Raw genomic sequence first — 72089 nt, 5'->3', positions numbered from 1 at the left:
GTTGAAGAATCGGTTCATGTTGTCTTCGATGAAGACAGCAGTGCTGAAATTTCTAACATATCTGATTTGAGTAACAGGTTAGACAGGATTCACTTGGAAATCGGCAGTGAAGATGATGTAGAAGCAAATACCAAGGATCTTCAAAATCCAGAACCAGACATTCCAATAGTGGAACCAGAAGTACAGACCTTGGATCTACCTTTACCAGCAGAAGATGTTCAAGAACCTGCTACTGGTTCTGTAGAAGACAATTTGAACATACCAAATCAGGAAGATGTCCACTCAAATCCGTTTATCTGGAGAAAATCTCATCCTCCATCATTGGTTATTGGTAATCCAGCAGCGCCGTTGAGAACCAGAAGGCAAATGCTTAATGAATATATGCATGCTGCTTTTATATCTCAGGATGAACCAAAGAAGATTGAAGAAGCTCTTCTGGATCCCAGTTGGATTGAAGCCATGCAAGAAGAGCTGAATCAATTCAAACGTAATGATGTTTGGTTTCTAGTACCTAGACCATCTCATCAAGCTGTCATTGGAACTCGATGGGTATTTAGAAACAAACTAAATGAAGAAGGCACAGTGGTGAGAAATAAAGCTAGATTGGTAGCTCAAGGCTTCAGAAAAGAAGAAGGCATAGACTTTGACGAGACTTATGCACCAGTAGCAAGGCTCGAAGCAATCAGAATATTCTTAGCCTTTGCTGCTTTCAAGAATTTCAAAGTATATCAGATGGATGTGAAAAGTGCTTTTCTAAATGGTCTTTTACAAGAAGAAGTTTACGTCGAACAACCTCCAGGTTTTATCGATCATTTCTCTCCACATCATGTATTTAAATTACACAAAGCATTATATGGTCTAAAACAGGCACCTAGAGCTTGGTATGACACTCTATCACAATTTCTTATTGATCATGATTTTACCATCGGAGCAGTAGATAAAACTTTATTTACTTTAGTCAAGAATAAGCACACTCTCTTAGTACAGATCTATGTTGATGACATTATTTTTGGGTCAACTAACCCCAAATTATGTGCAAAGTTTGGAAAATTGATGCAGGATAAATTCGAGATGAGCATGATGGGAGAATTAACATTCTTCTTAGGATTGCAAATTAAGCAATCAGAGACAGGAATTTTTATAAATCAAGCCAAGTACACTAAGGAGCTTCTGAAAAAGTTTGGAATGGAAGCATGCTCTGCTGCTTCTACTCCAATGAGCTCATCTATTAAGCTTGATAAAGATGAAAGTGGTATTCCAGTAGAGGTAACTCAGTATCGAGGTCTTATTGGTTCTTTATTATATTTAACTGCCAGTAGACCAGATATCATGTTTGCTGTTTGCATTTGTGCTCGATTTCAATCTAACCCCAAACAATCTCATTATATTGCTGCTAAGCGTAATTTGAAGTACTTGAAAGGAACTCAAAACGTCGGCTTATGTTATCCCAATGATTCATCGTTAAATCTTATTGGATATTCAGATGCTGATTATGCAGGTTGCAAACTAGACCGAAAAAGCACAAGTGGTTTTTGTCAATTTCTTGGAGATAGGCTGATATCCTGGTTTAGCAAGAAACAGACTTCCATAGCCACATCTACTGCAGAAGCAGAATATCTGGCTGCTGGAAGCTGCTGCTCTCAGATACTGTGGATTCAACAACAGTTAAGAGATTATGGGATTCAAGCCTCCGAATCACCTATATTCTGTGACAATACCAGTGCAATTGCAATCACACAAAATCCAGTACTTCATTCCAGAACGAAGCACATAGACATCAGACATCACTTTATTAGAGATCATGTGCAGAAGAAGAACATTCGTCTGGAATATGTTTCTACTCATCAACAAACAGCAGATATCTTCACGAAACCATTACCAGAAAATAAGTTTTCTTACTTTCGTAATTCTCTTGGTTTAATAGATTTAACTTAGTCATCATCTGTTATTCTAGTTTAACTTCTTTTAGTACTTAATTGATTATTGCATTAAACTAACAGTAAGTTTTGCAGAAAAGCAGAAGAGAAAAAGTCAGATAAGCAAAACTGGAATTTCATTAGAAACCATTTCAGTACTTTACACAATGCGTAATGAAAAACAGTAGATCTTCTTTGCTATTTAACCAGTAGCGATACATGTAGGGCTTGTCTTCTGATATAGGTGTTTTTCTGACATTTTCTTGCAAAGTACTTCAACAGGAAAAAGATGGCCTTCTTCGAAAGAGAAAGGCCTAGAAAGAATCTAGCAAGCTTAGGTCTTGCCAGCACTAATGTAATTTTTAGATGCATTACAAGGCATCAGAGAGGATTTCAGCATCATCAATCCTCCAGCACTCTCTAATCGCATTAGCATGCTTCTGGAAGAAATCGATGCAATATTTCAAACTCAACCGAAGCAAAAGATCTGCATAACTGTGGAAACTACAACTCAAGGAGTGTATTTCAAGGATCTTTACGACATTTTTGAAACCCTCAAACCTCTCTCTGAACAATTTTGCCTCATCTCCTGAATCTAACTCTAATTCTCTTTTTACTTGAATTTTCATTGTTCTTGCTTACCTTCGTTCAAGATTTGCAGGTATTTATAGAGGGAACAAAGACTGTTGTAAATCACACGATTGCGACTGTTCATCTTCAACGGCTCAGATTGAGAGATGGCCAAGAGTCACTTGTCACAATTATGACTACTTATTAATTGCATTTACCGAGGGGGAACAGTATCTTAGTCAGACTAAGAGTTTGACGCCTTTTCAGAAAACAGATAGGATATTTGTCTTCTCGATAAAACTACATGTCTGCTGGTTTTGACAAAGTGCTCGCTTATTTCAGCACTCTGAAACTTCCAGTAGACGTTATCATAAAATGACAAATCCTTTTCTGATTTACTTTAGTAACCGCCTGGACAGCCCGCTCTTTTTCAAAATTTTCAAAATCATTCGTCTTTCTGACAGTTTCTGCAAAACTTTTCAAACACTCAACCAAGAACATACTGACACGTTTCTTTATGTTCATTTCACGGCTGTATATCTATTTCATATTTCACATTTTCACCTTTACTGTTTCATAACTATCTTTATTCAGCTACTGTTTTCTCTATATCATAACTAACTACTGCAAATTTTTCTGCTCTCATCTGCATACAGAAATGGCTGGCGCATATACTCTCAATGCTTATCAGGTTAACTTTGCCTCTGTTCTCACCATTAAGGATGAAAATCTTTTGAGAATGTTTCAGGACATTGAGAAATCAGGACTCCGGAAATTCCTGGAAGCACCAGCAATTATCTACAAAAATGCTCTCCTGGAATTTTACGCCAAAGCAACAGTCCATGAAGGAAGGATTGTTCATACCCAAGGAGATGCTTCTATCTCCATTGATGCCGCACATCTAGGAGCAACCTTCTTCCTTCCACTTTCGGGTATTTCTGAACTCTCTGATATTTCAAAAACAGATATGTCTGTTGCTCTCACCTCTTTCTCCGCATCTGGAGAAGAAGTGTCTCCTTCCTGCCATAAGAAACTGCTGAAGATAGAGTATCAGATTCTGGCCGATATTGTGGTCAAAGCTATTCTGATCAAGGCTGGCACCTTCGATAAGCTGACGAAGGAGAAAGTTCAGGTCATGACTGCCATCACCAAAGGGATTAAGGTGGATTGGAGTCACATTATTTTTAGAATTATGAAGGATATGGTCACTCGGAAGAGCTCTGGTTTCGCGGTTCAAATCAGTGTGTTGCTCAAGGATGCTGGTTTCCCATCTACCAGTGATCTCGATGCCACTTCTGTTACAATGATTGACGCAGCAAATGTTTTGGCTCTAAGGCCTAAGCCAACAGTGACGGAATTTGTTGCGATGAAAAAGGAAATTGGAGAAACTGCCTCTGAGGCTCCCATACCTCACAAGCAAATTTCAAAGAAACGATTGCTTATTTCGACAGATTCCGATAAAACAGCTTCAGAAGAATCTGTTGTCGCTGCTCGACCAACAATACCGACCCCAGCAAAGAAGAAACCGCGCACCATTCTCAAGTTGAAAAAGACAGCAGCACTGTCTGAGATTGAGAAAGTACCTATTCGACAGGTCTTTCCAGAAGCGGTTCTTTCTGTTCGCTCGACTGTCTCTTCCATTGCACTCGCTACTGCGTCCATCTCAGCACCCTCTTCTGTTTCTGCTTTTAAGCCATCATCTGGAGTTTTTATTCGGGAACCAGCAAGAGGGTCTTCTGCTTTCCGACCTATCGCGCCCATTCCATCTACTGACAAAGGAAAAGGGAAAATGGTTGCAGAACCACCTACTTTTGGTCACAAGACCACTGTTACTACAGGCGTTGACCTTCATCTAGCAGAGATTGAGACCTCTGCAAACGAGGAGATAAAATTCTTTGATGACTGGCATGCTGTCCGATTGTTCCATTCTTTTGACTACTTCAAAACAAAAGGAAATTACAGCAAGATGATGAAGGCCGAAAGGAGGACTTTTCAGCTGGCAAAAACGAAGAATGTTATCGAGGCCTTGGGCAGAAGGAACTTCATCCTCGATCAACTCAAGTGTCAGAAATTAGAATCAGTTTTGCTAGTTATTCAATCGAATTTTGATCCTGCCGTTCCTACTGCTGCTCAGGATCAAAATGTTATTTTGATTCTTTCTGATAGACTAAAGCAGATGAATGAGCAACTTCTTGCTCAAGAACAAGGCTTTGGAGAGCCTACTGTTTATTATGTTGGCCTTGTCCCGAGCTTTCAGCAAAATCAGACAGTTGATGAAAGGACTACTGCCTCCCCAAAGGCTGCTGTTCTTAGTACTCCTACATCTCCGACTCGGCCCATTCAGTCCTCATCGCTTTTGTCTGTGCATGAACTGGCTTCAGTTGAGGAAGTCATTGAATCAATTGTCCCTACTGTCTCTACCACCTTGGAATTGCCGGCTTCTGGATCTCCTACCCCAGGGCAACAAGTCGCAGAACCAGACACTACTTCTCTACTGCCGAACTTAGAATTGTTTTCTGCTGAACATCAAGCAGAAATGACCGTTCTTCTGGAACCACCCTCTGCACCTTATATTGAAGCATCTTCAGTTTCACAGGCTGCTACTGTACCTATGGAAGAAGTTTTAGCTTCTGATTTGGCTATCCCTACTGAAGATGCTACTCCTCCTCTGGTTGCTGTTGAGCCTACTGTTTCTGCATTTCCAGCAGAAAGCACTATAGACCCTGTTCCTTCTACTGCATTTATAGATGCTCCTTTTGTTTCTACTGCGCTGACTGTCTCCCTCCCTGTTGTGACTGCGACGACTTCTCGTCTTTCTGAGATCAAACAACGCATTCTTGACCGAACTCCTTCCCCGGAATCAGATGCTTTCAACCTCGAACATCAGATTCAGTGTCTACAAACCGACCTCAAAAACATATCTGATTTAGTGAAACGTATGTCTTATGAAAACCTAGCGGAATTCAGTGGTGCTCAATCTTTCCGAGAGAGAATGAGTAAACACATATATCTCACTAAGGAGACGACGGACAAGATGTATGCTGAAGCTTCTGTTTTCAGAACAGCTATATCAAGAACTCACAACGCCATCATGCTTGCTCAAAATGATATACTCACTCGAATTACTGAGCATGATGATATCTTTCGATCCCTGTCTACTTCTGTGGAACTGTTGGATGCCAAGATTGACTCTCAAAATCAATCTATCACTGCCTTAGATAATCGCATCTCTTCTCAGACCCCGTATCTGGAGATGTTAACCGATGGCATTCAAAATATTTCCGGCAGACTGAATGATCTCTTTACCCATGTCGTGGCCGCTGATGCCAAAAAGGGGGAAGATAGAGGAGATAGAGGAAATCAAGCTGGAGATAGACAAACAGAAGATGAGGCTGAACCTTCTAACAGAAGAGATCAAGAACCTCAAAATGAAGAAATCATTTACAGGGACATTGGAACCGATTAATTTGATTACCTTAATGCATTATTAACTTTATCCGTTTGATTAAATGATTATCTGTTTTACTTAATGATTTTCTACTGTTTAGGTTTTGGCATCACCACAAAGGGGGAAATTGTTAGATATGAATTTTATTGTGGCGATGATAACTAAAACCAGTAAACCAGCAGACCAATTCAACAGATTAGCTTATCAGTAGCTGCTGCTCTAGTAAAACTAAAACCAGTAGAAAAAGGGATAACAATACAAACCAGTAGAGAACGTTTTCTAACGTTGCTATCTTAATTGTTACCGTTAAAGAGTTCCTAGTACCAGTATTAATTACAGCATTAAATACTATACGGAGTCATTTAATGCATATTACCCAATTGAGTATAAAACAAGACTGATTGTTTTATAGCTTTTCTGCAGGAACCTATTTCGGTAATAAAGCTGATTGTATCAGTTATCTGAAGACTTCTCTGATTATGAACGTTGAACTCAGTCGATTATATATACTTGGATCAAATCCTTGTTCGATACGACACTTCGCATAATATCATTTTCAAGGAACAAAGCTACTCTCTTATCAGACGAATATCAGTTTTCCTTGAGCATTTTTAAAGTTCAACACAAAGAAAAGTAGCACACGCTTCATAGCTTATATCTGATCTTTTTGAAGATCATCTTGTGCTACTAATTCTTACACTCTTCACGATCTTTACTGCACTAATATTTTATCAGAAGAGTCTGTAATCTGAAAATAGTCTTTTCAGAACTTTGTGTTCCGCATTTCTGTAAGTTGAGAAACTAAGAGTTTCAGTAGGCTGAGGTGTAAGTCCTTCTGAAGTGGGTGTGTACAAGTGTTGTACTGTAATATCCAAAGTCTTTTAGTTATACCTTCTGGAAACAGAAGAAGGGGAGACGTAGAAGAGTTTATCTTCGAACTTCCATAAACAACTGCTGTCTACTGCTTTATTGTTTTTTCAACTACTTCATCAGATTGTTTCCGCACGCTCTACTGTAATCAGGTGAAAGTATTCACACAAGATCGACTACTATCCTTAACAGGATTCTAGTACCTCATCAATACGAAAAACGAGTAGACTTTATTCACCCCCCCTCTAAACTCAACTTCGATCCTCAACAACGACCAAGACAAGAATATTTATTTTTCATTAAATATTTACAAGGCTTCCTAATATGAATAAAAATGATTTAATTTTTCTAAAAAAAGTTAGAGTTCGAATTATTTTATGAGTCAAGCTCGATTTTTCTCGAGAACCGGGGTTTGGGCAAACAAAGAGTTTTAAAAGATCAAAAATATTATGTTTGAGAAACTAATTTTATAAACTTTTATGTTTTAATTAAATAAGAGTTATTGGGTTCAATTTAACCAAATTGAGTAGGTCCAATTGCTCCTATAATTGGAGGCCCAAAACCAAAACCCATTAACATGTTGATTAAAAGTATAAATAAGATACATAGGCTTCCCAAACACCATAATTCATCTCCATCAGCCGAAAACACACTCTTCACAAACTAGGATTTTCGAAAATAAGGTTGGGAAGAAAATAGTAAGTTTTTTATTTATTTGTAATTTAATCGTTTCACGAATAGTTAATTAAATAATTAAATGAAAAGCATAGATTTAAGATGAATAAATTTATGGAAAATTAGATTTAAGCTTAAATAATTATTTGGGATAAACCTGTGTCATTAAAAGTAAGAAAGAATCAAAATCAAGAAACATTACGTCTAGGGGAAAAATCGTCTTTTTACACTTGGGTAATACGTTTAAGCTTGGCAGCGTCCCGAAAGATCATAACGCTTGTTAAATTATATTTTATGATTTTAAATGATGATTTTTTTTTTAAATATGATATTTTATGATTTATTTTAAAACTGTGCAACTTTTACTTTTTAAACGCTATTTTCGGAAAGCTATAATATTTTATGATTTTAAAAGAAAAGAAAAAATATTTTGAGATATGTGAATTGACTGTGACAAATGATATATAATTTGGTGGGGATTTCGTGAGGGAAAAGGTCCCAGAGGGAGCCCATTTTGAGAAAAGACTCCAGAGGGAGACCGTCTATGGGACCCCGAGGGAGCCCATATTTTCATAGTGGAGCCTAGTTCCCACCCCCATGGATCGTGTGGAGTTGAAAACTCATCAGGCGACCAAATGATAAAAGCTAGTCACTTTCTATGATCAAACTTCACCCAAAATGATATAGGATTGAAAGCTTTACGATTAAAATAATTTTACGATATATGATTTATTTATGTTGAAAATGATTTTATATGGTTTATTTATACTCAAAAACAATTTTAAATAAAAGTATGATTTTTAAATGCTTGTCATTGTATAAATATTATTCGCTATTCATATTTAAAACGTGCTGAGTCATTAGACTCACTAGATTTGCATGATGCAGGATTTGATGATTTTATGGGAGGCGCTGACGCTTGGATAGATAGAGTACAGCAGTACACTCCCGAGGAACCCTTTCGTTTTTCTAACTAGCTTGATAGATAAAAGATTCAAATATTTGTGTTAATGATTTTATTAGAGAGTTTTATGCTTTAATTTTATGTTAATTGATTTTTAAAGGTCGACGTATGATTTTTTATTAGTTGATGATTTAGGGATATTTTTATATACTTGAGATTTTAAATGTTAAATTAGTATGATTTATGGAAATGTTAAGTTATATTGTTTAGTATTTTCGAGTTTATGATTATTTTTTTTAAAAAAAAAGTCGAGGTCATTTCAGTGGGTATCAGAGCCGAGATTTTCTCCAAAGGGTTGTATACTGTCACTTCGAGAAGCTAAAGAAGTCACGCCTCTAGTATGTGAGTTTTTACTGCTTATTATTGTATATACGCTAATATTCTTTTATATGATGCATGATATAAATGTTAGCTACAAGCTGAATGGAAAATGATTAAATGCATGTTGGGCAGTGGAATTGATTGGGTTAATGAAGAACATAGAGTAGAATAGACTGCATGTTCTACTTGAACAGGATTTGGGAGTGGACATTGATAAATTTTTGGGTTAGAATGCAATTTTCAAAATTTGGAGGACCAAATTGAAGAGTAAGATTTAAGTTAAGGGTTAAGTTTGAGGTGGATAAGAGAATTTAAGCTTTGCAATGATTAAGTGAAGGAAAATTTCGAGGACGAAATTCGATTTATGAGGGGAGATTTTTAACTTCCGAAAAAACAACTTACGTAAACCATATGCATACAAATTATTTTAATTGCTTAATTGTTTTATTTAATTGATTTTAAATGCTTTCATGATATTTATTAAATGATTAAAGATATGATTTCATGATTAAATGATAATATTACACGATTTCATGAAATTGAAGGATTTTATCCGAATATACGATAATAGACAGGGGAAAGGAGATCGGGACAACCAAGACAAAAATTTTTATTTTTAATTAAATATTTATCAGGCTAATATGATTAAAAATTATTTATTTATTTTTTTAAAATGTTAGACTTCGATTTATTTTACGAGTCGAACTCGATTTTTACTCGGAAGTCGGTTTTAGTCAAACAAGGAGTTTTAAAAGATCAAAAATATATTTTTAGAAAACTAATTTTATAAACATTTAGGTTTTAACTAAATAAGATTTATTGGGCCCAATTTAACCAAATTGAGTAGGCTCAATTGCTCATATGCTTGGAGGCTCAAAACCTAAGCCCATTAACATGTTGATTAAAAGTATGAATAAGATACCTAGGCTTTCCAAACACCATAGTCCATCTCCATCAGCCAATAACACACTCTTCACACACTAGGATTTTCTATGATAAGGTTGGGAAGAAAATAGTAAGTTCTGGATTTATTCGGGATTTAATCGCCTCACGAATATTTAATTAAATAATTAAATGAAAAACATAGATTTAAGATGAATAAAATTATGGAAAATTAGACTTAAGATTAAATAATTATTTGGGATAAGTCCATGTCATAAAAAGTAAGAAAAAGTCAAAATCGAGAAATATTACATCTAGGGGCAAAACGGTTATTTTACACTTTGGCAGTACGTTTAAGCTTGGCAGCGTCCCGAAGGATCATCACGCTTGTTAAATGATATTTTATTATTTTAAATAATGTTTTTTTGAAAATATGGTATTTTATGATTTATTGTAAAACTTTGCAATTTTTACTGTTTAAACGTTATTTTTTGAAAGCTGTGATATTTTATGATTTTAAAAGAAAAGAAAAAATGATTTTGAGGGATTTGAATTGAATGTGACAAATGATATATTTTTTTGTGGAGATGTCGTGAGGAAAAAGGCCCTAGAGGGAGCCCATTTACGGGAGAACGTCCCAAAAGGAGCTCATTTTTGGGAAAAGGCCCCAAAGGACTCCGTCTATGGGAGAAGGTCCCCGAGGGAGCCCGACGATCGTATTTCTACGGTGGAGCCTAGTGCCGAACCCCATTGACCATGTGGAGCTGAAGACTTATCAGTCGACCAAAAGATAAAAGCTAGTCACTTTCGATGATCGAACTTCACTCAAAATGATAAAGAATTGAAAGCTTTACAATTAAAATGATTTGTTTATGCTGAACATGATTTTAAATGGTTTATCTATACTCAAAAGCTATTTTAAATAAAAGTATGATTTTTAAATGTTTGTGACTGCATATGTATTATTCGATATTCATGTTTTGAACGTGCTGAGTCATTAGACTCACTAGGTTTGCATGATACAGGATTTGATGATATTATGGGAGGCGATGACGCTTGAGTAGATCGAGTGCAACAGTACACTCCAAAGGGACCCTTTCGTTTTCCGCACTAGCTTGATAAATAATTTTTTTAAAAGATTTTTGTTATTGATTTTATTAGGGAGTTTATGCTTTAATTTTATGTTTGTTGATTTTTTTAAAGGTAGGCGTAGGATTTTTGGTTAGTTGATGATTCAAGGATATTTTTATACACTTGAGATTTTAAATGTTAAATTAGTATGATTTATGAAAATGTTAAGTTATATTATTTAGTATTTTCGATTTTATGATTTAGAAAAAAAGGTCGAGGTCGTTTTAGTTGGTATCAGAGCCGAGTTTTCTCCAAAGGGTTGTGTAATGTCATTCCGAGAACCTCAAGAAGCCACCCATCAAGTATGTGAGTTTTTACAGTTTTTTATTTTATATATGATAAAATTCTTTCAAATACTTATATAATTCATGATAAAAATGTTAGTTGCATGCTGGATGGAAAATGATTAAATGCATGTTGGCTAGTGGAATTGATTGGGTTAATGAAGAACTTAGAGGAGAATAGACTGCATGTTCTACTGAACTGGATTTAGGAGTCGACATCGAGAAATTTATGGGTTAGAAATGCAATTTTAAATATTTGGTGGACCAAATTGAATAGTATGATTTAAGTTAGGGGTTAAGTTTGAGGTGGATAAGGGAATCTAAGCTTTGCACTAATTAAGTCAAGGACAATTTCGAGTACAAAATTCTATTTAAGGGGGGAAGATTTGTAACGTCCGAAAAACCAACCTACGTAAACCACATGCATGCAAATTATTTTAATTGCTTAATTGTTTTATTTAAATGATTTTAAATGCTTTCTTGATATTTATAAATTATTAAAGGCATGATTGCATGATTAAATGATAATATGACATCATTTCAATAAATTGAAGGATTTTACCCGAATATTCGACAATAGGCAGGGGAAAGGAAATTGGGGATGACCGAGACAAGAATATTTTTTTTTTCATTAAATATTTGCAAGGCTTCCTAATATGATAAAAAATAATTTAATTTTTCTTAAAAATAGTAGAGTTCGAATTATTATATGAGTCATGCTCGATTTTTCTTGGAAAGCCGGTTTTAGGCAAACAAGGAGTTTTAAAATATCAAAGATATTATTTTTGGAAAACTAATTTAATAAGCAATTAGGTTTTAATTAAATAATAGTTATTGAGCCCAATTGATAGACATGAATTAATTGTGGCGATGAAAATAAAAACCAGCTGACCAGCAGCACTCTTTAAGAAAAAAGTAGACAAAAAGAAAATCAGAAGCTACTGGTCTAGTAAAACAAAAGCAGTAGAAAGGATAAAAAAACAAAATCAGTAGAAGATGTTGCCTAACGTGACTACTTTAAATTTTACCGTTAAAGTTACCAAGTACTAGTATTAATTGCAATATTAAATACTATACGGAGTCATTTAACACTTTACCGAGTTTAGTATAAAATAGGACTGATTGTTTTATAGCTTTTCTGCAGGAACCTTTTTTTGGTAATAAAGCTGACTCTATCAGAAATCTGAAGACATTTTCTGATCATAAACGTTGAACTCAGTCGCTTATATATACATGGAACAAACCCTTACAAAAAGAAAACACTACGCATAATATCTTTTCAAGGATCAACGCTATTTTACTCAACGAGACAACCTCAAAATTCGTTGTTAACTTTGAGTTCAACACAAAGAAAAGTAGCACACGCTTCATAGCAAATATCTGATCTTTTGAAGATCATCTTGTGCTACTGATTCTTACACTCTTCACAATCTTTTACAACACTTATACTTTATCAGGAAGAGCTTGTAATCTGAAAAGAGTCTTTTCAGAACTTTGTGTATCACGTTCTTTTTGAGTCGAGTAACTAAGAGTTTCAGTAGGCAAAGGTGTAAGTCCTGAAGTGGGTGTGTACAAGAGTTGTAATGTAATATCCAAAGTCTTTTAGTTATACCTTCTGGAAATAGGAGAAGGGGAGACGTAGAAGATTTCATCTTCGAACTTCCATAAACAACTACTGCCTACTGTTATTATTGTCTTTCACTTACTTCATCAGATTGTTTCCGCTCCTATAATTGTAATCTAGGTGAAGGTATACGCAACAAGATAAACTATTATCTCTAACAGGATTTTAGTACCTCATCGAAAGAAAGGAAAAGAGAGTAGAGTTTATTCACCCCCCCTCTAAACTCAACTTCGATCCCCAACAATTGGTATCAGAGCAGGTTATTCTTGTTTGTGAAAAACTACAACAGATGGCACACTTTAGCAAGATTCCTATGTTCTCTAAGGAACATTTTGATGATTGAAAGATTAGAATGCAAGCTCATCTTGCAGCACAAGATGATGACATGTGGTATGTCATCACAGATGGTCCATTAAAAATATTAAAGCCTAACACAGCTGTTGCTGTTACTGAGGGTACACCACAGATGGTTGAAAAATCAAGAAGTGAATGGACCGGCGAAGATAAGAAGAAGGCCAACCTTGATAATGTTGCAAAGGATATATTATATAAAACTCTCGACAAGAACACCTTTAGCAAGATTAAAATGTGTTCTACTGCAAAAGATATTTGGGAAAATCTCATCCAGATATGTGAGGGAAATGAGCAAACGAAAGAAAACAAACTGTCTGTAGCAATGCAGAAGTTAGAAAATCTAAAAATGAGAGCTGGTGAAACTCTAAATGAGTTCGATGAAAGATTCAGTAGCTTGGTAAATGAGCTAACAGCTCTGGGTAAAGAGCATAGCAACAGAGAAATATCTCTCAAGGTAATGAGAGCCTTACCCAGAGAATGGGATGTAAAAAAAATGGCTATGAGAGTGTCCAAAGATCTAAACAAGTTGGAACTGCACGACTTGTTTGCAGATCTGAAAGCATACGAGTTCGAATTGGAGGTAAGAAGTGGAGAAGAGCCTTCAATTCTACCTACCAAGGCTCTTGCTGCTACTGCTACTGCTACTACCTCCTCTACTGCTGCTACAGCTGTACCTCAAGCATTACCTACTGTGATCATTGACAGTACATTGGAGAAGACTGCTGAACAAATCAGCAGTGATGCTATGTCCTTGTTTGTAAGGAAATTCTCCAGGTTCATGAAAAAGAACCATCGAACTTATCAAGGTCCCAATCGCAACTTCAAGAAAGATTCACCATCTGGTGATAGGGGATGCTTTAACTGTGGAAAAATAGGTCACTTCATTGCTGATTGTCCTAAACCAAAGAAGGATGACCAGAAGAGAAAGGATCACAAGAGGAATGAAAAAAGTCCAGAAGAGATCGAAAAGCAATGATTGCTGAAGAAAGCAAATCCAAATGGGCGGACTCCAGTTCTGAGTCATCTGATTCAGAAAGTCATTCCAGTGACAGTGATGCAGAAGAAGTTATATGTCTCATGGCAAACACTGATTCAACCTCGACATGTGGAGAGGTATTTGATTTTGATTCTAACGAATTCACACGAACTGATCTAATTAATGCATTACATGACATGGTAGAAGAGTATTCTAGACTTTCTCAATCATTCGAAGAAGTTAAGATCGAAAATCAGAACTTAAAGGATCAGAACAGTAAGTTAACTTGCTTGCAAGTAGAAAGCTTTAATGATTTACAAGTTGAGATGAGTAAATTAAAAACGGAGAATGAAAGAGCAAAAGCAGATTACCAGAAGATGCTTTCTGAAAACCAGAAGTTATCATTACTGGTAAATGCTTGGAACAAGTCTTCTATTTCACTGGAAAAGATGCAAGAGTTACAAAAACAATATGGAGACAGGAGTGGTCTCGGATTTTGTAATAATGAAGGCACCTCTGAAACAAATACTAAGCCAAAACTGGATATGTGCAAAGGGAAGTATATTCACTTTGTGAAATCCAGCGTGATACATAAACCAGAAGTACCTACTGCTTCAGTAGAAAAGAATGTAAATCAGATGAACAGAAGAATGCATTATGGTCTGGGTTATGTTGAACCTAAGGAAAAAGTTGACCAGAGTTCTAGAATCAGAAGAGGATTCAACTCAGGAAGACAACCTCCTATGAAGGTTAAAAACTACCAGTACTACAATTCTAAACCTGTTCAGAAGAGATATAGGCTGGACAACAGAAACAGAAGGGAAGAACAACATACTAGGATGCACAATGTTAAAAACAACAGACCTTTTGTTGCACACACCTCCATGGATACCCGAAGTACAAAAATTGTACAAATGTGGGTCCCTAGAGGACTGATAAGGCTTGGATCCAAATAGATTTGGGTACCAGATACTAAAATTTGTGTTTGCAGGAACAGCAGAAGAAAACAGAAATTAGTAACTCCACATGGTATCTGGACAGTGGATGTTCCAGACACATGACTGGAAAGAAAAGCCTACTTTCCGAGATAATGAGTTGCACTGGACCAAAGATAATTTTTGGAGACAACTCAAAAGGTAAAACCGTGGGTAAAGGTAAGATTATTCATGGTAACATAACCATTAATGATGTGTTATTAGTTGATAACCTTTGTTACAATCTAATTAGCATTAGTCAACTATGTGATAATGGTTATTCTGTAGCCTTTCAGAATCACTCGTGTATAGTTAGAGATTCTGCTGAAACTACTGTATTAACTGGAAAGAGAGAAGGCAACACCTACAGAGTCTCTTGGAACTCAAATCATGTCAACACTCCTACATGCTTAGTTGTCTCTCTTAGTAATAAACACTGGCTATGGCACAAGAAATTGAATAATATTAATTTCAAGTCAATCAATCATCTCAAAAAGCAGAATATAGTTGATGGCTTGCCTGATATTAATTTTATTAAAAATCATGTTTGTTCTGCTTGTCAGCTTGGGAAACAGATAAGATCTAGTTTCAAGAACAAAGATAGCAAATCAACTTCAAGATGTCTGGAATTACTGTATATGGATCTATTTGGTTCAATCCCTGTCATGAGCTTAGGGGGAATGAAATATACTCTTATTGTTATTGATAATTTTACTAGATTCACTAGGGTAGTATTTCTCACAGGAAAAGATCAAACCAGTTGCCTCCTGATCAAGCTTCTGAAAAGGATTCAAAATGAAAAATCTTCTTCCATCATTAAAATCAGAAGTGATCGGGGTACTGAGTTCACTAACAAAAATCTTGAGTTATATTTGGATGAACAGGGGATACATCATGAATATTTAGCTGCTAGAACACCTCAACAAAACGGAGTAGCTGAGAGGAGAAATAGAACTCTAAAAGAAGCAGCTAGAACAATGCTAGCAGATGCAGACATCTGGCTGAAGCAATTAACACTGCTTGTTACACGCAAAACAGAACTATGGTCAACAAAAGGCACAATCAAACTCCTTACAAAATATGGAAAGGGAATAAACCCAACGTATCTTATTTTCATCTGTTTGGTTGCAAATTTTTTGTACTAAATAATGGCAAAAATCACTTAACTGCATTTGACTCAAAATCAGATGCTGGACTATTTCTTGGTTACTCTGCTGTAAGCAAAGTCTTTAGAATTTTCAACAATAGAACTCTTAATGTTGAAGAGTCGATTCATGTTGTCTTCGATGAAGACAGCAGTGCTCTTGAAATATCTAACACATAAAATTTAAGTAACAGGCTAGATAGGATCCACTTGGAACTGGACAGTGAAGATGATGTAGAAGCAAACATCAAGGATCTTCAAAATCCAGAACCAGACATTCCAATAGTGAACCAGAAGTACAGACATTAGATCTGTCAATACCAGCAGAAGACACTCAAGAACCTACTACTGGTTCCATCGTGAACAATCTCAACATATCAAATCAGGAATATATCCTTTTAAATCCTTTTATTTGGAGAAAATCTCATCCTCCATCATTGGTTATTGGTAATCCAGCAGAGCCTTTGAGAACCAGAAGGCAAATGATTAATGAATACATGCATGCTGCTTTTATCTCTCAGGACGAACCAAAGAAAATTGAAGAAGCTCTTCTGGATCCTAGTTGGATTGAAGCTATGCAAGAAGAGCTGAATCAATTCAAACGAAACGAAGTTTGGTTTCTAGTACCTAGACCATCTCACCAAGCTGTCATTGGAACTCGGTGGGTATTCAGAAACAAAATCAATGAAGAAGGCACAGTGATCAGAAATAAAGCAAGACTGGTAGCTCAAGGTTTCAAACAAGAAGAAGGAATAGACTATGATGAGACCTACGCACCAGTATCAAGGCTCGAAGCTATCAGAATATTTTTGGCCTTTGCTGCTTTCAAGAATTTCAAAGTATATCAAATGGATGTGAAGAGTGCTTTTCTGAATGGTCTTTTACAAGAAGAAGTCTACGTCGAACAACCTCCAGGTTTTATCGATCATTTCTCACCTCACCATGTATTCAAATTACACAAAGCATTATATGGTCTAAAACAGGCACTTAGAGCGTGGTATGATACCTTATCGCAATTTTTTATCAATCATGTCTTTACAATTGGAGCAGTAGACAAAACTCTGTTTACTTTAGTCAAGAATAAGCATATACTTTTAGTACAGATCTATGTTGATGATATTATTTTTGGATCAACTAACCCCAAATTGTGTGCAAATTTTGGAAAATTGATGCAGGATAAATTCGAAATGATCATGATGGGAAAATTAACATTCTTCTTAGGATTACAGATTAAACAACTTGATACTGGAATTTTTATAAATCAAGCCAAGTACACCAAGGAGCTTCTGAAAAAGTTCGATATGGAAGCATGCTCTGCTGCTTCTACTCCAATGAGCTCATCTATTAAACTTGATAAAGATGAAAGTGGAATTCCAGTAGAGGTAACTCAGTATCGCGGTCTTATTGGTTCATTGTTTTATCTGACTGCCAGTAGACTAGATATCATGTTTGCTGTTTGTATTAGTGCGAGATTTCAATCTAACCCCAAACAATCTCATTATATTGCTGCTAAACGTATTTTGAAGTACTTAAAAGGAACTCAAAATGTCGGCTTATGGTATCCCAATCATTCATCGTTAAATCTCATTGGATATTCAGATGCTGATTACGCAGGTTGCAAACTAGACAGAAAAAGCACAAGTGGCTTTTGTCAATTTCTTGGTGATAGGATGATATCCTGGTTTAGTAAAAATCAGACTTCCATAGCCACATCTACTGCAGAAGCAGAATATATGGCTGCTGGAAGCTGCTGCTCTCAAATATTATGGATTCAGCAACAGTTAAAAGACTATGGAATTCAAGCCTCCGAATCACCTATTTTCTGTGACAATACCAGTGTCATTGCAATAAAAAAAAATCCAGTACTTCATTCCAAAACGAAGCACATAGACATCAGACATCATTTCATCAGAGATCATGTGCAGAAGAAGAACATTCGTCTGGAATATGTCTCTACTGATCAACACAGTGATATCTTACAAAACCTTTGCCGGAAAATAAGTTTTCTTATTTTCGAAACTCTCTTGGATTAATAGACTTAAATTAATTATCTGTTATCTTCATGATTGTGTTGTGACTTCCTATGTTTCTTTAGAGTTATTTTGCAGAAAATAAAAGACAGGAAAAAGAAAAAAAACAGCAGAAAATTTTTAAAACTTCATTAACGATAAAGGCGGGGTCGTACAATCGTGACTTCATCCTTAACATTCTATCTCCAGAAGGCCAACCAAGTAGTTAGCTCTCCGGTGGAGGTAAGCAAAAACTCCTCTGAAAAAGCAATCTTTTTCAGAGTCCTATGCTCCTTCAAGAGCATAAGGAGGTAAACACCATTATCAGAAAAGACATCTGCGCTGTCAGCACTATGGAGACGTCGATAATACTTCTCCATTACTACCAGCTGCTTGGTAGTAGCGTACAACCCACTTTCAAAGTCGGACTGAAGCTCTTGTATCTTAGTCCAGGTGGAAAGTGTCTTTTCCAGCACTTTGTCTTCGATCACTTATTTCCGTGCTGTGATCGCCTCCTTCATGAACTCCTCGGCCAGATCAGAACTATTTTCTTTTGACATTTCGTTTTGTGACTATTTGGCTTAACCCGTTGTTCTTATTTATAGATGTCAAAAATCACAAAAAATCGAGATAATCATACCTGTAGTAAAGGATACTGAAACGTCCTATGTCTGGCTATTGACAGTTCATTTATCAAAATTATCATTAATTTAGAAAGAACATTTTTCTGATTATATGAGATTTCTGTCAGATGCAGAAAGTAATTTGTTTCATTAACAAAACAGGGCTTTTCTTATCTTCCAGTAGAAGCTATCAAGACGACCTCTTTTTTTCTGAATTTAATTCATTATTCATCAGTTATTTATCTTACTTAGCCAACAGTAAGTTATTTGCAGGAAAGCAGAAGGGAATATCAAGTACTTAAACTGAAACTTTATTAGAAACCAATACAGTACATTAAACGATGCAGAAGTAAAAGAAGTAGATCAACAAATGCTCTTTAACCAGAAGCTTTACATTAAACTTTTTGCATTCAGTTATATCAGCAGATCGTAGTATCTTCAGCAGGAAAAGGATGGTCTTCTTCAAAGAGATTCCAGCAAGCTTGGGTCTAGTAAGAATCTAGCAAGCTTGAGTCTTGTTAACACTAATGTATTAGAAAAAGCCTTACAGAGGTACAACTGAAGATATCAGTATCATCGATCAACTAGCACTCTCTTATTTCATTAGAAAGCCTCTGGAAAAGATCGATGCTACATCTCAGACAAATGGAAGCAACAAATCTTTTTGCTTGTTGACATTACAACTCCAGGAGTTTGATCCAAGGATCATTACGTAAAGAATGACATCTTCAAACTTCCTTCTGAACATTTTTGCTTCGGCTCCTGGATCAGACTCGAACTCTTCTTTAACTTGAGTTTTCATTTTAGATTATGAATGTTTAACTTCGTTTAAGTTGTGCAGGCATTTATAGTAATCTTCGGAAAAAACAAAGACTCTTGCGACTGTTCATTTTCAACGGTTCAGATTGAGAGATTGCCAAGAGTCGCTTGGTGTTTAATATCCACTTATTAGCTACATTTACCGAGGGGGAACAGTATCTTAGTCAGACTAAGATTTTTATACCTTTTTCAGAAAACAGATAGAATATTTTTCTTTTCGATAAAACGAGTCTGCTGGTTTTGTCAAAATGCTCAAATATTTCAGCACTCTGAAACTCCCATCAGACGTTATCATAAAACGACAAATCTTCTTCTGATTATTCTTAGTAACCGTCTGAACAGCCCGCCTATTTCAAATTTTTAAAATCTTTCGCGTCTCTGACAAACTCTGCAAGTCTTTCAAACATTCAACCATAAACATACTGACACGTGTCCTTATGTTTACTTGACGGCTGTACATTCATTTTAAAATATCACCTTCTCACTTTTCACTTTTACCGTTTCAAAACTGTTGTTACTCAGCTACTTCTTTCTCTTAATCATTCTCTATCTACTGCAAATTTTATCTGATCCTTTCATCGTACAAAAATGGCCGGAGCATACCCTCTTAATGCATATCAAGTCAACTTTGCTTCAGTTCTCAATGTCAAAGATGAGAACCTTGTTAAAATGTTTCAAGTCCTTGAGAAATCAGGACTTCGAAAATTCTTGGAAGCACCAGCTGTGATATACAAAAATGCTCTTCTGGATTTCTACGCTAAGGCAACTGTGCATGAAGGAAAGATCGTTCACTCTCAAGGAGATGCATCCATCTCCATTGATGCCGCATTATTGGGAGCAACCTTCCTCCTCCCACTTTCAGGTACTTCTAAACTATCTGATATTTCCAAGTTAGAAATGTTATTGCTCTCAGCACTTTCTCAGCCACTAGAGAAGAATTTTCTCCTTCTTGTCACAAAAAGTTACTCAAAATGGAATATCAAATTCTGGCTGATATTGTGGCGAAAGCTATATTAGTCAAAGCTGGCACGTTCGACAAGTTAACAAAGGAGAAAGTTCAAGTGATGGCAGCCATCACTAAGGGAACTAAAGTGGATTGGAGTCATTTCATATTCAGATTCATGAAAGACATGGTCACCAAGAAAAGTTCTGGATTTGCTGTTCAGATCAGCACCATGCTAAAGGATGTTGGTTTCGCTTTTACAAGTGAACATGATGCTGTTTCGGTAACAATGATTGATGCTGAGAATGTACTCGCTTTGAGGCCCAAGCCAACCGTGGCTGAATTTGTTGCCTTGAAAAATGAGATTGGAGAGACTTTTTCTGAGGCTCAGAAACCTCAACGAAAGATTAAAAGGAAAAGAGTGATCGTCTCTACTGATTTTAATAAAACAGTATCAGAAGAGTCAGCTGCTGATGTTCAACCATCCCTACCAACTCCAATCAAAAAGAAAGCACGGACTGTTCTTAAAATCAAGAAGACAGCAGCAATTTCTGAAATTGAGAAAGTGCCAATCAGACAGATGTTTCCAGAAGTGGTTCCATCTGCACGATCCACTGCTCCTACTTCAGTGCAAGCTGCTGCATCTGTTCCAGCAACATCTACTGCTTCTACTTTCAGACCAATGACTGGAATAGTGATTCGAGAACCAACAAGGGGGTCTTCTGCATTTCGACCCATTTTGCCTATTTCATCAACCGATAAAGGCAAAGGAAAGATGATTGAAGAACCACAACTTTTTGGACTCAGAACAACTGTGACCACAGGTGTTGATCTTCATTTGGCAGAAATCAAAAGCTCTGCCAATGATGACATAAATTTCTTTGACGAGTGGCACAAGGTCCGAATTTTTCATTCTTTTGCTTACTTCAAGAAGAAAGGATCCTATGGGAAAATAATGAACGCTGAGAAGAGGGTATTTCAGCTTGACAAAACAGAAAATGTGATCGAGGCCTTGCGTAGAAGAAGCTACATCCTCGAACAGCTGAAATGTCAGAAGTTGGAATCGGTTCTGAAAATTCTTAAATCAAATTTTGATCCTACAAATCCTACTGCTGTTCAGGATCAAAACGTCATTCTGATTCTAACTGACAAATTGAAACAGATGAGTGAGCAACTTCTTGATCAAGAAAAGGGCTTTGGCGAGCCAATTGAATATCAAGTCGGCCTTGTTCCAGACTTTCTACAGATCCAGACAGTTGAGGAACGGACTACAGCTTCACCAAAAGCTTTTGTTCTCAGTACTCCTGCATCACCAACAAGGCCTATTCAGTCATCATCTCTTTTGTCTGTGCATGAACTGGCTTCAGTTGAAGAAGTCATTGAGTCAATTGTTCCCACGTCCCCTACTACTCAGGAAGCAGTTCCAGCTACTTCATTGCCACCATCACCCTCTCCAACCGCAGAACAACATATGGCAGAATCAGATGCTATATCTCTCTTGCCAAATCTAGAGAACTTTTCTGCTGCTCATCAAGCAGAAATGAAAGTTCTTTTGGATCAGCAATCTGAACCCATAACTGCAAAACAATCAGCTTCACCTACTGCCATTGTTCCAACAGAAGAGAACTTGATCTCCAACTTGGTTGCTCCTGATGAAGAGATTGTTCCTACAATAGTTGCTGCCGAACCAACTGTCTTTGCTATTCCAGATGAAAGCTCTGCTGACCCTGGTCCTTCTACTGCTGTGATGGATACCATTTCCCTCAACACCAATCAAGTCTCTACTGCGCTGATTGTCACTGATCCTGTTCAAACTCACACGAACACTCGCGTTGCTGAAATAAGGCAACACTTGCTTGAGCGAACCCCCTCACCTGAATCAGAAAGATTCAATTTGGAGTTTCAGATTAACGTTCTGCAAAGGGAGCTCCATAACCTGTCTAATTTAGTCAAGCGAATGTCCTATGAGAGCTTATCAGAATCTAGTGGTGCTCAGTCCTTCAGAGATCGAATGAGCAAAGAAATATATAAAACGGCGGAATCCATGGTGAAAATGTATGCTGAAACCATTGTTTTCAGACAAGTTGTATCAAGAAATAATAGTCACATCGTGCTTGCTCAAATTGATATACTAAATCGACTCACCGAGCATGATGATCTCATTCGATCGTTTTCCACCTCCATGGAAGTAATGGATGCCAAGATTGATTCTCAAACTCAATCTATCACTACTCTCAATGATCGTATCTCTACTCAAGCTTCGTATCTGGAGATGTTAACCAATGGCATTCAAAACTTGTCTGGAAGAATGAATGATCTTATGGCCCATGTGATTGCCGCTGATGCCAAAAAGGGGGAAGAAAACGAAGAGATCCATCTGAAGCAGAACCAAGAAAATCAGAAGCTGAACCTTTAGATAGAAGATTTCAGGATCCTCAAGATGAAGAAGTCATTTACAGGGACATTTGAACTGATTGACAATTTACTGTGTTAATTTCATTGATATTATCGTTTTGTGAAGCAGAACCAAGAAAATCAGAAGCTGAACCTTCAGATAGAAGATTTCAGGATCCTCAAGATGAAGAAGTCATTTACAGGGACATTGGAACTGATTGACAATTTACTGTGCTAATTTCATTGATATTATCCTTTTGCTAACTGATTATCTGTTATTTAACGCTTTCCTACTGTTTAGGTTTTGGCATCACCACAAAGGGGGAACTTGATAGACATGAATTAATTGTGGCGATGAAAATAAAAACCAGCAGACCAGCAGCACTCTTTACTAAAACAGTAGACAAAAAGAAAATCAGAAGCTACTGGTCTAGTAAAACAAAAGCAGTAGAAAGGATAGAAAAACAGAATCAGTAGAAGATGTTGCCTAACGTGACTACTTTAAATGTTACCGTTAAAGTTGCCAAGTACTAGTATTAATTGCAGCATTAAATACTATACGGAATCATTTAATTCACTTTACCGAGTTTAGTATAAAACAGGACTGACTGTTTTATAGCTTTTCTGCAGGAACCTTTTTTTGGTAATAAAGCTGACTCTATCAGAAATCTGAAGACATCTTCTGATCATAAACGTTGAACTCAGTCGCTTATATATACATGGAACAAACCCTTACAGAAAGAAAACTCTACGCATAATATCTTTTCAAGGATCAACGCTATTTCACTCAACGAGATAACCTCGAAATTCGTTGTTAACTTTGAGTTCAACACAAAGAAAAGTAGCACATGCTTCATAGCAAATATCTGATCTTTTGAAGATCATCTTGTGCTACTGATTCTTACACTCTTCACAATCTTTTACAACACTTATACTTTATCAGGAAGAGCTTGTAATCTGAAAAGAGTCTTTTCAGAACTTTGTGTATCACGTTCTTTTTGAATCGAGTAACTAAGAGTTTCAGTAGGCAAAGGTGTAAGTCCTTCTGAAGTGGGTGTGTACAAGAGTTGTACTGTAATATCCAAAGTCTTTTAGTTATACCTTCTGGAAACAGGAGAAGGGGAGACATAGAAGATTTCATCTTCGAACAACAACTACTACCTACTGTTATTATTGTCTTTCACTTACTTTATCAGATTGTTTCCGCACCTATAATTGTAATCTAGGTGAAGGTATACGCAACAAGATAAACTACTATCTCTAACAGGATTTTAGTACCTCATCGAAAGAAAGGAAAAAGGAGTAGAGTTTATTCACCCCCCTCTAAACTCAACTTCGATCCCCAACACCAATTTAACCAAATTGAGTAGGCCCAATTGCTCATATACTTGGAGGCCCAAAACCAAAGCCCATTGACACGTTGATTAAAAGTATAAATAAGATACCTAGGCTTCACAAACACCATAATCCATCTCCATCAGCCAATAACACACTCTTCACACACAAGGATTTTGTAAAATAAGGTTGGGCAGAAAATAGTAACTTTTGGATTTATTCGGGATCTAATCGGCTCACAAATATTTAATTAAAGAATTAAATGAAAAGCCTAGATTTAAGATTAATAAAATTACGAAAAATTAGATTTAAACTTAAATAACTATTTGGGATAAGCCCATGTCATTAAAAGTAAGAAAAAGTCAAAATCGAGAAATATTACATCTAGTGGCAAAACAAAGATTTTACACTTGGGTAGTACGTTTAAGCTTGGCAGCGTACCGAAGGATCATAAAGCTTGTCAAATAATATTTTATGATTTTAAAAAATGATTTTTATGAAAATATTATATTTTATAATTTATTGTAAAACTGTGCAATTTTTACTGTTTAAACGTTATTTTTGGAAGGCTATGATTTTTTATGATTTTAAAAGAAAAGAAAAAAATATTTTGAAGGATCTGAATTGAATGTGACAAATGATATATGATTTTTTGTGGATGTCGTGAGGGAAAAGCCCCCAGATGGAGCCCATTTACGGGAGAAGGCCTTAGAGGGAGCTCATTTTTGGAAAAGGCCCCAGAAGGAGCCTGTCTATGGGAGAAGACCCCCGAGGGAGTCGGACGATCATATTTCCGTGGTGGAGCCTAGCGCCCACCCCCATAGACCAATTGGAGCTGAATACTGATCAGTCGACCAAAGGATACAAGCTATTCACTTTCGAGGATCAAACTTCACCCAAAAATGATAAATGATTGAAAGTTTTACGATTAAAATGATTTTACTATATATGATTTATTTATTCTGAAAATGATTTTAAATGGTTTATTTATACTCAAAAACTATTTTAAATAAAATTATGATTTTTAAATGTTTGTGATTGTAAATGTATTATTCACTATTCATGTTTAGAACATGTTGAGTCATTTGACTCAGTAGGTTTGTATGATGCAGGATTTGATGATATTATTGGAGGCGCTGACGCTTGAGTAGATTGAGTGCAGCAGTACACTCCCAAGGGACCTTTTCGTTTTCCGCACTAGCTTGATAGATAAAAGATTTAAAGAATTTTGTTAATGATTTTATTAAAGAGTTTTATGCTTTAATTTTATTATAGTTCATCTTTTTAAAGGTCGGCGTATGATTTTTGGCTAGTTGATGATTTAAAGATATTTTTATACACTTGAGATTTTAAATGTTAAATTAATATGATTTATGAAAATGTTAAGTTATATTATTTAGTATTTTCGAGTTTATGATTTAAAAAAAAGGTCGAGGTCATTTCAGTAGATATCAGAGCTGAGATTTTCCCCAAAGGGTTGTGTACTGTCATTTCGAGAAGCTCAAGAAGTCACGGCTCAAGTATGTGAGTTTTTACTACTTTTTATTTTATATTTGCTAAAATTCTTTTAAATGCTTGTATGATGCATGATATAAATGTAAGTTGCATGCTCCATGGAAAATGATTAAATGCATGTTGCGTAGCGGAATTGATTGGGTTAATGAAGAACTTATAAGAGGAGAATAATAGGCTACATGTTCTACCTGAACTGGATTTAGGAGTCGACATCGAGAAATTTTTAGTTAGAAATGCAATTTTAAAGATTTGGAGGACCGAATTGAAGAGTAAGATTTAAGTTAGGGGTTAAGTTTGAGGTGGATAAGGGAATCTAAGCTTTGCAATCATTAAGTCAAGGAAAATTTCGAGGACGAAATTCTATTCAAGGGGGGAGTTTTGTAACATCCGAAAAACCAACCTACGTAAACCACATGCATGCAAATTATTTTAGTTGCTTAATTGTTTTATTTGATTGATTTTAAAGGATTGCATGATATTTACAAAATGATTAAAGGAATGATTGCATGAATAAATAATAATATGACATGATTTCATTAAATTGAAGGATTTTACCCGAATAAACGATAAGAGGTAGGGGAAAGGCAACCTGGTAAATTTCAATCATTTTGGTGATTCTTTCATACATAGAAGAAACTTTTAATTCCTCCCCAATCGTAACACCTGTAATATTTCCTTCAGCTAAAACTGTAGGAATATTACCCAAAACCTGACTACCTCCAAGATGACTAGATGTGGAAACATATCTCATTAACCCAATATTACCTCCTGCATATACCAAGTGAATTTTTCTCTCAGCCAATATCATTCCAAGATTATTCGCTGCTTCTACAAACACTTTATTTTTTTCCAGGACTCGACCCACAAAATACACAGATATTTTTCAATGTTTGCAGAGGATCCAGCCATGTTTTTACTTTCTTTTTGGTGTGCGAAAATAGAGAGAAAGATGAGATATTTTATAAAGGTAATTTGTTATCATGACAAAACTATGGGTCACAGCTGTAAGCAGAATAAACAGTAAAAACAATAATGACGCACATGCATATAGATAGTAGTGTGATTGTGGCTCACAATGTTTCTCTGGTTTTACGTCCAGAAAGGGCTTCAACACCTTCTATGAGTCGAGGATATGCTTCCCATCGAATTTTCTTATAAATTGACAAACATGGTCTTTTTTAGTCAAATTCCCAAGACTATTACGATGATACTCATCTTGGAATTGTTTCCATAAACGGAGAAGTTCAATATGCAAGTGTCCACTAGAATACGTCTCAAGAGTCAATAAGATGTTATCTAAAGACTCCTTACTCAACCCATTCTTATTTAAACCAATTTTATCTTCTCTGTTATTGGAAACACATCCCAAAGATCAGCATCGTTTGTCACAAGTTCATCTTGCACACTTATGACAAACCCCTAACCTTTTGGACCTTCGTTTTTTCGCATAAGTGTTTTTTCCTAAGCTAGGAAAATACCGAATGAGCAATTATTGTGGAACTTCTCCTCCTAATCGGACCTTAGCTTCTATTACAAGACGAATATCTACTGGAATTCCTTTTTGCATTAGCAATCTCAATCTTTCGCACATACCAGCATAAATTTTTCTTAGAACGTTTCAGAAACAGAGGGAAAATAATTACGAATTTTTGAGAGCATTTCATCCATTTTGAAAAGAAAAGAAATGATTTTTTTATCAGCAATTGTGGGAAACTGATTTAACCGACTATGAGAGTCACAAAGTACCGTTATCCGCCATTTAACCGAGAAAATAAAAAGATTAAGGAAACCTCAAAAAAAAAATACAACAAAAAAAATCAAGGATCGGAAAGGGAAATAAAATCCTCTTGAAAGATTTCAATTTCTAAAAATGGTTTAAGCATTTGTCCATTTACTTTAAAAATATCACCATTTTTTATGATTTTCAATGTCTACAGCTCCATAAGGATACACATGCTTTACAACATATGGGACTGTCCAACTTGATCGTAATTTTCCTGGGAATATGTGAAGTCGAGAATTATAAAGCAAAACTTTTTTACCAATCTCAAAAAATTTTCTAACAATTGTTTTATGGTGAAATGATTTGAATTTTGCTTTATAAATCATTGAATTCTCATACGCTTCATTTTTGAGTTCATCAAGTTCATTAAGTTGCCATTTGCGCAATTTTTTGGCATCATCCATGCTTGAATTAAAAGTTTTGATCGCCCAATAAGCTTTATGTTCTAATTCCACATGCAAATGACAATGTTTTCCTTAAACCAACCTATAGGGAGACATATTTGATGATGTTTTAAAAGTTGCTCGATATGCCCAAAGTGCGTCATTAGCTCGTAGAGACCAATATTTTCTAATTGGGTTAACAGTTTTTTTCCAAATTTGCTTTATCTCCCTATTAGCTAATTCAACTTGTCCATTTATGTTGGGGATCGATGTGGATTTTAGAGGGGGGTGAATAAACTCTTTCCTTTGACGATAGTTTTTGCAAAGGGTGCTAGAATCCTGTTAGAGATTGTAGCTATTCTTGTTCAATTGTAAGTCCAGCAGATCACAATAATAACTACGGAAGCGATCTGATGGAGTAAGGTGAAAACAGTAATAACAGCAAGCAGTAAAACAGTAGTTGTTTTTAGAAGTTTAAAGATAAAATCTTCTATGTCTCCCCTTCTTCTGTTTCCAGAAGGTATCACTAAAAGACTTTGGATTTTACAGTACACACTTTTACACACCCACTTCAGCAGGACTTATCCTTTGCCTACTAAAACTCTTAGTATCTCAACACAATAAAGAGACAATACAACAAAGTTCTGGAAATTACTCTTTTCCAGTGTACAGACTCTTCTCAAATAAGTAATAACGCAATAATGACTGTAGAGAGAGTAAGAAATAGTCAGCACAAAATGATCTCAAAGGATCAGATAACTTAAGTGAAGCGTGTGCAGCTTTTCTGTACGTTGAGCCTTAAAGATGATAAGAAAATCTGAGTGCTCAAATCAACATTCGTATGTTATAAAATAAGCTCGTAGTTTTTGGTAACTTGTAAACGTCGTTGATCTCGTGTATTTATAGAATTCTTGAATCCAACGTCTATAAATAAAAACGGCTTCTTTGACTTCTGATAAAATCAGCTTTATTTCCTAAAAGAGTTACTGCAAAAAAGCTTTAAAACAATCAGTCTTGTTTTATACCAAAATAGGTAAGACGCATTAAATTACTTTGTTCAGCATTAATGAACCATTTAATACTCGTACTAGGTAAATTAACCGTAACATTTAATATATCAATGATGGGTTCTGTTTCTAGCAAAGAGTCATGTTCTGCTTCTGCTTTTCTAAACTGATATGTACTCGAAGAGTACTTCTTAGTTAAGGCGACAAGAGAACTTCTGTTTTTATACAGTCTTCTGGTTTTACTTAACGAGATCTACTGATTTTGACTATCATCACCGCAATTAAATTAAGTCTATCAATTTCTTTCTTTGCGGTGATGCCAAAACCTAGAGGTTAGTAAGAAGAAGAAAATCAGTTAAATCATAAAACATAGCAATTATAAACTGAAAGGTAAGTAAACAGTAAATCAGAGTTTGGAGAAATATCTCAAAGACTAATCACCAGTTTCAATGTCTTTGGAAAGTGTATCATCGTCATCCTGAGGTTCCTGGCTTCTGAGGGATGATTCTGCTTGATGATGTCCTCCCAATCTAACTTCCTTTGTTCTTACTTCTGTTCTACTTACTGCTACCCCCTTTTTGGCATCAAGGCGAGTTAGCATTTCATCCATTCGGCCCAACAAACTGATAATGCTATCATTCATCATTTCCAAGAAAGAGTCTTGATTCGAAACACAATCATTCATTATCTGAATAGATTGAGATTGTGACTCAATCTTGGTGTCAATGGATTCCAGTTTCAAATCAGTAGCCTCCATTTTAGTCGAAATAGAACGTATAGATGACTCATGATCAGCAAATGTTCGTAGAACATTGTTTTGTCCAAGAACTATTTTGGCGTGACTGGCCAAGACATTCTTCCAGAATATTTCAGATTCAACTTCAAGCTTAGCTAACGATTCTGCCGTTTGATCGAGCAAAATTTGCACAGTGAAGAGTCCCAAAATTTATTTTATAATTGAAAGCTCGATTTAAATATCGCAAGTGCACGATAGTCAAGTTATAATAAACGTAAGTGAATACGAGTATCGATCCACAAGGACTGCGTTACAATATTTTTTTTTTCAAGTAAAATTCTTTAGCAACGATAGAATGAGTTGATGATTGAACTAATGTAGAATAAACAAGTTAAATAATTAAAATGCAAAGGAAATGTGTTCAAGAACGCAATGATTAATTTGGATCAAATCAAAGGAGAAATGAATTTGTTGGGAAATTATCAGTTCACCTACCACTCGTGTTTAAATAATTACACTCGACTTTTACTCGTGCATTCGACGGAATTCCCTAGACTAATTAATATACTCTGTCGAGCTATATTAATACTAATCATAAACATGCAGTACTCAAGTGTCCTCAAGTATTTAACAGCTCAAGATTGCATTACTTCCTATGGAATCCACTAGCTTTCATCCGGGTGAATTATCACTATCGACACGTACTCAATTCCGTATATCTACTAAAATTGTAAATCCGTGGTCTATACTATTTGATCTTATTGTTAATTATTCTATCGAAATCATTAACAACATGAAATAATCAAAGGAAGTTAGCTAGACTTCAATTGAAATAATAAAGAACAATAGCATAAACAAATCACTAATAACAACGTCGAGAAATAATGTTAAACAACGAGTACGGGGTAGGATCCCCTCAAATCCCCACAAATCTAGAGTTTAGCTACTCAAATTCATAATAAAAACCAACAACAATCTAAGAGTTAAAAACTGAATAATGAAAATACTAAAGATGACGACGGATGACGGCCACGACGCGTGGAAATCTCGAGGTCTTCGAAATATCCTTTGCTCCTAGCCTTTCTTCCAAGAAAATATGATGAAAACAATGATAAAAGATCGTCCAAACAGCGCCCCTCTCGTGTATTAGGTATATCGTGTAGGATAGAGTCCAAAAACAAGGAAACAAATCTTTTCAAATCTCGCGGCTCGCTAGGGCGGTCAAAAGTGTCCGCCCTAGCGAGAGGTTCTCGCAGAAAATTCCTCGGCCATGTCCCTGGGTTCGCTGGGGCGGTCACTTTTGACCACCCTAGCGAGACGCTTGCGTAGCAACTCCTCGGCCAGACCAACATGCTCGCTGGGGCGGTCACTTTTGACCGCCCGAGCGAGTCCTTCTCGATGCTTTGACAAATATTCTCTCACTTTTTGGTTCAATTCCTAAAAAATAACCACCAACTACACGAGATCATTTATATGCTAAATAATGCTAGAAAAATGCTAAATTACACTAAAACAAAAAAATATGATGCATGAATGCGACTCAAAACCAACACTAAAAACACGTAAAAACGAGTCCTGTCAACCCCCTCATACTAACCTTTTGCTCGCCCTCGAGTAAAATAGGTTAAAGCACGAGATACTAAACAAACTCAACAACCACAAAATTACTCAAACAAGAAATAACTAACACGAGTAAATGTCAATGGTGAGTTAACAACGTTTATGTTCATGCCTCAGTTTACTTTCCCACTACCAATCAAGTCAAATCGCAACCGAATACTCATTCTCATCTACACATAAATCTCGACACTAATGTGAACGTGTGTGTGTGTCATGATGGGTCTAGTCATTCGTACTTCAAATAGATCAATTATCAAATCATGCGAGTCACTCAATTAACACTTCAATACAAGTCTCACTAGCATGCATCCCCGTGTCCATTTATCACTAGCCATAAATTGAACTTTATTCAACTTTTAAGTGCAGATAAGGGTGTCGAAAAGAAGGAAAATAAGCTCAAGTGGCTAAAAGTTGGGAGTACACCGATCATTTTCATTGTGCAATCGTCAAGACTTTTCGTCTGACTTTCCTCGTCTCCTTACATCTCCAACTTTTAGCCTAGGAATAGAATTTCATTCCTTTTATTTCGGCTCCCCCTCACCTTACATCTCCTTCTTTCTTCTCTTTTTCTTTTTTTTTTAATCCACAATTTTCACACATGTACTCTCTAGGCTAAGAATATAATACTTTGGATTACAGCTGGTTAGGAGTATGACATTTTAATTCAGTGCATTGGAAAGGAGGTAAATGTAAAGTTCAAGACAAATCAAATTTTCTCATTCAAGGTCCCAATTAGCGACTTATTTTCACGGGTTTACATGCTAAATCAACTAATAAATGGTGCCTTTCAAGTTAACCACACAAAACTTTCAAATTTCACCATTATTCCTACAAAATTCTAGTCCCCACACATGTGTGCTCAAAAAGTTCAAATTTTGTACCAAAATTCATGCTTTAACAATCAAGAGTACCATTCACGAAGTGACCCAATCAATACTTTTGTAAACTATCAATTCAAATCATCATTGGCTAATAAACTATGTCTTCTCACCATAAACGACACCAAACAAAAGAAATCACCATAAACGACACCAAACAAAAGAAATGCAACGAAACTAAACCAATTAACTAAACAACCAAAACAATAACCAATTAACTAAACAGCCAAAACAATCTACCCCCCCTCATACTAGAGTTGTGCAATGTCCTCAGTGCACAAAACGAAACAAACACTAAAAACCAAAAAAAAAAAAACTCATGAATGCAAATGCAATGACAGAATAAATAAAAAGAAAGGGGGAACAGTAAACTCCCCTGGTCAGAAATAATCCTCCTCGTCATGCTCAGGCGGTGCAACTCCCTCGTCAGCTGCTGGGGGTATAGGATAATGGTACTGAAACTGGAAGGGTGGCGGGTATGCGGGTGCAGGTGGCCGTCCGGACGTGTCGATGCCCAAATGAGTGGAGATCCCCTGCACCAAGTACTCGATGTTCTGAATATGAGCTTGATTAACGGCCTGATACTCAGTCTGATAAGTGGCCCAAGCGCCCAATTCGTTGATGCGATCTCGCATGGCACGGCGGCGTGGCTGCGGAGGTGGTGGTGCATGTCCTAAGGCCGGAGGTGGTTGAGCTGCTCCCCCATAATCGAAAAATACCTCCTCGGGCATCTCAGCCTGTCCTTCTCCCTCTTGGATCGATAAAGAGCCTCATCAATGGCTCTCATCGGCGGTAGCCACTCATCATCATCGGCAAATACCACCCCCGCTCGGGCACATGGCTCAGTCACGATCGTCGGAAAGTAAAACGTCAAATTGCTGCTGTTTATACACATGTTGAGCTGTCCAAAGATGAGCCTGTCCACATCAATCACCATCCCAGTATAGATGGCATACAGAACAACCGCCCGCTCACGCTGCACATCACTCGTATGACCGACCGACATCAATCTCTTAGATAAAAACGCATACCACAATGCCGCGTCCACTTTCAAAAATTTTTCAAGAAAAACCGTATACGTCCCCGGTTGTTTCCACGTGGTGCCTGGATAACAGAGTGTGCGAATAATCAAATCATAATCCGGGTTAAGCACCCACGCCTGAAACACCGAATCATCAACCGACTGTAAACCCAACATGTCATTAATCGTATGGGAATCATACGGGACTAGATGTCCCCTCACAAATGCCTTATGCTCATTCCCCTCCGGAGCGTTGGCATAGAATTCACGCACAACCGGAACCACTGCTGCGTTCGGTTGTGCCACAAAGGCAGTCCACCCTCTTCCTGCTACTAGGAACTCCGCAATTTGGCCGATAATAAACGAGCTAAATCCTCGCTCAGGGATTGGTTTCCTATGTAGTCTAGCATTTTCATATCTCTCCCTAGCATTATCATTCACAAACATAGACGGAGTAGACCGAGAACTAGAAGCACCACGAGTTACCTTAGATCTTTTCGGTGCCATGTAGAGACTGGAGTGCACAAAGGATCCAACCGCCGGAAAATTGTTGAATGTTGCCGGAGAAGCTCGCCGGGATTTGTGGAAGATGACCGGAGTTGAAAAAAAATTGTAGTCTAAATGCTTCCGGGTGGATTGTAGAAAGCAAGATCGAGTCTTTGCCCTGAAAAATCAACAAATAAAGGTCTTTAGCACAAAAGAGCAAGGGAGGCGCCGATTATTGTGAGGAGGAGGAGTAGGGTTCGAAGTGGGGAAGAAAGGGGAAAAAAAAAATTTTATAGTCTGCGCGACTCGCTAGGGCGGTCAAAAGTGTGCGCCCTAGCGAGTGGTTTTCGGTGACAAGTTATTTGAAACATACGAGTGCTCGAACTGACCGCCCTAGCGAGGGGTTCTCGCCGAAAACTAATTTGAAAAATACGAGTTCTCGCTGGGGCGGTCACTTTGGACCGCCCTAGCGAGTGGTTCTCGCCATAAAGCCATTTTTTTAAAAAAATCTCTCGCGGGGGCGGTCACTAGCGAGGCATTTTCGGCGACTATTTTTTTTGAAAAAAAAAGCGAGGGCTCGCTGGCGAGACATTCTCGGAAAAAAAGAAATAAATAAAAAATTAAAACAATGAATGCCATGCCATGCAACTACCTAAATGCAAATGATGCGATTAATGAATAAAGGAAAAAGATAAAATCAACATAGGGAGTAGAAGTAGTTCTCAATTTACAATCTAGAGCTCGACTTTTCACCCATGTCCTCAATGACTATCATGGAGCCGAGTGACTCCAATTTGTGGCTCAATTGTGCCACCGATATAGTGCTTCAATCTTTGAGCGTTCACAGTGAACGTCCCTTCCTTGCCATCATGCAACACCACTGCACCTGATGGGAACACCTTGGATATAGTGAAAGGTCCTGACCACCTTGACTTTAGCTTGCCCGGGAAAAGTCGTAAGCGAGAATTGTATAACAACACCGCTTCACCCACTTTGAATTCCCTTCTTATGATGCGTTTACCATGGGCTCGTTTGGTGCGTTCCTTGTAAGATAGTGCAAGATCATAAGCTCTTCCCCGAAACTCATCTAACTGATTCAACTGCAGCAATCGTTTTTCACCTGCAAGAGCAAAATCAAAGTTTAGTGCTTTGGTTGCCCAATATGCTCTATGCTCTAATTCGACTGGTAGATGACATGCTTTACCAAAAAGCAACCTATATGGTGTAGTGCCTATAGGTGTTTTAAAAGTAGTACGATACGCCCACAAAGAATCATCTAACCGAACGGACCAGTCCTTCCTATTCACATTGACCGTCTTCTCTAGAATCCTTTTAATCTCTCGATTGGACACTTCAACTTGTCCACTAGTTTGGGGATGGTATGGAGTGGAAACCTTGTGGGTGACACCATATTTTCCCAACAGTTTATCAAAAATTTTGTTGCAAAAATAGGTGCCACCATCACTTATGATTGCCCGTGGTGCACCAAATCGATTAAAAATATGTTTCTTCAAAAATTTTAACACCACTTGTGCATCATTAGTGGCACAAGCCTCCGCCTCCACCCATTTCGATACATACTCCATTGTCACCAAAATAAATTTCTTTGTAAAAGATGCAGGAAAAGGACCCATAAAATCAATCCCCCACACATCAAATATCTCACACTCAACAATATTATTTAAGGGCATCTCATGACGGTTGGAAATATTACCTGTGCGTTGGCATCTATTACAATTGAGAACATACAAACGAGCATCCTTAAAAAGAGTTGGCCAATAAAAGCCACATTCAAGTACCTTAGATGCCGTCCGTATGGGTCCAAAGTGACCACCTACCTCACGGTCATGACAATGGTTCAGAATTTGATTGGTTTCCTCCTCTGCCACACATCTTCTTATCATGGAATCTGCACATATCTTAAACAGAAACGGTTCCTCCCAAAAATAATATTTCACGTCTGAAAAGAATGTCTTTCTTTGGTGAAACAATAGATTAGGTGGAGGTGTGCCAGTGACAAGAAAATTTGCAAAATTGGCATACCAAGGGCACGCATTTACCTCAAGCAATTGTTCATCAGGAAACCAGTCGTCTATATCATCATCAACGCCCTTAATTCTAACATGCTCAAGCCTAGACAAATGATCAGCAACTACATTTTCGACACCCTTTTTATCTCGGATCTCGAGATCAAATTCTTGCAATAATAAAATCCACCTAATTAACCTAGGTTTCGCATCTTTCTTAGCAAGCAAGTATTTGAGGGCAGAATGATCTATATACACAGTTACTTTAGACAGAACAAGGTATGAATGAAATTTGTCGAAAGCAAATACTATAGCAAGTTACTCCTTTTCAGTAGTAGCGTAATTCAATTGAGCATCATTTAGAGTCTTACTTGCATAGTAGATGGTATGGAATACCTTGTTCTTCCTTTGACCCAGCACCGCACCAACAGCTGTATCACTAGCATCGCACATCACCTCAAACGGTAACTCCCAATCAGGGACAGTCAGGACAGGTGCTGTCACCAAGCTTTCCTTGAGTATCTCGAATGCATGCAAACAAGTAGAATCAAAATTAAATTCAGCATCTTTCATCAACAAAGAGGATAAAGGTTTAGCAATTTTGGAAAAATCTTTAATGAAACGCCTATAAAAACCAGCATGCCCTAGGAAACTTCTAACTCCTTTTATTGATGAAGGCGGGGGTAAGTTTTTGATTACTTCCACCTTGGCTTTGTCAACCTCAATTCCATTCTCCGATACCTTGTGTCCTAATACAATCCCCTCTTGAACCATAAAATGACACTTCTCCCAATTCAACACCAAATTGCTCTCCTCGCATCTAACTAACACCAAATTCAAATTCTCTAAACATTCATTAAATGAGGAGCCAAAAATAGAGAAGTCATCCATAAAGATTTCAAGGAAATTTTCAGTCATGTCATGAAAGATAGCGGTCATGCATCTTTGAAATGTTGCAGGAGCATTGCATAAACCAAAGGGCATACGCATAAACGCAAAAGTACCATAAGGGCAAGTGAAAGTAGTTTTCTCTTGGTCCTCAGGTGCAATTGTGATTTGATTGTATCCCGAATATCCATCTAAAAAGCAATAAAATTCATGACCTGCTAATCGTTCAATCATTTGATCGATAAATGGCAAGGGAAAGTGATCTTTACGGGTTGCATCATTCAATTTCCTATAATCTATGCACACACGCCAACCCGTAACAGTTCTAGTGGGAATCAACTCATTTTTTTCATTAGTAATAACAGTAATCCCACCCTTTTTAGGCACACATTGCACAGGGCTTACCCACGCACTATCAGAGATAGGATAGATAATACCTGCATCCAGAAGTTTAATGGTTTCAGCTTTTACTACCTCTTGCATCTTTGGATTTAGTCTCCTTTGTGGTTGTGCTAGAGGTGAGTATTTATCTTCCATCAGAATTTTATGCATGCAGATCGAAGGACTTATCCCTTTTATGTCCGAAACCTTCCAAGCGAATGCTCCTTTATGCTCCTTAAGGACTCCCAAGAGCTTACTCTCCATATCATCTGTCAAAGAAGAGGAAATAATAACAGGCAATTTATTATCTTCTCCTAAATATACGTACTTGAGATGTGGAGGTAGTGGTTTGAGCTCCAAAGTAGGTGGCTCCTCTAGGCTTGACTTTTGAGGCATTAAATCTTTTCTGTCTCCCAAGTCCTCTAGTCTAAGCCTCACTTGCTTTCTCCAAGGTGGAATGGCATTCAAGTGAGCTACCATCTCCATATTTTCCTCGTCTAGCTCGTCCTCCTGCTTTTCAGTAGTGAGAGTGGCCTCCAATGGTTCTTTCAATCCATCTGAATAAAATCACAAACGAGAGAATCCAATACATCAATACGAAAACAACTATCATTGTGCATTGTGTGCTTGAGAGTATTAAAGACATCAAAAATAATTTCTTCTTCTCCAACTCTCAGTCTCAACTTCCCCTCTTCAACATCAATTAGCGCTTTCCCCGTGGCCAGAAACAGTCTCCCTAGGATTAAAGGCATCTCTAAATCTTCCTCCATGTCTAGTAGCACAAAATCTGCAGGAAAAATGAACTTATCCACTTTCACCAAAACATCTTCGATAATCCCACGTGGATACTTGACAGATCTGTCAGCCAGCTGCAACGACATCCTAGTTGGCTTGGGTTCACCTAATCCCAGTCTCCTAAACACAGAAAAAGGCATCAGATTAATACTCGCACCAAGATCACATAGAGCTTTATGAATATTAATGTCACCAATAATGCAAGGTATAGAGAAGCTCCCTGGATCTTTTTGCTTAGGAGGCATCTTGTTTTGAACTAAAGCGGAGCAATTTTCAGTCAAATTCACCGTCATATGATCTTCTAGCTTCCGCTTATTCGCTAAGATATCTTTCAAGAATTTTGCATAACTTGGCATATTCAATAAAGCATCAACAAAAGGAATGTTAATATGCAATTTTTTAAATACCTCAAGAAATTTACCAAATTGTGCATCTAATTTAGCTTTCTTCATTGCTGCAGGAAAAGGTGGAGGGATAACAATTTTATTTTGTGCAATAGGTGTAGATGTAGAGTTCGAAGACTTACCTCCTCGAGTTTCCACCTCATCCTCACCGTGCTTGGTCTTTTCCTCATTAGACTCGAGTGCTTTTCCACTACGCAATTCCACAGCCTTCACATGTTCTCTTGGGTTAGTTTCTGTGTTGCTTGGAAAAGCTCCTTGCTCCCTATTAGCAATCAACTTAGCCAATTGTCCGATTTGATTCTCTAATCCCTTTATGGATGCATCTTGATTCTGAAATCTCGTCTCTGTTGCAGAAATGAATTTAGTCATCATTTGCTCTAAATTGGACTTCTCCTCCCGAGGCGGCTCTGGCTTGAATCCTTGGTGCATCCCATATGGTGGACCTCTTTGTTGGCGATTTTGGTTATTTTGACCTCCCCACGAAAAGTTTGGGTGATTCCTCCATCCCGGATTATATGTATTCGAATAAGGGTCATTTCTAGGACGGTTCTGGAATCCCACTTGTTTTACCGGTGCTCCCTCAGGCACATAGAATGGATTGCCATCTTGGAAATCCTGCACGTCATGCTCACCCCCACACTTATCACAGAAAATTTCTTGCAGACGCATAGCCGACCCACTCATGCTCATCCCATCAATCTTCCTATTCAAAGCTTCTAACTGTGCTGAGACCGCCGACAAATCATTCACTTGATTAACTCCAGCACCTCGTCTCTGCCTATCAGATTGAGGATGATAGCTACTAGCAGCCATCTCCAATAACTCATATCCTTCCTCAGCCGTCTTTCTCAGTAAGTTACCACATGCAGCAGCATCTATCATAGTACGGTTAGGAGTAATCAGACCATAGTAGAAAGTTTGAACAACTAACCCAAGCGGTAGCTCATGGTGTGGACATCTCCTCAACAAGTCCTTGTAGCGCTCCCATGCCTCGTAAAGTGACTCGTTCTCATATTGAGCAAACGTAGTAATGTCGGCTCTAAGCTTCATAGTCTTCGACGGAGGAAAGTACTTGATCAGGAATGCCTTTGCCATATCCTCCCATGTAGTGATAGACCCTACAGGCAAACAGTTTAACCACGACTTAGCTTTATCTCTCAGTGAAAATGGAAATAAACGCAAACGAACAGCATCATCAGAAACGCCATTAAACTTAAAAGTATCACAAATTTCAAGAAAGTCAGCTATATGAGAATTAGGGTCGTCAAGTGCACTTCCCCCAAATTGGACAGTTTTCTGAATCATCTGAATGATAGCTGGCTTGATCTCAAACTGATTAACTCGGATGGCTGGTCTTACGATGCTTGGACGTGCTCCCTCAAGAGACGGCTGTGCATAATCAAACATCGGTATACGCCTTGGCTCCTCTCTTTGTTGATCGCCTTCTATTCTTTCCATTGCTCTTTGCTGTTGTAGTCGACGTCTAGCTGTGCGTTCAATCTCAGGGTCAAAAGGCTCAAGCTTAAACTCGAGTGATCTTCGCATGCACCACAAGAAAAATCTGCAACACAAGGAGAGTATCAAATAGCAATAAAATAAATAATATTAAAGAATTTAAATGAGAAATAAAAATTGTGAATCAACAGTCCCCGGCAACGGCGCCAAAAACATGACGAGCAAAATTTGCACAGTGAAGAGTCCCAAAATTTATTTTATAATTGAAAGCTCGATTCAAATATCGCAAGTGTACGATAGTCAAGTTATAATAAACGTAAGTGAATACGAGTATCGATCCACAAGGACTGCGTTACAATTTTTTTTTTTCAAGTAAAATTCTTTAGCAACAATAGAATGAGTTGATGATTGAACTAATGTAGAATAAACAAGTAAAATAATTAAAATGCAAAGAAAATGTGTTCAAGAACGCAATGATTAATTTGGATCAAATCAAAGGAGAAATGAATTTGTTGGGAAATTATCAGTTCACCTACCACTCGTGTTTAAATAATTACACTCGACTTTTACTCGTGCATTCGACGGAATTCCCTAGACTAATTAATATACTCTGTCGAGCTATATTAATACTAATCATAAACATGCAGTACTCAAGTGTCCTCAAGTATTTAACAGCTCAAGATTGCATTACTTCCTATGGAATCCACTAGCTTTCATCCGGGTGAACTATCACTATCGACACGTACCCAATTCCGTATATCTACTAAAATTGTAAATCCGTGGTCTATACTATTTGATCTTATTGTTAATTATTCTATCGAAATCATTAACAACATGAAAGAATCAAAGGAAGTTAGCTAGACTTCGATTGAAATAAGAAAGAACAATAGCATAAACAAATCACTAATAACAACGTCGAGAAATAATGTTAAACAACGAGTACGGGGTAGGATCCCCTCAAATCCCAACAAATCTAGAGTTTAGCTACTCAAATTCATAATAAAAACCAACAACAATCTAAGAGTTAAAAACTGAATAATGAAAATACTAAAGATGACGACGGATGACGGCCACGACGCGTGAAAATCTCGAGGTCTTCGAAATCTCCTTTGCTCCTAGCCTTTCTTTCAAGAAAATATGATGAAAACAATGATAAAAGATCGTCCAAACGGCGCCCCTCTCATGTATTAGGTCTATCGTGTAGGATAGAGTCCAAAAAAAAGAAAACAAATCTTTTCAAATCTCGCGGCTCGTTAGTGCGGTCAAAAGTGTCCGCCCTAGCGAGACGTTCTCGCAGAAAATTCCTCGGCCATGTCCCTGGGTTCGCTGGGGCGGTCACTTTTGACCGCCCTAGCGAGACGCTTGCGCAACAACTCCTCGGCCAGACCAACATGCTCGCTGGGGCGGTCAGAGCGAGTCCTTCTCGATGCTTTGGCAAATATTCTCCCACTTTTTGGTTCAATTCCTACAAAATAACCACCAACTACACGAGATCAGCCATATGCTAAATAATGCTAGAAAAATGCTAAATTACACTAAAACAAACAAATATGATGCATGAATGCGACTCAAAACCAACACTAAAAACACGTAAAAACGAGTCATGTCACCATTTTAACGACATTATTTGTTATGCGATCTCGGAAGAATTTGGTGACGTCGACCAGACCAGCATGGTCAAAAGACATCTGTTTGATGATCTCTGAGATTCTTTCAATGTTACGTTTTAGCAAATCAATCTCAAATTCAAGATCAAAGCGTTCTTCATCTGAGGATGGAGTTTTAGCAAGCATGCATTCAGATATTTCAGCTAGATGTGTATTGTGAGCGATGGGAGTAGGTGACTCAGTAGGAAGAAAAGCTAAAGGAGTAGAAGTAGTGGGATCTGATGGACTAGTAGAGACAGCAGGAATCTGTTCAGTAGAAGATCTTTCAGCAGCAACAGAGGATTCGGGAAATGCTCTTTCTTCTGGTTGCATGGCTTCTATGGCCTCCGACTGTTCAGCGGCTGAATTTGGATTAGTCAAGATAGCTACCATTTTTCTTCAATGTTCATAGGAGAAGATATCCAAATTCGGTAGTGACGGAGACTTGGCAGCATCTGATTCTACTACTTGCTGAGGTGCTGAAGAAGTTATCGGTTGGACCATGTCATCAGCCAGGGCTGCTTCTGGTGCAGCAGTGATATCAACAGCAATGTATTGAACGAATTCATTCACTGAAGCCAGTTCACGGACAGAGATGAGAGGAGATGAGTGAGTAGGCAATTTGGGGAGAGGCAGGAGTACTAGACACTTCATCTTTTGGAGAAGCCATGATTCTTTCCTCAACTGGCTTGTTTTGAGCAATTTCTGGAACAAAGCTCACTGAATATTGAACGGGCTCACCAAACCCCTGTTCTTGAGCAATAATTTGCTCATTCATCAATTTCAAGTGGTCGGATAGAATATGGATCACGTTCTGATCCTGAGCAGCAGTTTGAATCATGGCATCAAAGTTAGACTAAAGAGTCTTTAAAATTGATTCCAATTTTTGTCGTTTAAGCTGCTCCAAAATGAAACCTCGGTGTTTCATTGCTTCGATCAAATTCTCAATTTTGGCAAGTGCAAACACTTTTTCCTCATTTCTGACCATTTTTCCTAATGCACCTTTTGTCCTGAAGAAGGTAAGAGGATGATATACTCGAACCTTGTGCCATTCATCAAAGAAAGTAATTTCTTCATTGGAAAAATTCTCAATATCTTCCAGATGAAGATCAACAGCAGTTGAAACAAATGATTTGATGGAGAGAAACTGTGGTTCTTCAACGAGTTTTCCTTTGCCTTTACCTGAAGATAAGGTAGTCAATACGGGTCGAAAAAGAGAAGACCCTGCAGTAGATTCACGAATGACCACTCCAGATGAGGGTCTGAGAATTGGAATAGTATACGTGGTGGCGGCAGGGACATCAGCTGGTTTAGAGACAGAGGTGACTTCTGGTACAGAATACACGGCTTCTGGAAATACTTGTCGCAATGGGATAGCGTCTAGATCAGCAATTGCTGTTGTTTTCTTGATGCGAAGGAGAGTGCGAGCTTTCTTCTTGGTAGGGGTGGCAGGGACAGATGCTTGAATAGGAGCAGCAGACTCCTCAGAGACTGTTTTATCAGAATCCATGGAGATAACCACTCTCTTTCTCTTTATCTTCTTCTGAGTTTCTTGAGCCTCAGTTTTTGCATCTCCAACCTCCTTTTTCATAGAAATAAATTCAGCCACAGTTGGCTTTAGCCGTAGCGCAAGCATATTGTCAGTATCAGCCATTGTGACGTAGGAGGAGTCCTGATCAGTAGTAAAAGCAAAACCAGAATCCTTGAGCATTGTGCTGATCTGAACAGAAAAACCAGAACTCTTCCGTAGCACCATATCCTTCATTATTTGAAACAAGAAAGAACTTCAATCCACTTTATAGTTAGAAGTGATGGCAATCATCACCCGAACCTTTTCTTTGGTTAGCCGATCAAAGTTTTGGCTTTCACCAACAGTGCTTTTTCTACAATATCAGTGAGCACTTAAAATTCCATATTCCAAAGCTTCTTAAAACAGGATGGAGAAAGTTCCTCTCCAGAAGCTGAGAAACCAAGTAGAGCAGTAGACATTTCCTCCTTAGAAATGCTAGAAAATTCAGAGAAACCATAACAAGGCAGAAAGAAAGTTGATCCCAATAGGGCACAGTCGATGGAAATAGATGTGTTCCCTTGAGAATAGGTGATTTTTCCTTGTTGTACAGTTGGAGCAGTTTTGTATATAACGGCAGGTGCTTCCAAGAATTTTCTGAGTCCGGAGTTCTCAATAGCTTGAAAAATTTTGACAAGATGTTTGTTAGGATCGGTTAGGGGGAAAATCGATGAACTACAATAGCTCGGTTCTTGAAATATTGAACACCGATGAATTAAATCGAGTTTGGTTAAAAACCAAGCGGAAGATACTCGAAATAATCTTTCGTAGAAACCGATTAAATATTTTGTAAACCATTTAAGATATATGCAAGTTGAATGAGTAAAAGTATTTCAGTTGAAGCATTTTATCAAACACTTGATATGCAATATTTTGGTATTTGAAGAACACATAAAATGCTTCAACAATGCATCTTTAAAACTATGAAAATGATAAGTAAATGCAATAAACAAATAGACACGAATTTGTTTATGGATGTTCGGAGATTTCAAACACTCCTACGTCACCCCTTCTTCCCCTTGGGAAGGATCCACTAGAAGACTTTGATCTATACAACACCTTGTACAAACCCTTTCAGCTAGGACTTACCCACTGCCTAAACTGAACTCCTAGCACTCACGATTGTAGGCAGCACCTCACAATCAGCATATTGTTTAATGTCTCATATGCAAAGACTACATACACAAGTTTTACGACTTTGTGCAAGACTCACTCAACTAATCTTTGAACTTCAACTCTCTTGTATATGTGTGAGTGATTGTGTGTGAGGAATTTATCAGTTACAGTGTACATCTCAAATGTATCCTCACACAAGGGCTTGTGCTCTCAACTAGCTGATTTCTTCCTGCTAACTGCCCATGCTTTGAATCCACTTCCAAAGCTCTTGTTTGATCTTCAAGATGTTGTATTTATAGGCTCCAACACTGATATATACGTTAGACACAAGAATATGACCGTTTGAAAAGTTTCTGTACTGTTTCCGAGATTGCAACGGTCAAATTCAGCTTGCTGGGCATTTTCCCGACTGGTTAACTCTGGCCAACTGGTCAACTCTGGTCAACTCAACTGGTCATTCAGTCGGACTGGTTCAGTTGGTCTGGTTCAGTTCAACTGGTTCAGTTGGACTGGTTCAACTGGTCTTCAGCTGGTTCAGTTTCAGCTGGTGTGCTGAAATCAGCCTAGCTGATTTCAGTTTGTGCAGAACCAGTAGCTTCATCGTCATTTATCAGCATCTTAAGCTTCGATTCAGACTTTGACTTATAAGAATAATTTGTAGATCTTTGTCTTAGCTTTCCAACGCATACTGAATCGCTTCGTTTCGATAACCGAGCTGAGAGATATGACCAAAATACGGCAGCTGCTGAAACACAACTGATTGCTGTTTTCGTGTGATCAGTTCGGTAATTGAGCGATCAGTTAGACCATGATAACATCCGATTTTGCCCAACTGACGTGAAATACAAATTGTTCCAAATTGAGTTTTCGGATTAGTCAAATTGACGGATTGTCATTTGGATCAACCAGTGGAGAGATATCTTCAAAACATCGAGGCTTGCCAGAAATTCAGTTTGTGCAAAATTGAGTTTCAGCTTGCTTCTTGTGTTTGCAACTTCACACTTGAGTAAATATGTTAGAAACACAATAACAAGTTTTGTTAACATCAAAATCAAGATTGCGAACATTAAATATTCCAACAATCTCCCCCTTTTTGATGATCACAAAACTTGGATAAACAATCAACACAACTAACATATTTCTCCCCTTTTTGTGTGAATCAAAAAGTCATATTTTCAAAACATTTTAAACAAAATTTTCTCCCCCTCAATATTTAAAAAAAATCTACTCATTAAAGCTATAATGAGTTCTCCCCCTATATTTTTGAAATTTTGAAAAATGTAAAAGAAGAGGGATAACTAACCAATTTTCTCCGTGGCTCATTTTCTGTCGCAGCACATATGCTCTTTCTTCAACAAATAAACTGTATTTTCTCGGGCATAATTAGGCTACAAATTTTATACCACTGTAAACCTATACGAGTCTAGTTTGCAACGCAAAAAGCGGTTTGTCATTTGGACACTCGAGCTAGGAGATATGTCAATTTTCCCACGGTCGCTGCAAGCTGCGCGAAAATTCAGTTTTGCATATATATGTGTAAAAAATCTGAAATTTCGAATTTTAAACATCAAAATCAGTTTCAATGTTCTTTCAAGAACAACCCGCTCTGATACCACTTGTTAGGATCGATTAGGGGAGCACCGTTGAGCTACAATAGCTCGGTTCTTGAAATATTGAACACCGATGAATTAAATCGAGTTTGGTTAAAAACCAACCGGAAGATACTCGAAATAATCCTTCGTAGAAACCGATTAAATATTTTGTAAACCATTTAAGATATATGCAAGTTGAATGAGTAAAAGTATTTCAGTTGAAGCATTTTATCAAACACTTGATATGCAATATTTTGGTATTTGAAGAACACATAAAATGCTTCAACAATGCATCTTTAAAACTATGAAAATGATAAGTAAATGCAATAAACAAATAGACACGAATTTGTTTATGGATGTTCGGAGATTTCAAACACTCCTACGTCACCCCTTCTTCCCCTTGGGAAGGATCCACTAGAAGACTTTGATTTATACAACACCTTGTACAAACTCATTCAGCTAGGACTTACCCACTGCCTAAACTGAACTCCTAGCACTCACGATTGTAGGCAGCACCTCACAATCAGCATATTGTTTAATGTCTCATATGCAAAGACTACATACACAAGTTTTACGTCTTTGTGTAAGACTCACTCAACTAATCTTTGAACTTCAACTCTCTTGTATATGTGTGAGTGATCGTGTGTGAGGAATTTATCAGTTACAGTGTACATCTCAAATGTATCCTCACACAAGGGCTTGTGCTCTCAACTAGCTGATTTCTTCCTGCTAACTGCCCATGCTTTGAATCCACTTCCAAAGCTCTTGTTTGATCTTCAAGATGTTGTATTTATAGGCTCCAACACTGATATATACGTTAGACACAAGAATATGACCGTTTGAAAAGTTTCTGTACTGTTTCCGAGATTGCAACGGTCAAATTCAGCTTGCTGGGCATTTTCCCGACTGGTTAACTCTGACCAACTGGTCAACTCTGGTCAACTCAACTGGTCATTCAGTCGGACTGGTTCAGTTGGTCTGGTTCAGTTCAACTAGTTCAGTTGGACTGGTTCAACTGGTCTTCAGCTGGTTCAGTTTCAGCTGGTGTGCTGAAATCAGCCTAGCTGATTTCAGTTTGTGCAGAACCAGTAGCTTCATCGTCATTTATCAGCATCTTAAGCTTCGATTCAGACTTTGACTTATAAGAATGATTTGTAGATCTTTGTCTTAGCTTTCCAACGCATACTGAATCGCTTCGTTTCGATAACCGAGCTGAGAGATATGACCAAAATACGGCAGCTGCTGAAACACAACTGATTGCTGTTTTCGTGTGATCAGTTCGGTAATTGAGCGATCAGTTAGACCATGATAACATCCGATTTTGCCCAACTGACGTGAAATACAAATTGTTCCAAATTGAGTTTTCGGATTAGTCAAATTGACGGATTGTCATTTGGATCAACCAGTTGAGAGATATCTTCAAAACATCGAGGCTTGCTAGAAATTCAGTTTGTGCAAAATTGAGTTTCAGCTTGCTTCTTGTGTTTGCAACTTCACACTTGAGTAAATATGTTAGAAACACAATAACAAGTTTTGTTAACATCAAAATCAAGATTCCGAACATTAAATATTCCAACAATGTTCATCCTTGATAGTTAGGACGGAAGAAAAGTTAACTTGATAGGCGTTCAAAGTGTAAGCTCCGGCCATTTCTGTAAACAAAATGAATTTGAAATAAGATCTGTAAGAGAAGTGAGCAAGAGAAATCAATAGCTAGTAGGCAATAGTCTGGAAGTGTAAAGGTGAAAAGAAATGAAAGAGGCGGTTAATATTCAAAAATGTACATCCATCAGTGAAACATAAGGACACATGTCAATATATTTGCAGTTGAGTATTTGAAAAGTTTAAACAGAGGGTGTCAGAAAAACTAATGATTTAAAAATTTGAAAAGTAATTAAAAGAACGGGATGTCCAATTGGTTACTGAAAATAATATCCAGAAGAAGGTTTGTCGTTTTATGATAATATCTACTGGAAGTTACAAAGTACTGAGATATTTCCATCACTTTAATGAAAACCAGTAGACACATTGTTTTATCGAAAAGACAAACATCCTTTCTGCTTCTGACAAAGCATGAAAATAATAGTCTGAAGACGATACTGTTCCCCCTTAATTAATGCAACTAATAAATGCGAAGATACGGAATCTGAGGGAATTGTATATGATTCTTGGTATTCGTGTAGACAGATTGCCGTCTCTTCGGATTCTCAAGATTCTATACAAGTGCTTGCAAGTTCACAAACTAAGTCATTTATACTTTTATCAAATCAAATGGGTAGAACAAGTAATCTCTCGGAGTCTTCTCCAGAGTCTAAATCAGCAGAAGAGATCCAGAGGCAATTTCCAGCTTCTCGTAATAAGATGTTTGAAAACATCCTTTTTCAAGATATGAAGATTGGGAAGAAAATCCTCAGTTTATAATATGAACAATCAGTTAGATTGTTCAAAATTATTAGGACAAAGCTGTGGAATCACCTCTTCCACAGCCACAATCATTCGAAGATAGGGGATCCAGCAGTCCTTAGTTAGATTTCTGTTGAAGTACTTCGCAAATAAGTACTTCAATCTACTGATATCAACAAATGTTGTAGATAAACGTTATGTAATGCTTCTGGTTTTATGAATGAAAGATCTCATTTTGTCATTTCTTGTTTATCTGCTGCTTTTATTGATTGCATAAATAAATCATGGATAAGAAAAACTCAGTCTGTGTAAATCAGAGAACGGTTCGGTTGATTTGAGACTCTTCAACTTCTTAAACATTAAATGTAACCTGTCTATAAATAAGATAATAACAAATGTTAAGGAAACAACAATTCGATATGTCGGACACAAGTAATTCAGATGCCTCTAGCAGTACTCATGTTTTGGTAACACTAGAGACACTTCCTCATCTGGAAGCCTTGAATAAAACCGTTGAAGAATATGTCTAGATAAAGGTCATGTCTTCATGGTTCAAGGTGCAAGATCTTCAAAATGTGCAACAAAATGGTTTGACTCCTACTGCTGCACAAATAGCAACAGCAAGGAAGTACAAATGGGAGTTTGAAGTTGATCATGTTTCTGAGCTTGCTACTGATAGAGTTTTGCTTCATGTGATGCTCTGGAAGGAATGACATCAGCTACAAAAAATTTCCAATTCAGAGTCCTTTAGTAGGATTAGGAGTCATGAGTTGAATAACTGGATTTCTGAGTGGCAAGACTATGTAGGAAATGAATTAGATCCTGTAACCTGGTTTCGATCACATTCTAAATAAAATAACAATAGTTGTCACAAGTTGTCTCTTTACTCTTCTGCAAATAAATCAATGTTAGTCGAATAACATATAACTGATAATATTTACCAAAATAATCAAGTTAAATCAATTAAACCAAGTATAGTACGAAAATAAGAAAACTTATTGTCAGACAGAGGTTTTGTAAAGATGTATGCTGCTTGTAAACCAGTAGAAACGTATTCCAGACGAATGTTCTTCTTCTGCACATGATCTCTAATAAAATGATGTCTAATGTCGATGTGCTTTGTTCTGGAATGAAGTACTGGATTTTGCGTAATTGAAATAGCACTAGTATTGTCACAGAAGATAGGTGATTCAGAAGCATGAACTCTACAGTCTTTAAGTTGTTGTTGTTTCCACAATATTTGAGAACAACAGCTTCCAGTAGCGAGGTATTCTGCTTCTGCAGTAGAGGTAGCTATGGAAGTCCGCTTTTTACTAAACCAAGAGATCAGCCTATCACCAAGGAATTGACAAAAACCACTTGTGCTTTTCCTGTCTAGTTTGCAACCTGCATAATCAGCATCTGAATATCCAATAAGATTAAAAGATGAATCATTGGAATACCATAAGCCGACATTTTGAGTTCCTTTTAAGTACTTCAGAATACTTTTAGCAACAATATAATGTTACTGCTTAGGGTTAGATTGAAATCTTGCACAAATACAAACAGCAAACATAATATCAGGTTTATTGGCAGTAAGATATAACAGAGAACCAATCAGACCACGATAATGAGTTACCTCTACTGGAATTCCACTATCATCCTTATCAAGTTTAGTAGATGAGCTTATTGGAGTGGAAGCAGCAGAGCATGATTCCATGCCAAACTTTTTCAGTAGCTCCTTGGTAAACTTAGCTTGATTTATGAAAATTCCAGTATCAAGTTGCTTGATCTACAGTCCTAGGAAGAATGTGAATTCTCCCATCATGCTCATTTCAAACTGATCCTGCATTAACTTAGCAAACTTTGCACATAATTTGGGGTTAGTTGACCCAAAAATTATGTCATCAACATAAAATTGTACTAACAAAATGAGCTTATTCTTAACTAGGGTAAATAGAGTCTTATCTACTGTGCCAATTGTAAAATCATGATTGACAAGAAATTGTGAGAGGATGTCATACCATGCTCTAGATGACTGTTTTAAGCAGTACAGGGATTTGTGTAATTTAAATACTTGATGAGGTAAGAAATGATCGATAAAACCTGTAGGTTGTTCAACGTAGACCTCTTCTTGCAATAGACCATTCAGAAATGTGCTTTTCAAGCCCATCTGATAAACTTTGATATTTTTGAAAGCAGCAAAGGCCAAAAATATTCTGATGTCTTCAAGCCTTGCTACTGGTGCAAAGGTTTCATCGTAGTCTATTCCTTCTTCTTGTCTAAAACCTTGAGCTACCAGTCTTGCTTTATTTCTGACCACAGTGCCTTCTTCATTTAGTTTGTTTATGAATACCCATCAAGTTCCAATAACGGCTTGATGAGATGGTCTGGGTACAAGAAACCACACTTCATTCCTCTTAAATTGATTCAGCTCTTCTTGCATAGCTTCTATCCAATCGGGATCCAGAAGAGCTTCTTCAATTTTCTTTGGTTCTTCCTAGGAGATAAAGGCAGCATGCATATATTCATTAATCATTTGCCTTCTAGTTCTTAATGGAGCTGCAGGATTACCAATAACCAAGGATGGATGATGTTATTTCCTCCAAATGAAAGGGTTTAAAGAAATTTCTTCCTGGTTTGATGTATTCGAAAGAGGTTCAGTTAGAGCAGTAGCAGGTTCTGGAATGTTCACTTCTGGTTCTAGTAAATCTTGTGTCTGAACAATTGGTTCTGCCATAGGAATGTCTGGTTCTGGATTTTCAGCATCTTTAACTCTATGCTCTGCATCATCTTCACTATCCAGTTCCAGATGAATCATATCTAACCTGTTACTTATATTTGACACGTTAGAAATTCCAGGAGAACTGCTGTCTTCATCAAAGACAACATGAATAGACTCTTAAACATTAAGAGTTCTATGGTTGAAAATTCTAAAGGCTTTGCTTACTGCAGAATAACCAAGAAAAAGTCCAGCATCTGAATTTGAATCAAATGCAGTCAAATAGTTTTTACCATTGTTGTGCACGAAACATCTACAACCAATTACATGAAAGTAAGATACATTAGGCTTACTCCCTTTCCATATTTCATATGAAGTCCGATTCTGCCTTTTGTTGATCATGGTTCTGTTTTGTGTGTAGCATGCTGTGTTGATTGCTTCTGCCCAGAAGCGCTGAGAGATGTCTGGATCTGCTAGTATTGTTCTAGCAGCTTCCTTAAGAGTTCTGTTTCTCCTCTCAGCCACTCCATTTTGTTGAGGTGTTCTGGCAGCTGAATATTCATGATGAATGCCCCGTTCATCTAAATACAACTCAAGAATTCTGTTAGTAAACTCAGTGCCCCGATCACTTCTGATTTTAATGATGGAAACAGATTTTCGTTTTGAATCATTTTCAGAAGCTTGATCAGGAGGCCACTGGTTTGATCTTTTCTAGTAAGAAATATTACCCATGTAAATCCAGAAAAGTCATCATCAACAACAAGTGTATATTTCATTCCCCCTAAACTCATGATACGGATTGGACCAAGCAAGTCCATATGCAATAATTCCAAACACCTTGAAGTTGATTTACTACCTTTATTCTTGAAGCTAGATCTCACCTGCTTTCCAAGTTGACATGCAGAACCAGCATGATTCTTAACAAAGATAATATCGGGCAATCCATCAATTATGTTCTGCTTCTTGAGATTATTGATTGACTTGAAATTCAGGTGATTCAATCTCTTGTGCCAGAGCCAATTCTTATCAGTAAGAGAGGCAACTAAACATGTAGCAACAGTAGCATGATCTAAGTTCCATGAAACTCTGTAGGTATTGCCTTCTCTCTTTCCAGATAATATAGTAAACTCAGCAGAATCTTTAACTGTGCATGTGTGCTTCTGAAAACCTACAAAATAACCATTATCACACTGTTGACTAATGCTAATCAAATTATAACAGAGATTCTCAACCTGATTACATCATTAATAGTTATGTTACCGTGGATAATCTTATCCTTACCCACGGTTTTACCTTTTGAGTTGTCCCCAAAAGTTAACTTTAGTGTAGTACAACTCATTACTTCTGATAGTAGATTTGTCTGTCTAATCATGTGTCTTGAGCATCCACTGTCCAGATACCATGGGGAGCTACTAATTTTGATTCTATTCTGTTGTTACTGCAAACACAAATTTTAGTATCTGGTACCCAAATCTATTTGGGTCCAAGCCTTATCAGTCCTTTAGGAACACACATTTGCACAATTCTTGGTGACCTTGTACTTCGGGTATCCAAAGAGGTGTGTGTAACATAAGGTCTGTTATTTCTAACAGTATGCATATTGGAATGTTGTTCTTCCCTTCTGTTTGTGTTGTCTGGCATGTATCTCTTCTGACCAGGTCTAGAATTATAGTACTGGTAGTTTCTAACATTCACAGAGGCTTGTTTTCCTCAGTTGAATCCTCTACTGGATTCAGCACTCTGGTGAACTCTCCCCTTAGGTTCAACATAACCCAGAACATAATGCTTTCTTCTGTTCATCTGATATACATTCCTTTCAACTCGAACTGTTGTGTACTTCATGTTTATATACCACACTAGATTTGACAAAGTGAATAAATTTCCCTTTGCCTTTATCCAGTTCTGGCTTGGTACTAGTTTCAGAAGTGCTTTCATTATTGCTGAATTCGAGACCACTTCTATCTCCGGATTGCTTCTGCAATTCTTGCCTATTTTCCAATGAAACAGACGAATTATTCTATGCATTTACCAGAACAGACAGCTTCTGATTTTCAGATCTCATTGTTTGGTAATCTGCATTTACTTTTTCATTCTTAGTTCTCAACTTACTCGTCTCAAATTTTAAATCATTGCAGCTGTTCTCTTGTAAACAAGTGAACTTGCTGACTTGATCCTTTAAGTTTAGATTTTTAATCTTAACTTCCTCGAATGATTGATAAAGTCTCGAGTACTCCCCTACCATGTCATGCAGTGCTTTAATTAAATCAATTCGTGTAAATTCATCAGAGTCAAAGTCTTGTAACTCTCCAGATGTAGAGGTTGGTTCAATATCTACCATAAGACATTTGATCTCTTCTGCATCACTTTCACAATGACTTTCTAAGTCAGAGGATTCAGAACTAGAATCCGCCCATTTAGACTTTTTTCCTCAGCAATCATTGCTTTGCGGTCACTTCTGAAATTCTTATCGTTCCTTTTATATTTCTTCTTCTTCTGGTCATCTTTCTTGGGCTTTGGACAATCAGTAATAAAGTGGCCAATCTTTCCACAGTTAAAGCATGCCATATCACCAGGTGGTGAATCCTTCTTGAAGTTCCGATTAGGGCTTTTGTAAGTCCGGTGATTCTTTTTCATGAATCTGGAAAACTTTTTCATAAAGAGAGACATAGCATCATTGATGATCTTTTCAGCAGTATTTTCAGAAGTGCTCTTAATAATGGAAGAAGGTGATGCTATTGGAGCAGCTGTAGCAGTAGCAGCAACAGTAGCAATAACATCACACAAACGAACTAGAAAACAATCATCAACCTGAGATTGTTCAGATAGAAGAAGAGTCGCTAGAACAAGAAAATAACATCACACAACCAATCGAGCCAGATCCATATGGATCATGTCTCCAGTGGAAAAGGACCATCCACTTGAGCTGGTCATCGGTAACCCTACTGCTCCACTTAGAATTAGAAATCAAATGATTAATGAATTTATGCATGTTGCGTTTGTCTCCCAGTTAGAACCTAAAATTATTGATGATGTACTGCATGATATTAATTTGATAGAAGCTCTGTAGGAGGAACTTAATCAATTTGAAAGAAGAAATGTTTGGCATCTAGTTCCTCGTACTGATAATATGCATGTTATTGGTACTAGATGGGTGTTTAAAAACAAAAATGGATGAAAATGGTTTGATAATCAGAAATAAGGCTAGACTAGTGGCTCAAGGCTATATGCAGGAGGAAGGAATATACTTTGATGAATCTTTTTCCCCTTCAACTAGGCTAGAAGAAATTAGAATCTTTCTGGCCTTTGCAGCATTTAAAGATTTTAAGGTATATCAGATGGATGTTAAATCTTCATTTCTAAATGGTTTGCTAAATGAAGAATTTTATGTAGAGCAACCACATGGCTTTGTTAATCACGTTCATCCTGATTATGTTTACAAACAAGATAAAGCCCTGTGTGGACTAAAACAAGCCCCTAGAACATGGTATTACACGTTAACTAAATAATTGGTTGACTGTGGCTTCTCAACTGGAATAGTTGACAAAAGATGGTAACTTGTTATTTGTGCAAATATATGTGGACGATATTATATTCGGATCAACTAATCCTAAATTATGCGAGAGATTCTCTAAGATATGCAAGAGCAATTTGAATTGAGCATGATGGGAGAGGTGAACTTGTTTCTATGGCTGCAAGTCAAGAAGTCAAAGGATGACATCTTCATTAACCAAGATAAATACACGAGAGATATGCTGAAAATGTTTGGAATGGAGAATTGCTCCCTAGCCAATACTCAATGAGCTCATCAATCAAACCGGACATAGATGAAGGGGGAATCTTTATGGACACAAAAATGTACAGATGATTAATTGGTTCATGTCGTCCAAATTTAATGTTTGATGTTTGTCTATGCACTAGATTTCAATCTAATCCAATGCAATCTCATTTTACTGTCGTTAAACAAATTCTTAAATATCTTAAGGGTACTATTAATGTGGGTCTTTGATACCCCAAAGATTCAAGTCTTCATCTTGTAGGATATTCAGACGCACACTATGTCGGCTGCAAAATTGACAGGAAAATTACTAGCGGTTCATGTAAGTTTTTGGGTGATAGACTAATATCGTAGTTTAGCAAGAAACAGACGTCCATGCCACATAAACTGCTGAAGCGGAGTACCTTGCGGCTGGAAGCTGCTGCGCACATATGTTGTGGATACAATAACAACTCAAAGATTGTGGAATTAAAGCCACGTAATCTCCCATCTTCTGTGACAAGACAAGTGCAATCACAATCACATACAATCCTGTCATGCACTCTTGGACAATATTGACATCAGACACCATTTTATCTGAGAACATGCCATGAAGAAAGAGATTCATCTTGAATATGTGTATACTGATCAACAAGCAGCTGATATTTTCACAAAACCGTTACCAGAGGCTAAGTTTTCTTATTTCCAAAATAAGCTTGGTTTAATCGATTTATCCAAGTCATTTGTTTAACATTCTTAGTTGATTGAATTATTACTAAGTTTCTTATGCAGGAGATAAAGAAATAGACAGAAGAGGAGTGGTAAAAACAAAATAAATTTCATTAATAAGGCGGGCCCTTAAAACAACAATTTCCTTTTTCACTGCACCGTTCCATAATGCCAAACAAGTGGTCAGCCCTCTAATAGAGGTGCATAAAGTCCTATGAGAAGGCAATCCTTCTCAGAGCCCTCTGCTCCTTCAGAAGCATGACGAGGTAGACACCTTCATCAGAGAAAATATCTTTGGTATCAGCGACGCGGAGGCGCCGCTGATATTTCTTCAGTGTTTCCACACCTTTGGGAGTAGCAACAAGCCCTCCCCCAAGGGAAGGACTGAAGTTCCTGGACTTTAATCCAGGATGAAAGCGTCTTGAAGAAGACGATGTCCTCCAGTGCAGCCTTCCTTGCCGTGAATATCTCTTGCATGAATTCCTCAGCGAGATCCGGCTTACTTGAACTACTTCTAGTATTCATTTTATCTTATCTTGCTTCGCACCTTAAATTGATTTTGTGTCTAACCCTTATGGTTGTATTTATAGTTAAGAACCATATGAAAAATCACCATTGTAATTACTGTCAGGTGGATATGAAGAGTTCTACGCAAATCGACCGTCAAAACCTGCTGCGCAATGCCGACACGTTCACATTAAAAGTAAGCCTTAGCCCGACATTGTCCTCAAAGACCATTTCATTACCCGAGGATAAATATATGTAATGCGTTTTCTTAGGGGGAATACCGGTTTAGTCAATAGATTAATATGAGTCAAACGCCTCCTTTCTAATCTTATTAAACAGTCATTTCTTCATATCACGTCATTTTGTAAAAATTATGCAACTTTGCATCTGCCCTATTTTGATGTGACGGCCACTTTCTCAAAATTTAAAATTAATCATTTTACCGTTGTCTAATTTTTTTTTTCAAAATTTCTCCACTAAAAGTCCTCCACGTGGACAGACTTATGATTCTTCGAACCGGAAATCCATACACAAATTCAGTACCATTCTTATCTTATTTTGTTACAATTATACGCAATTCCTCTAAAATATTATTTGAGATTATCTTCTAGGTGTGTATTTCGATATTTCTGCATCAAATGGTTGCATCAATTGTTCAAAATACAATTGACATCAACTTCGCATAAGTATTTGCCACGTCCAACAAGCCAATGAAATTCATGTTTCGTCTCCTTGAATCTTCTGGGCTTCGTTAATTTATTGGATTCAGTGAGAAGTATTCTGAGAATCTAGTGAAAGAATTCTTCGATTCAGCATACATGGAAAACTGAGAAATTATTTGTGCTGTTCAAGGGAAAAAACTTCATTTCACTCAGAAGATGTTTGCTGATTTGTTTAAACTACCAGCAGCAGGAATCACCAGCTTCACTACTCTTCCAGAGGAAAAATATTGAGCTTTGGAGAAGAAATTTCTCCATCACTGAATCTCCAATTTCTTCTCCAACCTGTCAAAAACGCGATCTGAATATCGAGTTCAGATTGCTTGCTGATATCGTGGCAAAAAGAGTCCTTGCCAAGGTTGGTGCATATGACAAGATAACTTTGGAAAAAATTCTTGTCATGGCCACCATCTCATCAAAGCTGAAGGTCAACTGGTCCGAAATTCTGTTTAAAACATTGGTGGCTATGATAAAGAAGTAAAACCAGTCTCAAGGATTTGCGGTTCAAATTTGTTATCGGCTAATTGACGTTGTAGTTCAACTGGTGGAAATGATTGATGTTGGAAAGACCAAGTTGCTCAAAAGGCCAACAGTTGAAAACTTTATCAAGAAAAATCGACCAACCGATGAGGAAATAGTCTCTATCAAAATAGAGACTGGGGTTGAAAATCAAAAGAAGACTGAGTCAACTCCAAAGGAACAAAGAAAAAGCTGGTCCTAAAATCTAGCTCTGATGATGAATCTGGGGACTATGTACCTGTCTCTTAAGTTTTCAAGAAGAAACGGTCAAAAGATCCCAAAACAGCAAAGATCAAGTAGATTAAACATCTTTCGTTGCCATTGGTCTCTCCCCCAATCCCCGCACTCCTTGCAACAAAGCTCAAAGGTAATCAAATTGTTGAACCAGAATTTGAAAATCTTCTTACTCAGGAGTACCTATCATTCTTTCAACAAACAAGGGAAAACAAGTCATGATCGAAGAACCACCAAAAACCAACTAAGTCCATACCGCCACAGTTCTTACCAGTGAACGTGTCAATGAGACTGTTCAAAAGAAAATGGAGATGTTTGATCAATGGGTTCAATTTCAAACTGTCACAACCTTTGACTCATTGATTCAAACCGGTCAGATCAAAGCTACTGCCAAGCTTGAACGGTCCATCTTGGAATGGACAGAAACATTGGATATTCCAACCGCTCTCGACGAGATTTCTTGGAAATTCAGAGGAAAGAGGGTTCTCTCGAAGCGCTTATCCATTTGAGACGGAAAAATTTTGTTCCCACTTGCTCTACTGCAAAGGATGACTCAGCTGTTATCTCCCAGCTTTAAATGAATGCTCTCTCACTTTCTATGATTGTTGCTTAGATGAGGCAGGACCTTCATCTTCTAGTAGTTGAAGAATAGAGTATGCTTGACTGTAAACTGAAATTAGATGAAGAGCTGAGCTCTTAGCCGCTCAAAGACCAATCCACACTTCAGAATCACCCGTCTTCATCATCTGGTGAGCTTACTAAACCTTCATCGCCAGAAATTCCGGTCGAAACTACTCTGATGGATAATGAGGACAACACCCTCCCACCAGCTGAAATACTCATGCTCGAGGATGCTCCCATTACTGAACAACTCTGCCCCCAGGATATTTCAGCCCTCTGCCTCCTTCTCACACGATCTCTGAAATTAATACACCAAATCAACAGACTCATGGCATCCTCTCTGAAGTCCAACCTCTCTCTGTTGATGAGGCCATGCAATTTTTATCTGGCTTTGATAACATGACGAATTACAAAGAGAAATCCTCTTCTCCAAAATCTCTTTCTGTTGCTGATCTTCATCAAGTCGTTCTCCATGAATTGTTGATATCATCTCACAAATATTTACAGAATGACGAGGTAACCGTCACATGCATGCCTACAGATTGTCTTACATCTGTGGCCCGTGATGCAAAGGAAGGCACCAGTAATATAATCTCTGCATCAACTGATAATATTAACAAAATTATTGAAGATATATCTGCTGAACTAAATGAGCCTCAGTCATCAAAATCTACTGGTAAAGCCTCTTCTTATAAAGTGGTCTCTTTCAAGGCCAGATTACTTTCTGATCAGGCTATATCTGAAGGAGAAGAACACACAGAAAAAGATTACCAAAAAGAAATTCTGACCAGACTTTTCAACTTGGATCACTCAATTTTTGATCTTAACTGCAAGCATTTTGATCTAAAAGAGGCTTTTAATTCGATGAAGTCTGATCTCTGCAAAGACTTTTCTTCCATGAATACAAGTATCTCCCTCCGACAAGCGATGCATAATTATTCACATCTCAAGATGTTCTTTGAGCTCTCAGGACAAATAAATCGTCTTCAAGCACATGTTGATCAATGCATGAATGCCCAAGGAGCCCAGCTTGCAGAAATTATGGAATTTCTTGTTCATGGTGATGTCAAAAAGGGGAAAAGAGAGCGACAAAGAGTCATTCAACAAGCAGAGCTATCAGTTATGAAAGAACTGGAAGAAATGGCCAAAGCTGAACAAGCAGGTCAAAAGTAGTGTTTATATCTAGTATTTGTTCAGTTTTTTATTTTTTTCTTTAGAGATTGTAATTTCATTTATTCTATGAAATGAAATATTATCTCTTGACATGTGCATTATTTCTAGCCTGCTATAGTTATATTTAAAACATTTTATAGCCTTGCAGCTGGGTTTTGTAATCACCAAATAGGGAGAAATTGTTAAGAAATTATTATTACCCAAAATTTTTGGCGATCGACAAAATTAATATAGCACTTCACTATTTCAAGAAAAAGCTACATAACGTATGGGTAACATGTATCAGTTCAACCGCCCAACCTAGAAACCAGACTGCTTCACTAACGGCTACAACAAAAATAGTTTAACCTCTTAAAGAAAGGATATAATAAAGAAGTTTGACCGCTTGAATTTTAGACCGCTGATAATTCAACCGCTCAAAGTAAAAAAAGATGGACTTCTCTACCGGCTGATTCGAAGGCATCATTAAAGATGGTTATTTATTACCTACTTAATGAAAAACATTCTCTGACCATTTCAAGACATTCAATAGTTTGAACTGCATCAGTTAACTTGTCCCTACATCAGTCCCAAGAATGATATGCATTTATATACTATCCCAGAAAAGAAAGATCATTTATCTTACGAAGGTCTGAGCATAAAAGCAATTGCCATAAACGATAACTCTGTAGAAACTCTTCAAAGAACGGGACTCAAGGCAATTTCAGCAAAGAGAACATTTAATGCATATCTGAAGAACATTAAATGTAGTTACAGCTGATAGTGACACAGCTTCTCATTGTTAAAAATTAACGTTACTCAATCTTTTCCACCGTTGGAATGATCGACTATATTAACAGAGAAGGAAATGTGCAAGAACACACGCCACAGATTATCAAATTCACAACAGTGAAATCATCACAAGCTTGCATACTTCAAATATTCAGAGCACAATCAAACTGAACAGAAATATATCTGATCATTCAAGGATCATCTTCGTGCTACCAAAATCAATTTGTCTACTTATATCAATAACCTTTCGATTATTTGTTTAAGTTGTGGTGTATGGTGAACTGAGTGTTCTTAATATCTAGAATTGTAAAATTATCACTAAAAGTTCCAAAGCATGCAGTGTGATAAGTCCTGATCGGAGTGGGCTGTTGCAAAGAGTTGCATGGGGTTTATATGTTCTGGTTTTCGAGCACTACAAAATTATTTTCTTAAGTGGCTATTTCTTAAGTGGCTATAAACTATCATCAATGCTTAATTTTCTCAAAGATCATCAAGGTCCTTTAGTCACAATGTTTTCTATCAAATTCACAAGCTCGATTATGAACTTGATGTATCAGATATCCACTTAAATGTCATGTCTCGTGCCCGGGGTTAGTCGAAACCGATATTATTCCACAATCAAATAATCATCAAACAACAAGCCTTGTAGCACAGTATAAACCAAAATCATTTTATTTCATATAGAAACCATAAAATAACCTTGTCCTTGAAACTTAAATTCTTAAAACTGATAACAATCATGCGGAAGCGTTTTAAAACTTAAAATAAACTAAAATAGAACTTCTTCCTTAATTCATCATTAGCCCCAAAACTGGTCGTCTTCTCACTCTCCAACCCGCTCTTCGGATTCATCTATGGAGGAAGTGTAAGGTCTAGGAAATTCGAACTACGTAACCTGACTGCATGTAATCTAGAGTTTTATTTACAATATGTGTTTAATGAATTTTTTTGCATTTATTGCATGATTTTTGCTTGGTTAGGTGTTTATTTCTTTGTTATCTATAGTTTCATGCATTAGAGTTTTAAGTTGCATTTCGCGCTCGAGCGAGTAACGAAGACCAGGGATAATCAGAAAAATATTTTTAATGAATAATTAGTTTTAATTATTTAATATAAGGTGTATTTGAATGCAATTTTCAAAAATGATCCTTGGTTGGATATTTGTACTCCTGGTGGTGTGATTGCACTGCTCTCAAGCGCGAAATGCAACTTAAGGTTGGGTTGCAATCTCATATTTCGGCAAGAGATCATGCGAGGGAAACTCCTCCATCTATTCGCCTCAAAGAGAAACTGCTCCATGCCCAGCGGTCTTACCAAAACTGACCTTTTCTGAAATTCAATAAGAACCATGTTCTTTGTCAGCTAGTCCATTCCCAAGATGATATAAAATTCTGGCATTTGCAACACAATTCATATCGGCATACACTAATTGGCCATGTAGTTCAAGAACAGTGTCCCTGACCACGCTAGTAGCTGATAACTCTTCCCTTGATGGGACTGTCACAGAATAACTCACGTCGAGTCCAATAGACTTGACGTGCAGATGATTAGCAAACGTCTCCGAAATAAAAGAGTGAGTGGCCCCTGAATCTATCAATGCCTTCGTGGCTACCCTCTTTATGAAAATATTTCCTGAGAGATGTTAGCACCATACACAAACTTATATCCCAAAATTCTAATCTTAACCTCAAGCATAGTCGAAAAATCTCTACACAAGTCACCAAAAATAATAACTAACACACTAATAATCCCAAATAAAATTCGAAACACGAATAGAAAAAATAATGTGGTGCTGAAATAAATAAGTTATCAGTCAGCAGGGTCGTGTATGGGTTCGTCTCCTTTGCCTGCATAGCAAACACTCTACCCTAGTTCAACTGTCTCCACTGTGGGTAGTCCTTCAGCACATGATCGTTGGCTTTGCATTTGAAACATTTTCCCGATCCCCATAAACATTGTCCCGGATGCTGGCGGTTGCACTTCTGGCACACCAGGTGCTCTCCCAGTGTCTAAGAAGCTTTCTGCTGAGGGATAGAACCCTTGCGTTTCGGCGGTCCCTGAAATGGCCTCTTCCCCTGCTGTCCTTGGAAAGGCCTCTTGAACTGGGGCCACTGTTGCTGCTGCTGAGGTTCCTCGTAGGGCCTCTTGCCTTGTCTGTCAACCTCAATGTCCCTCTGGTCCTGCTCTGCCGCCAAGGCTCTATACACGGCAACGACGCGCTCTCCCACCACAGCCTGGCGTCCTTTATCAAAAGGAATGTGGCACATCTAACTATGTATGCATCCTGCAGCTCCATAAATACAAAGATTACTTCGATGGACTTAATCCATCCTTCAACTATCATTGGGTCAGTAGTCCCCGAGAACTCTTTTGGCTCCATCCTCCTGAATCTCTCATACATAGCCTCTGGTCTGGGCCTCTCCCTATATCCACTGCAGCCTAATTCCCCGTAAACTACGCGAAGAACCAAGTCATCCCGGAAAACATCTGAGCTTATATATCTGGGGGTGGACGAGGAGGAGTGGCCCTCTCCCCATCTAGAGCTTCTCTGTCCTCCTCATTTGCTCCACGGGCAACCATACGTCTAGGAGGTATATTGTTCCCACAATTACCCAACACGTAAACCCAATATGCATGGACATAATACTAATATCAAAAGATGCACGAAATTTTGAATTTAAACATCTACATGCTGAAATCATGATTTGATGCTTAATACATGAAAGAATTTAAAACTTTAAAACTTACAGACTTGAGGTCTGACTTCGTGAGCTTCTCGCAATTGTAGTAGGTATAACCTTTTACAAGAACACCAGTCTGATACCAACTGTAACGTACCGTACTTTTAAAAATATTTAAAATTTGCGGAAAAATAAAAAATTTCTTAAATAAGTAGTAATCATCCGAATTGCAATAAAAATCATATGTTCGTCTAAAATATTTGCAATGAAACAACCACAACCAAAGTTTACAAAAGCACTTGTTTGAACATCGTCAAAAATATCCTGAAATCAGGGTATTTGAAACAAGCATAAAGTTCTCAAAAACATAAGCGGTTCTCGGGTTTAGCCTCCTGCGCAGACCGAGCCAGCTCATTGGTCCCCACCCCTCGTCTCCTCATATTCGTCCTCACATGCATCGATCAAGTTTAGTGAGTCTAAAAACTCAACATGTATAAAATTGAGATAACAAGTAATACGTGATAAAACCACATGCAACATAGATGTAGAACGTACATACATAAATTTGAACGTAATAACATAAACATAGACGTGCCATCATCATAAAATTTTTCATAAACATACTTGGACATGCATAACTTCATCATTTTGCGTAAAGATGTGTTTCAAAGCAAGTGACCTATACATAATTGCGCCTGATCAGACTAAATCACAGTACTTGGCTGGCAGGGAAAATCCACTACCACGTACATGAGATCACCGGTCATGCTTTACCGGGTGGATTGGTCCCCTGGGAAGTCCTCGTGTTGCACCCATTTTCGTGTTTTTCTGTTTTTGATTCCTTGCTTAAAGAAAATATTCGACTCCGATCGTATCAATCTCGACCAGGACAGGGTAAGACACGTGAAATTAACATAGCTCAGGCTGAGTCGGATTTGGACAAAATTGGAGTCGGATTTGGACAAAATTGTGTACTAATTTGATTGTAAACAGACCAACGAATGAGACTCATGACTCCGCCTTGAGCTGTCGAGATTTAACCGAATTCCTTCTCTAAGACCGTCTAATTTGTGATTTTCTGCTTTTGGTAAGAACGTTTCTTGAGACACCGCCCTAGGAAGGTTGAAATTCGATTCTGGTTATATTTTCTCTTATCTCAGGCGTAGTAATAGTTTTAACTTTGCTAATTTCTTCTTCATATTCTTTTTGCCCTATGTTCAGGAGACATTGAGATATTTTTGTTGTTGTGAGTCGGTTCTACATGAAAGTGCATGCGGATTAATCCAGAGATGATTTACTTATTAAAAACAATTATTCTAATGTTTTAGACATAATTTACGTAAATGGTCACGACACGAGGACTTCCTAGGGATGTCACCCATCCTAGAGCTACCTTCGCGCAAGCACGCCTAACTCCGGGGTTCTGATTGGGCGAAAGTAGTGTCGCGTGTTGTCTCTTGCCGCCAGGTCCACACGTACTCGAGAAATATAAGAATAAACAGCCCACTAAATGCTTGGTGGAATCATACCTGTACTAATGCACCGGATCTCATCAGAACTCCGAAGTTAAGCGTGCTTGGATAGAGGTACACATGACCGCTTTGACAAAGAAGAATGCGAAGTTTGTATGGGATCCGAGTGTCAAGACATATTTGCTAAGTTGAAGCAAGCCTTGATATCAGCGCAAGTATTGTCTATGCCATCGGGGCAAGGAGATTATGTTCTCTATACCGACGCTTCTAAACTTGGTTTGGGTGCAGTACTAATGAAAAATGACCGAGTTATAGCCAACGCGTCAAGACATTTGAAAATTCATGAGATCAACTACCCTAATCATGATCTTGGGCTTGCAGCGGTAGTTTTTGCATTGAAGATTTGGAGACATTACTTGTATGGGGAGAAGTACAAAATATTCACCGATCACAAAATTTTGAAATACTTCTTCACCCAAAAGGAATTAAATATGAGATAGCGAAGATGGCTGGAATTAGTGAAGGACTACGACTGTGAGATTAGCTATCATCCAGGGAAAGCTAATGTTGTGACAGACGCCTTGAGTCGAAAAGCAACAGTTATCACTCAATAATAAATTCAAAGACCGTTGCAATCCAAGATACAGTGGTTTGAGCTTACAGTTTATGCTATGGGCAAAGCCCCTAATCTTGCCACATTATCAGTACAGTCAACTTTGAGAGATACAATTCCTCGGGAATTGAGACAATTAAATTTTAAATAAATAGGCTTATTCTTTGTTCACTTTCGTGAGGGATAGTCTACTGACGAGCAATTGCAGAAATGGAGAGCAAGAGATGAAGCAAATGGCCGGAAGTTATATTCTGAGTTGGGTGATATAGTTCGTTATCGAGATCGTTTATGGGTTCCTCATGATGATTCTTTGAGAGATCTCATTATGAAGGAAGCTCATGACACACCATATTCAATTCATCTATGAAGCACGGAAATGTACAAGGATTTGCAGTTGTTATATTGGTGTCCAGACATGAAGAGAGATATTCTACGATTTGTGATCGAATGTTTGACATGTCAGCAAGTTAAAGCAGAGAATCAGAGGCCAGCGGGAAAGCTTAAGCCACTTACTATTCCCGAGTGGAAATGGGAAAATATCACGATAAACTTTGTTGTGGGTTTGTCGAAGACTATTAAGAGGTTCAATGCTATTTGGGCGATTGTTGATCGTCTTGCAACATCAGCGCATTTTCTACCTATCAAGACGACCTTCACCATGATTCAGTATGCAGAGTTATAAATTCGAGAGATAGTTCGTCTGCATTGGATTCCTGTGTCTATTGTTTCTGATAGAGATCTGAGATTTACGTCATATTTTTGGAAGAGTCTGCATGCAATGATGGGGACCAAGTCATTATTCATTACGACATTCAATCATCAAACAGATGGTCAGTCTGAGAAAGTTATTCAAATTTTAGATGGTCAGTCCGAGATGGCTTCTTTTGAGGCACTTTATGGAAGGAAATGTAGATCTCCTATTCATTGGGATGAGGTTAGAGAAAGAAGAGAGATTGTTCCGAATGTGATTGAAGAGACTGCCAAGCTTTTAGTCAAAATTCGAGAGAGAATTAAGAATGCACAAAGCCGACAAAAAAGTTATGCTGACAAGAGACGAAGAGACTTAAAGTTTGCAGTGGGAGACCACGTGTTTGTGAAAATAGCACCTATGAAAGATGTTATGCGATTTGACAAGAAAGGCAAGCTTAGTCCAAGATTTATAGGTTCGTTTGAGATTTTGGAAATGATCGGGACACTAGCTTATAGAGTGGCATTGCCACCGATGCTTTCTGGAGTTCAAAATGTGTTCCATATTTCGATGCTGCGAAAGTACATGTCGAATCCATCACATGTGCTAAATTATGAACCTCTATAACTAACTCCAAATATGACTTATAAGGAAAGACATGTCCAAATCTTGGAAAGGCAAGAAAGAAGACCTCGAAACAAAGTCATTCCAATGGTCAAGGTAAGTGGCTGAATCACTCGGATGAAGAAGCTACTTGGGAAACCGAGAGGGACTTGAGAAGTCGCTACCCGGAGCTATTCAGTAAATTATAATTTCGATGAAGAAATTTCATACAAGGGGGGGGGTGGGGGGGGGAGGAATTGTGAGGTACAAAGTTAAGACGACTTAATCCAACTGCATGCAAATCTAGGAAATATGAAAAATGGATAATTAATTGATTTTAATTGCTAAATTGATTATGTGACATGTTTATATGATGTTTTAGTAGTTTTCTACTTATATGCATTAAAATGTATTTTTAAGGGTTATTCGAGCTGCGATCGAGGAACGGAGACCGATAGCTGAAAAATGAAAATATTTTTATTAAATAATTATTTTTAATTATTTAAAATATGATTGATGTTTTTTCTTATTTTTGAAAATAAGGATTTTTTAGATGATTTTATACGCCGTGATGTGAATTTTATCGGTGTTTGTTTTTCAATAAAAATACAAACGTTTTGGCGACACGACTAATAAATTCACAAACTTTATTCAAAAAATAATTTTTAATATCTTAATTAAGTACTAATGGGTCTAATTAACCTCTTTAGTGGGCCTATGCCTTATTAGTGGTTTAATTAAGCATTTAATACTAAAAACCCACCCCGTAACCCTACAACCCCACACCCCACACACACCATTAAAAATAATTTTTAATTTTTTAATTAAGCACTAATGGGCCTATGTGCAAAGATACGCCATATTTCTTTCCTTCAAACATCTATCACATCATAATATTTATTTGAACATGTTTTGAAAGAAAACAATGCACACAACTTGATATTTTCGTAATACTTACATGTAATAAAATCTTGATTTGTGGTTCCAAATTCATGTTTTTAAGTGTTTAAGAGTGATTCCAGGTTAGGATTATGATCAAGGGTGTTTTTACGAAGCTTTAGGGTCCTAAAACTCAACCAAAACATTGCACACGATCATGAACACAAGCTGGAACCAATTTGATGTCAAGGTGATCTTAGGGGCTCGGTTTTGGGGAGTAAAGGTTGTGCTTGGTCTCGGCTTGGGGCTATGGCTAGCTAGGGTCTGGTATGAGTCAAGTAAGGAGTCCTAGCAAAGTCAAGGGCTGGGGAAGGAGTCCTAGCAAGCTAGGACTCCCACCCGAGAAGGGCAATGCGGCGAGCGTTGTTGAAGCAGCGCGCATGGGCCTATGGGCTCGGGCCGGGCTAGGTCAAGGGGCTAGGGTCCTAGGAGGCTGCACAAGGGGTTGGTCCAGTGGCTGGCTCGGTTGGCTAGGGCCTAGGCACGATAGAAGAGTCCTAAGTCTACTAGGTGTTCTCGGACGCAACTTGCACTTGTGAGTGTGGCTTCGGGTTCGAGTTAGGGGTCGAGTCCTTGGGTGCTTAGGGTCAATTAGGGTCTATAGGGGGCTTGGCTCAAGGTTGGCTCATGATGGTTCGAGCATGGCTTGACAAAAATAGGAGATGGCTCGAGGGGAATTCTAGGCGTGAATTTAGGGTTTCTTCTTTGAAAAATAAATCGAAACACGGCTCACGGAGGTCAATTCGTGGTTCATGAGGGCTAAAATAATATAAAAAGTCTAAGTTTTGAAGTTAGGAATTTTATATTAAAGTTTGAAATTATTCGGGATTAAAACACCTTAAAAATGAATAATTAAAGATTAATTTAAAAGTATAGTATTTAAGCTAAATAAAATTATGGTAATTTTAATTTAAGCTTAAATAATTATTTGGGACATGTTAGAATCAATTAAATTAAGAAAAAGTCAAAGTCGAGGATTTTTACATCTAGGGGTAAAGCAGTAATTTTACAACTAAAAAATTTATAAATCTCATGGTAGTGCTTTGAATGCTGTTTTATATGTTAAAATGATTATTTTAAATGTTTATTAATTTTTTTTATTTATTATTGACAATTAAAAGATATTTTGCATGCTTGATTTAAAAGAAAAATGAAATTTTATGCATGATTTTTATAAAGTTATGATAATATGAACGTTGGATGAGGTGAAGTATTTGTGACTGTTATGATGATATGATTGGGGATATCATGAGAGAAAATGCCACCAAGGGAGCACATTTACGAAAGAAGGCCCAGAGGAAGCCCATTCGTGGGAGAAGGCCCTAAGAGGGAGCCCGTCTATGGGAAAAGGCCCCCGAGAGAACTCGGCATCGTATTTCCATATAATGATGATAGGCCAAGGCAGTTGACGGGTGAAAGTGTCACTGATGTCCCCGCCGCCCAGTACTGTGGTTACATGATAGATGGATCCATCGACCTTATCATGATACGAAAGTCACAATTAACGAGACAAATTCAATAAAAGGAAAACGTATATGCTTATGAAGATAAAGGAAATGTTTATAATAAAATGATGAATGAACTATGGATATGTTTATGATATTATCAAAATTTTTATGTTCCACATGATCATGAAAATGTTATTTATGTACAAGTATTTTCACTGTTACATGTGATCTGTATACGTATTATTTGTTATCAAGATTATGGTGTATTAATTCTTTAGGCTCACTACATGTGATTGATGTAGGTTGTTATGATAATGATGTTAATGGAGGTCTTGATGGTTGACCTGACTGGACTGAAGGTGCACATAACCTGAGGACTAGCGCTTCTAGCTTTCCGCATTTACGTTTATTATTTATATTATAAGATTTTACGACTTTGTTTTATGCTTTGAGTGGTTTTTGAGAGGTTTTAATATGAGCTATACTTTTCAAATTATTGCTTTTTAGGTTTTGTAAAACGTTTGACGATTTCACGTTTTGACTATTTCTTTTGATTTTCAAATACTAGTTGGTTTTTTAATTTAAAAAAGTAAATATATTTTCTAGTACTTTTTAAAGCAAAACGAGTATTGGACGTTTCAACAACCCTGGACAAGACTGATGCTCTACATAATAGGATTTTTCTTTGACTCGTTTACCGACTCCGCGAGGGTCACAATGTGGCAAAGTTGGGTGCAATTGCGACATGTGTAGGAACTAGTGCACTGTAGTTAGGAATTCACTGCTCGATATCTTATATGATCTAACAAAATAGTAGTGCATTAAATCTCTGGTCAGATTGTAAGATGTACATTAAGGACAAGAGTTCTCTAGTTGTGCATGCGATGACACTATATATATTTCATGAATGTATCACATAGCTAATTAATCTAATATGCAACTCTCGATGGACCAATGGTCGCAGATTCGATTGTGATACTATAAGATGAAGGGACTGAACTGTACGTTTCTTAGAAAGGGTGGAAAGGGCGTTACTTATATATTCAACTCTCGGCTAGAATACCTTCTAGAAATCCTCGAAAAAATGTACACTTTGAGGAGCCAAACTCTCAAAACACCTCTGTGCTGAATCAACTAAAGTTGTTAGGAACACTTTGCACTTGATCTTGTCAGCACAACAATACAGCATGGCCATTTCTCTAACCGGGTCAAATGCTCCTCCGGTCAGCTCGACCATCATAATCTTTGATTTTGGCATATTTGAAATGCCCGGGTAAAGGCTCCCGGACAATGGCATCATCAAAGGGGCATCCTTTACTGATCACTCGAGCATTGATCCTTTCACCTATCTGCCCCTTCAAAACTCTCATCTTCTGCCTCAGCTCTTGTAACTCTTCTGCCATGGTATGAGATTTAGAACCGACAATGGACTCCCTCTCCTCCATCCTCATCCCCTCCTCCCTCACCTCTTGCTCTCGTTGCTGCTCTCCTTCAGATTGTGTAGCATGATGAGAAGGATCACTTCGGGCTACAGCATTCTCTACGACATCAGATATAATCCGAGCCAACTTCTCCGGGGACAATGTAATAACAAGTGGAGTACCTGTAGGCGGAGGACCATCCTATCCAGAGGTAATTGCATCATCTCCAGGAGCCTGGAGAGTGCCTTCATTTGTATTTCTTGTAGGAGCCATATCTACGTCTTGAGCTCAAATTTCGTACAGACGGCGCCAATGATGATATCCAGGTGAATTGGGTGAGCTGGGTCGGAGTAATCCACCGAATCTGGTAAGAGTTTGGTTAAGGGAAAAATGAGCAAGGGGATATATCTTGTGGAGAAGATATATCTATAATATGGCTTCAACTATAACCTGCAAAAAAGGAAATGAACTCGTGAATGGGCACCGGAAGGGTGTTCGGCGTAGCCACTCCGATGCTTAAGTCAGCAGGTTGAAGGTGAATGTAGAACCCGTAAATTAGACTACGTATAAGCCATGCATAATTCTAGTATTTTAAAATGATTTTATTGCATGAGTATTTAAATGATTTTCCTTAATTTAATTATCTTATTGCAGTAGTTTAATTTTTACTTTTCCTTAATTTAATTATTTTATTGCAGTAGTTTAATTTTTATCTTTTCAGTTAATTCAGTGAGGCCGGATTAGAGTTGGAGGTTTGAGAAAGGATGTAAGATTAAGAAATCATTCCCAGAGTTTATTTTAGCTAGCTAATAAGTTGATTTAAGTTAAAAAGGAGGTTTAAGGAATTATTTTAGTAACTTGAGGTGAGTAGGGAATAAGCTCATTTAGTTTCCTTAATTGATGTGTTAATTCATTAAATTAATCAAAGGGTAGGTGAGGCTCTTAAGGTTTAAAAATTTACTAACTAAACAATATTCCCTTCCATTTATTAGATGAATTTCGGCCACCCTTAGTTGCTAGAATATTCCTTTGCCAACTCACCCTTTGACCCATTCTTTGTTATGTTAGCATGCTAATTTTTTCAATTATTAGTCAAACTTAATTAATTAATTAATGAGCATTATCCTAGTCTAGATTAGCAAGAGAATTCGGCCACCTCATTCTAGAACACCCCAACAAATATTTGGTTAGCAACCAAAATTCAAAATTCAAAATTGTGGACTTGGTCTTGCATTTTCTCTATATTTTGCACTCATCTACCTCACTCCCCTAACCAATATTACCCCCTCCCTATCACCGAAATCTAAGAACCATTTCAGTGTTAAAAACCGTGAGAATTCAGTGAGAGTAAGGAGAGAAAAATCGAGTGAAGAAGCAAGAAAAGAAAGCGCTCCACCTCCTCCGCGTCGAGTCGTCTTATTCATTCGTTTTTCTTTCAAAATGAACCAGGCATGCATATATTCTTCCTTGACTCTTCAATAAAGTCCTACTATCATTATTTTTATATTTCCCGATCATCATTTCATGCAAAAAAAAACCGAAATATATCAAACATTTTTCATAAAATAAAGGGTGCAGAATTTCGGCTTTCATGATGCTCTTCACGGTTTCTTTTGTTTTGATGGTTTCAGGTATTGGTTCGATTCCAGGCTCCCAAGGCGACATCTAAACGTGTAATAGGATGCATTAGGACCATGTTGGTCCATTCATTTAACCCCATGCACGCTGGAAGTCGAGAAGATGACAACAACTTCCCATTTGTGTCCATATGAGTTTCGAAAAAATTCAGGTTGCTGTCAAAGGGAAAAGTTTCTGATCATGGCTGCCCAAAAGGCCTATAGCCATGGTTAGATCACTTCCCTAGCATGTCTAAGACGTGACTAAGTTTTCCTTTTGGTGGCTTGGTCCATGGTGAATCGGTTTTCAAATAAAACAACAAGAACAGCCCCTTCCCCCTTTCTGCTTTCCCTTGGTACATCATGTGTATTTCGAAAATGGTGGAATGGTGTGGATCTTGGTTGGCCTATGGCCCTTAGCCATGGTTCTTACCATACCCTAGATGTCTAGATCGTGTCATGGTCAATCAAATGGCCATTGGAATGATTCGTGACAGCAAAACAAAAGCAATGGATCCTACGTGCAGAATTTGTTCTTGGTTGGAACGTTCGGTTGTTTGCTGGTGTGATGCGAATTGTGGCTGGCCTAGGGCCCTTAGCCATGGTTCAAATCATTCTTTGTCTCGAAAATGACACAAGAAATGCGATTGCATAGCTCCTATAATTTGACAGCAAGTGGTGCTGTTGTTCTCAGGCGTGTTTTGAGTTCTCGGCTGGCTTTTAGCCTATGGCCTTGGACTACACAGTGCCTCATCGAGTTAGAAAGGTCATGTTTTTGGCCGTTTGTGATTCGGATCACTTTTGAGGTCGTACGAGAATTTACGGTGCGATGTGCCAAATTGACTCTCGAAAGAGCGTTTCATGTTTTGGCCTCCATTCACCTAGATTTCGGCCCTCACTATTTTAGGAGCATTATTTCAT

The 72089-nt window shown here is 37.6% G+C and overlaps 1 protein-coding gene and 1 non-coding gene across 2 annotated transcripts; both read left to right on the top strand.

The window, feature by feature from the left end:
• Nucleotides 1–39120: 39120 nt before the first annotated feature.
• On the top strand, nt 39121–39227 carry LOC140817636 (small nucleolar RNA R71). The gene has a single exon (XR_012114848.1). It is a non-coding gene; the product is annotated as a small nucleolar RNA R71 (small nucleolar RNA).
• A 24768-nt stretch (nt 39228–63995) lies between these two features.
• On the top strand, nt 63996–64820 carry LOC140816138 (uncharacterized). Its single transcript, XM_073175209.1, has 2 exons — nt 63996–64223; nt 64641–64820. Exons 1-2 carry the CDS (start codon nt 63996–63998, stop codon nt 64818–64820), a joined length of 408 nt encoding a protein of 135 aa, XP_073031310.1.
• Nucleotides 64821–72089: the final 7269 nt, after the last annotated feature.

The sequence above is a fragment of the Primulina eburnea genome, chromosome 16, assembly GCF_022965805.1.
Source record: "Primulina eburnea isolate SZY01 chromosome 16, ASM2296580v1, whole genome shotgun sequence".
In the NCBI taxonomy this organism is placed as follows: domain Eukaryota; kingdom Viridiplantae; phylum Streptophyta; class Magnoliopsida; order Lamiales; family Gesneriaceae; genus Primulina; species Primulina eburnea.
Note: the sequence above shows the minus strand (reverse complement) of the source record. Positions and strands in the feature narration are given on the sequence as shown.

What these genes read in the sequence shown, in the direction of transcription:
- LOC140816138 (XM_073175209.1), top strand. Translation starts at nt 63,996, where the DNA reads ATGGGATCCGAGTGTCAAGACATATTTGCTAAGTTGAAGCAAGCCTTG. An exon ending in ATGATCTTGGGCTTGCAGCG is followed by an intron (nt 64,224 to 64,640) that starts GTAGTTTTTGCA and finishes CGTGAGGGATAG; the next exon opens with TCTACTGACGAGCAATTGCA.